Genomic DNA, 72,089 nt, shown 5'->3' on the forward strand with positions numbered 1-72,089 from the left:
TCATGAACATATAGTGACCAATTCAAAATCAGTAATGCACTAGACCCAAATCCATTTACAGGAAAAATATTTTCAAGATCTAAACTCAGTATGCTCGTATGGTTTCAGCTTTGTTTCTAATCATATTAGCATATTAAAGTTGCCTTCTTGACTAAATGTTTTAACAATTTTCTAATGACTGCATGTTCCAGCCAGAATGGTTGTTACAACAAGAAAGTGATTTACACAATGCCATCTCTCTATAAACACAGATACACGCACTCAAGCATGCGTAAACAGGTAAAGAGACACAAGTTGAAATGCAACTTAAGTCTATTGTTAATAAGGGATTTATTAAATCAAATAAAAATGATTCCATTTAATTACAAATGTATTAATTTCCTAAAATTGTGCCCTTGTAAACGTACATATTGCACCATGCATTTTTTTGCACAATTCACATAACTCTTCCTCTACTTTACCTACAATGGCAAAACACTTGGCTGAAAAGTTTTTCCAATGGCAGCACAAAGGAATGTGTTAGAATCGAGAATTGAATCCACATATCTTTCCTCCGATGACCACACTAAATCCTGCCTCTCCCAGGGCTGCTGTCGAGCCACAATGTGCAGGATGCATCACAATACAATGTGACTGAAGAACAGCATTACACACTTTCTTAATCAGGCTCTTAGGTCTGTTGCAGACAAAAATGCCTCTAACTTTGGAGTGGAGTAATTTAACATTTGAAACAACTGTTAAACTCCAGAGGGATCTTGGTGCCCAAGTCCACTGATCCCTCAAAGTTGCTGCATGGCTAAGAAGACATATGGTGTGTTGGTCTTCATTACTTGGTGGTCTGAACTCTGGTTAGACCACAGAGAGCATTGTGCTCAGTTCTGGTCACCTCATTATAAGACCATTAAGACATAGGAGCAGAATTAGGCCATTTGGCCCATCAAGTCCGCTCTGCCATTTAATCATGGCCGATCCTCCCCCCCCCCCGATCAACCCCATTCTCCAGCCTTCTCCCCATAATGATAGGAAGGATGTGAAAATTTTAGAGGATGCAGAAGAGATTTGCCAGGATACTGCCTGGATTAGAGAGCATACCTTATGAAGAAAGGCTGAGCAAACTACCGGTAAGTCATTTCTCTTTGGAGTGAAAGAAGATGAGAAGCAACTTAACAGAGGTGTATAAGATTATGAGAGGCATAGAGAGAATGAACAGCTAGCGTCCTTTGCCCAGGGCAACAATGGCCAATATCAGAGGAACTGGTGAGTGAAAGAAAGTTCAGAAATGTCAGAGGTACAGTAGATGGTTTACACAGAACGGTAGGTGCCTGGAAAACATGGCCAGGGATGGTGATAGAGTCTGATACAATAGGGACATACAGAGACTCTTGTACCTTTATGACTCTTACAGCTATGTGCAATGAAGGCCCACTGTACCTAGTTAGACGGAAATGGAGATTTATAAGCTGTGCAGAGGGGAAAGGTTGGATCGAGCATGGAGTAGGTTTACACAAGTTGGCATAGCTTCATGGCTGAAGGCCCTGTACTGTACAGAACCATTCTATAGGACTAGTTCGATGGGACTAGTATACTGCATTGTGAAACCTGGCAGCATAAAGATACTAAACCTTAAAGGGTTTTTCATGCTGTAGCACAGAGCTGATCTCTCCACTCTAGAGGGCACTGCAGTGTACCACTAACACGGGTTCTGAATGGGAACATGAATATCCCACACTGCCCCCATCAGTACTTTCATGGCATTTTGCTTCAACATCATTCACCACCTCTGAAGATATGGAGCTTTTATACCGAGGCATCTTCCCACCTCACTGTTCCCTTAACATTCTGAAGTCTACAACGTGCTTCAAAAAGGACTGTGGGTGAGATATAAATACCTTTCTGCATGTGACATCATGGGCACAACCCTGCTTCATTGTACTAGCACCCCAGCTCGATCAGAATATAAGGGTACCTGTATATTTAATAGGGCAGGGACATGACAAACATATTCTAAAAATGAGGTAATGTACAAACTATGCTTGCACTTGAGGCTTAATTAAACAAGGACAAGATGGAGGAAGTAAGGTCACTCCCAAGCCACATTTTGCATCAGTACGTGACGAGCAGCTTCTCTTTCAGAACGTGTTGCCACAAGGAAATAAAAAAGAAAACAAAATCCAAGAGCTCCAGTGAACAACCTCAGATCGATTAGGACCCTTGCCTGGATTCCATGAAGAACGCCACCTTCAGTAGAGTATCTGCATCAAATAAAAGAGCCACGTCAGCTTCTCGTCACAAAACGAAGCCAAGCAATTGTATTTCTACCCGTTTCAAGGCGCTTCAGCAATTTGATTTTAATAAAAGTGAAAAGGTTCGTTTCTCCCTTACTCCACCCCAGCCCACCGTCTACAAGCTGAAGAGCGCGAGCACCTCTGCCAACTTTGCACTTACAGTCCATCCATGTGCAGCTTGACTTGAAGGTTATTAGTTAACCACTCTGATGTGAGAAAGGAGTCACATACAGGACTGTAGTGAATAAGGCCAGTAGATTTCCTACCCCAGTAATTATAATATTTAACAAAAATCCAACAACCTTAGTTGTTTTAATTGTTACCAGCTTTTTTTCCATTTCCAAATCCCTGGCAAAGATGTTTGTTCCCCCCCCCCCCCCCCCCCCAATCTGGGGCAAGGCCCAAATGAGGTTGATACAGGCTTCAAGAGAGTGATCTGCCTTAGGAGACAGCAGGAAGACGGCTATTGTGAAAGGGTCTTGTACACAGTGATAGCATGTCAATATACTGGTGGTGTTGCAGAGGGGAGGAGGTCTGACTGAGATGGGCTGAGGGCAGTGGGAAAGCAAACATAACAAACGTCACTTCTGAAAACGCCAGAGAAAAAAAATCAAGCCTCAACAGTATTTAAACCAAATTGCTGAAGCACCTTATTAGCCCTCAGCCATTAGGGTCTTGAACCAAAGGGGATAACTAACCTCACCCAATTTCACTCGCCCAGTCACTGAACTGACTCACTTTCAAGGACTCTTCATCTCATGTTCTTAGTATTTATTGTTTATTTATTTTTTATTATTCATTTTTTCTTTTGTATTTGGAGTTAGTTGTCTTTAGCAAGTAAGTTATTTGTCTGATCTGTTGGGTGCCGTCTTTCATTGATTCAATTGTGTTTCTTGGATTTACTGCATATTTCCGCAAGACATCTTATCTGAGGGTTGTATATGGTGATATACACGTACTTTGATAATAAATTTATTTTACTTTGAACTCTGAGCCCTTTTAAAGCTGTATTACTCCATGGTACTGCTACTAGGCGTCAGATTTAACCTCTTACCTTTCTCCATTCTGTCCTCCAAATTTTGCTCCGAATGCTATTTCAACTACCTTACTGAAAAATATTCCCCAGTTTCGAGGCAGTAACCCAACCAACTTGCCACACCTTTTGTCTGCTGTATGAACACAAGATGCACACAGGATGAAGGAGCGAGCCCAAATTACCTCGAACCAAATCTTGATCCATCTCTTCTTTAATTCTGTTCCAGGATTGCGGGAGAGCTTGAATATTTGGTAGTTTATCATAATTAATATTCTGAAGTAAAACTTTCTTGGCAAGAAGCCTTGTATGATTGTTAACGAAAATAGTGCGATAGAAAACACCTGTTTCTATTGTTACTCTATCACTCTTTTCATCTGCAATAACCAACAACTTAAGCTTACTGATGAAAGTCTGGCTAAAAAGCTGTAGATGCTAGAAATCTGAAAATGCTGGAATGACTCCGTGAAAAGATGCTGCCTCACCTGCTGAATGCTTCCGGCATTTTCTGCTTTGGTTAGCAAAGTACCTGGTTGGGAGCGGGAAGATACTGCACAGGAACAAAAACAAGCAAAGGGGTGAATTTGAGGGTCCACTGTCTGCTAAAAACATGTTGTAATGGCCTGAAAATGGGACAGAGATGATCCCTGTTACAACCATTACTGGTATATTCCCACAGTTTACGGTGGGCTTGCCTAAAGACGCCATTGGGATTTGAGGGTGACAGCCATCCCCAAAATACACAAGTCACTTCTCGACTGTGTTCACTGACAGTATCAGCAGTGATGTGATCAAAGATAGGCTTGTAATGAAAACTCTACAGGAGATTGTGTGTGATAAAACCACAACTGAAAGCTCCAGTGTAAAGATGGGAAAAACATGCAAAGCAGACTTCAAAGAACAACCCAAGCAATGGTAGGAAGCTATAGACAGAGGCAGACAGTTTGCTAGGATCGAACAATTTCTCTTGCATTATTGAGGAATTTCCCAGAATAGAAAATTACTCACATGATGCAGCCAGCTACGCAGAACAAAAGTAAATTTGACTCCAGAGATAATCTCCTTCACCCTATTTCTATATTGAGAGAGAAGCAACTGGCTTGAACCTATTCCTTTTCTCAGTACTAAATATGTTCATTGTATCTCACCACCTACAGCCCTCATTCCAAACATCTCATAAGCAAGGCTCCTCAGAAAGATTAACATTATTTGTCACACGTACATCAAAGCACAGTGAAATGCAGTTTGGGTCAAATCAAATTATATCAGCAAGGATTGTGCTGGTGTCACCAAACTTCTGGCACCAACACCACAACTCACTAACCCTAACCTGTACGTCTCTGAGATGTGGAAGGAAACCAGACCACCGCAAGAAAACCCACACGGTCATGGGGTGAACATTCTCACTCGCGGGAGGAATTGAACCCTGATCTTACAGCTGGCGTTGCAAAGCTTTGCTCTAACAGCTACACTACCATGAAGCTTTCCAGACTTTATACTTCAAGGAATAGCCTGGCGTTTACAAAACCATAAACACCAGAGAAATTAGATCTTACAAAGCAGCAACAAGCCCTTTCAACAAAGTGGCCGTGCAAAAGGATACCGATTTTTGTAAAACCGCTCAATATCTTGAAGCCATTCCAGCATGTCTGCCACAGAAGGATCGAGACTTGATCGCTCGAGGACTGCAGCCAAACCAATGGTGTCAGCATGTAGCTCATACATTTGGAAGCATGTCGACACATGGTTACTCGTTGTGTCACACACCCTTTGCAGAACATTCCTTAAAAGATAAGCACAACCAGTTGATTAATTACTACCCCAATTAAAGCCTTCCGGACAATACAGTTTTTAAAAGCAGTCCGTCTCCACCTTCCACTCATTAGGAATAAGTTTATTCTGTACCACCAGAAATTCATTACAATGCCCACAAGTTACTCAAAATCAAATATTTACATTTTAACTTTATGTTTTGATGCATCGTGAAATAGTCTAATCTAGCAATTGCAAGTAGTGTCAGGTTATATATTTTGAAACCTCACTCAGTACCTGTGCAGAGTTCCATCAAAACTCCAGGGTAATACCATATTGTATGTGCCTTAGGTCAGATGTTTATCTAACTATGAAGGAACTTGCTCAGTACTCAGGCCAATAAATCTCTTTCAACTACCAAAAACAGATTACCAGTTGACAAAAAAATTGCTATTTGCAGTGCTTTCTCTTTTGTTTCTACGTACTATTCCTCCGAACTAGAGGTAAATTACTCCAAAATGGAACCAGAATTATCGGTGTCACATTTAGGATCCAGAAAACCAGATGCAAGTTTGCAGTAATTATGAAACTTCAACCAGAGCACGCAGGCCAGCCTGGGTTTTTAAGAGCAGTTAATCACTATTAATCAACAACATCTGGGGCACTAAAGTATGACCAGAATTTCAGAAACGATAAATCAAAAACAAGATAAACATTTTGAAGAGAAATACAGCAATAAAAGTAAGAAAATTAATTTGAGAACATTTCTCCAGGGGAAATACTGCCTTGTGATCAAAGCTTTCTTTAGTATCGTCAAACAGGCCTTCGTTTATTTAAATCAAAATGGGATCACTTGCTTGCACAGTCTCTAATAAATGTAACTTTTCCCAATGAGACTCCTCCAACTGCTGTTATTGATCAGCTTCTCCGAACATTGGAGGCCAGTAACTCTCTCCAACTCAATGATCATGCACATCAGTGTTCCTCACCAAACTGATTACTTTGCTTAGTAGTCTAATTTCAAGATTAACACAACAGAGTAATTGCACAAATAAACACTCCAACACTGCTTCATCATCAATAGCTCAGCGTACATTTTCTCTCCAAGTTTTTCCAAGCTGATTTCCATTGCTTGGGTAAGTTTGTACTTCAGGCGGTGTTTCAGATCAGGGAATTCTCGAAAGGGAGTATTCTTAAAGTCAACCTTGTTGCATGCCTGGAGTTGCTCAGCCAGGTTACTCAACGAGCTCAGGAGTGGAGTGCATTCCACCAGCGTACTGTCCCACAGACTTTGCTGCTTCTCAATCACCTGGAAGCATTTCTCCAAGGCCTGATGAACAGCCAGCAATGCTTGTTTCTGAGCCATTAGTTTCATTTACGGTAACCTAGAAACAGAGAACTGCACAGTAAATAATCCAACCTGCAAAAGCACAAATATCCTAGACTGTAAGGAAGATGTTCAGGTAGACCAAAACTGAAAATACTTGGCTAATGCATCAATTGGCGGGCTGTAATAGATTATTTCCTATTTCTTTTTTAAAAAACATGAAACAGTTAAACAAAACTTTTCATTTGTGCAAAAGATCATAAATTGAAAGGACTAACACTATAAATGTTAGTCCCTCACATCACTCAACCGATACTATCTGACCAACCAATGCTTCCATATTCAGTCCTTCTGTTGCTATTTAGCTACCCATTACCAATTAAATCATATGAAGTCTTAATTAAATGAAATAATTAAATTCACACTCCATTAAGTGATTAATGCAAATTTAGTATAAAATTCTATACTCCAAACCATGCCACAGCAGTACCTACATCATTAATAATAGTACTTGATTGGGACCAAGGTCATGAAGTTGCTACTTAATGTAAACTTCCTTTTGAATTATTAATAGGATGTCAAATGAGCTAAAACAGCAGATTCCATTTAATTTTACAAAATCTGAAAGTCAAAATTAATTCAAGTGCTCTACATCAATTGTACAATAAATACCTGGCATTAGTTCAATGCAAAGCTACTCCATTGTGATTTGTTATTCAAACCGGGATGTTAGTGCACTCCCATTTCTGCTATTCCTCACATGCTGAATTAATTAATTAAATTTATTGACATACAACACACAGTAGACCCTTCCAGCAATCTCGCAACCTAACCTTAGGACAATCCACAATGACCAATTAAACTACCAACAGTATATCCGGGTTGCTGATGCTGTAAAGCACTGTGTTAACCACAATGTGTACAGGTCAAGTCCAGGCAGTGGGGTTTGGGCCCAAACGTGTATCGAAGCACCAGGGCCTGGCTCTGAGAGTGAGAAATGACCCAAGTTTGGCCAAGCCAGACTGAATGGTTCAGAGTGTCACGGCCAAAGATGAGGGGCGAAGTTTGCTCGTCTCAGCAATGAACGGAGGCTGTGGCCTGCAACTAATCGGCTCCTGAATTGGGTGCAATGATGACTGGCTTCGTGGCTGAGGACTCACTCTCGTGAACTTCAGTTCTGAATGTTTATCTGCTTACTTTCATAGCTTGCATGATTTGTTCATTTTCCCCCTGCACATCAGTGTTTGACGGTCCTTTTGGATTTCTTTGTGTTGTGGTTACCTGTAAGGAGATGAATCTCAAGGCTGCATAGTGTACATATTTTGATATTAAATGTACATTGAACTTTGATCTTTAATAGTACACTGGCAATAATTTGATTTCTTTACCATAAGGCTGAGGAATTGGTGCAGTGGAGGAAGGTTTCAGATGTGTGGGTCATTGGGATCTCTTTTGGGGACGGCATAACCTGTATAAAAGGGTTAATACTGAACTCAAGAGGCACCAATATTCTTGAGAACAGGTTCACTAGAGCTATCGGGGAGGATGTAAACTAGGTCAGCAGGGGGTAGAAAACAGAGTGACAAGTCAGAGGATGGAACAGTTGGTGTAAAGGTAAATGCAACGTATAAAAGAGACTATCAGGAAGGATAGGCATATATGCAGTCAGTTGAAATCTGTCTACTTGAATGTGAGAAATATCAGGAACAATGATCAGTACATGGAACTATAACGTTGTGACCATGACAGAGACTTGGCTCTCACAGCACAGAAATGGCTGCTGGATTGTCTGTGGTTTAGGCATTTCAAAAGGGACAGGGAGGGAGGTAAAGGAGGTGGGGGAGAGGCATTGCTAATCAGGGACAGTATCACAGCTGCAAAAAGGGTGGACGCTGTGGAGGGATCGTCTACTCAGTCAGTGTGGTTGGAAGTCAGAAACAGGAAGGGCGTAATCACATGAATGGGAGTATTCTAGACGCCAACAGAAACAAGACACTGAGGAGAAGATGAGGAGGCAGATTTTGAAAAGGTGCAAAAATAACAGGGTTGTTGCATGGTTGAGTTCAACTTCCCTAATACTGACTCGCACCTCCTTAATGCAAATAGTTTAGATGGGGCACAATTTATTTGGTGAGGCCAGGAAGGATTCCTGACATATGTGAACAAGTGAACTGAAGGAAGAGTCTACACTGGACCTGACACTCGGCAGATCTCCCAGTGGGAAAGCATTTCAGAGACAGTGACCACAGCTTCCTAATCTTTACCAGAGCCTTGGACAGAAATAGGAGCAGACTGTTTTGAAAAGTTTGGAAAACTGGTAAGGTGAATTATGATGCTATTCGCCCAAAACTTGGTAGCACAAATTGGGAACAAATGTACTCAGGGAAATTCAAAACAGAAATGTGGAGATGTTTAGGGAGAACTTGCATGGAGTTCTGGATAAGTCTGTACCATTCAGGCAGGCAAAAGACGGCAGGGTGAAGGATCCATGATTGACAAGTGATGTGGAACATCTAGTCAACAGGAAGGAGGAAGCTTACTTTAGGTTAGGAAGCAAGAATCAGACAAAGCTCGTCAGAATAGCCAGGAAGGAACTTAACAAGGGACATAGAATATCTAGAAAGGGACAAAAGGGCATTAATTTTATGGTGATTGGAGGAAAGTATAAGGTGGATGTCAGAGGTATTTTTTTTAAATAGAGGGTGGTGGGTGCAGCCAGGGGTGGTGGTAGAATTAGATACATTAAGGACATTTAAGAGACTTTAAGAAAAGCACATGCATGAAAGAAAAATAGAGGGCTACATGGGAACGAAGGGTTAGATTGATTTTAGAGTAGGTTAAAAGGTCAGCACAACATTGTGGGTTGTAAGGCCTGTACTGTTTTATCGTTCTAGATCAAATATCAAACACATCTGTATTGCACCATGTAAAATATGGATATTTTTCATCCTGTTTCATCTCTAGGAGTAAGTTCTCAAAATAATGAACCATACATGCAAATATTCACCCTTTTACGGTACTTAAATATATATACCCAAAGATTAATGACAATTGACCACGAGCAGTAAGAAAAGCACAAGGTAAATGGATAGTAACAGTCTGAATAGTCTGGCTTGATGCTTACTTGTGAGACAATAATGGTATGAACAGATTAACAAAGTAAGGTTACTCAAATAGGAAGGGTGAAATAAATGTTCAAATTTATTCAATTTAAAGCAAAAAAAAAATCACTAGTCTAAATGCATTTGGATACCAAAGGTTACAGGAGAAAGAGCAAGACAGGCTCTTAAAGAAACAAAAGTTTAAAAGAAAAAGATGCCAAGGGGCATGTGTAGAAATTACATTATTCCTTCAGTCAAAAAGGGAGAAAGATATCTAAGAGACTATTGAATACTTAGCTTAATGTCAATGGAAACCTTAACAATGCAATAGGAATACAATTAGATGAGCAAGAATCTTAATAGGATAGATCTCTAATACTTGAATGCTTGAAAGTAACTAAGAACAAAACGACCAAAATTCTGATTAATCAAACTGGTTCAGAGTCTAACACAGAACAAGGTGGATGGAATTAGAAGAGATTAATAAGATACAACTGTAGTCAAGATAGAAAACTGATATAAAAAATACAAAGTGGTACAATAAAGGTCGTGCAACAAATGGATTTTATTCACATGTATTAAAACTACAATAAAGAATTACTGAAGAAATTAGTAAAGATATCAAGAAATGCTGGGGACTTGGGTGAAAGATTAGCTACAATTTATTGCACTTTTCCAAAATAAATTGCAACAATTTGCTGGTTAGTAAATTTGTGACCAAATCAAGATGTTTATTATCAGTGGATCAGTATAGCATGTTAACTATAGAAAAGTAAACAGAAAGTGAAAACAGAAACAGAAAAGTTACAGAACAGAAAGCAGTAACAGTGCAGTTACAATGACTATCAAGAGGGAAGTCACGTTCAACAAGAAACAACCTTCACAATAATAAACAACTTGGATTGAGAATTGGAGTGATGACGTCAAATGAGGCAATCACAAACAAAGGGAGAACAATTTCAAGTTCCTTGGTGTCAATATCTCTGAGGGTCTATCCTGGGCCCCATGTATCGATGCAGTTACAAAGAAGGCACAACAATGGCAATATTTAATTAGGCGTTTGCAGAGATACAGTTTAAGCATAAAGAGCATTCTAACTTGCTTCATTACCATCTGGTATGGGGAGGGGGGGGGGGGGGGGTGACTGCACAGGATCAAAATAAACTGCAGCAAGTTCAGCTCCATCATGGGCTTTGGCCTCCCCAGCATCCAGGCATCTTCAAAGAGCAATGTCTCAAAAGGGAAGCATCCATCATTCAGGACCCCCATCACCCAGAACTTGTCCTCTTCTCATTCCTACCATCAGGGAAGAGGCACAGGAGTCCAAAGGCACACATTCAATAATCTAGGAACAGCTTCTTCCCCTCTGCCATCCAATTTCTGAATGGACATTGAACCCATGAACATTACCTCACTGATTTTTTTCCTCTTTGCACTACTTATTTAATTTTATACACAAGGAAGTCTCAGATGCTGGAAATACAAAGCAACACACAGAAAATGCTGAAGGGACTCAGCAGATCAGGCAGCATCCATACAAATGGACAAACAGTTGACATTTTGGGCTGAGACCCTTCTTCAGGACTGAGAAAGAAGGGGGAAGATGCCAAAATAAAAAGGTGGGGTAGGGGAAAGAGGCTGGCTACAAGATTATCTATTTAATTTAATTAATATTAAATTAAATTTATATTAAATTTTTAATATATACTTGTTAGTTTTTATATATTGAAATTTACTGCTGCCCCATAACAATGAATTTCATGACATATGCCAGTGATATTAAACCTGATACAGAAAATTAAAATCTACTTTTAATTGATATGTGGATTTCAAAAGAGTCAAGTGTTAGGTCAAATTTTCAAAGCAATATTATGGACAGCATATATTGAATAATAACTCTGCATAAAGTTAAAGGGCCAAGGGATCTTGACATAGAAATCACTACATATTGCAAGAAATTAATAAAACTATTAAAATGGCTCATTGTTTTACGATGGTAATGAAAAGCAGAGATTGTATGTTCCTCATTATCAAATCTCTGTTAGACATACTTTGTTAGAAATATGAAAACTTTAAAGAAAGTGGAGAAATAAAGATTTCAGCATTTTGCTTTCATTTCAGATTTGTATATTTGTTTTTTTTTCAACTTATATTATGTTCACTCCAAAACTATAGGGTCACCACAATCCATGTAAACCAGAATGACTACTGAGATGATTCCTGATTTTCAACATATTTCTAACTGTCCTCGTCACAACTTTGATGAATAAAGGGCCATGTTCTCCACCTAACTGCCGCATTAAATCGAGCAAAGGATTCAAAGTACATATATTATCAATGAATGCATTAATTTCGCAACCTTGAGATTTGTCTGCTTACAAGCAGCCACCATGCAAGAAACTCAAAAAAGAACCCAATTTTTAAAAGACCAGCACCCAATGCGCAAGGAAAGGGGGTGGGGAGGGACACAAATCATGCAAACAGCAGCGTCCTGAACCAAAATGAGAACACAGACCAGAATCCCTGAGCAACAGGAGTAGCCCAAAGCCTTGGTTTCAGTTAATCATACAGCAGGGCAAATTGCCACAAAGCTTGCAGGCATGAAGCAAAACTTAAGTTTAATTTAAGCCGCACACACAAAATGCTGGGAGAACTCAGTAGGCCAGGTAGCATCTATGGAAAAGAGTACAGTCAACATTTCGGGCCGAGACCCTTTAAGTTTAGGTTGCTCAATAGATAAACACCTCTCACTCTCACAGATATTCTCATTATTCTATCCTTCCCTTTCTGTAATTTACAACCAATCTGTATATTCACTTTACCAAATCTGACAGTGTCACAGACCTGAAATTCTGCTCCTCTTCCCCACTCCTTATTAAAACTAGTAGTAATAACTATTATTTGCCATAACCTCGTGCTATTACTATAACCACTAATTGCGTCAATTTTTGAATGGTGCCAGTAGGTGTTACCGCCAAGATTATAGTAGTAGGACAATTAGAGATGAGGAATAACTGCTAGAGTACATGCAAATTTCACGACGTATGCCGGTGAAATTAAACCTGATTCTGGCCCACTTCCTATCGGTGCAACTATTCTGCCCCGCTGTGCACATTACTGAGTTAACAGAGGGGAAACAGGCCCTTCAGAACAACGGGGTCAATAGTCAAGACCAGACTTATGTTGTCTGGGCAGAACCATTGGCTCCGCAACACAAATACCTGCTCCACATCCCACCGGCAGCATGTTATCCTCAACTCGAAACCGCATGCACAACACCCAATAAGGACTACAACTCCCGTCGTGCCTTGCCAGGTTAAAAGCAGAGGCGAATTTATTTGTTAAAATGCGAACTTGTAACTCAACCTGACAGTATAATTAGAAATACATACTCAATAAAGTTAATTTCACTTTTAATAAGGGAGGTTCAAAAATACTTCGTTGTTTATAAACCCATTGACATTGCGGAGGTAGAATCACTGTGATTGGCTCTTTGAGCAGAAACGGCACCAGGTTCGACTGCGATTGGAGAGGGATGTGCACTGAGTGGCTGTGAATCGCCTGTGCATTCTGGTTGGCTAATATGTTGAATGCGTAACCAGAACAGCGCGATGCCCTATGTTATTGGTCAGAGGGATTATAGTCAGGCGCCGGATTGGTCCGTGACTTCTCTCTTAATCCCAGTCAAATGTGGTTACAAATGTAAAGATTTCTCAGTCACCCTGGTGATATAAACCAGAAAATGCCGTAAGTACTCGGCAGTTCAGGCAGCATTTGTGGAGACGGGAACATTTACTGTAATGTTAGATAAAAAAGGACACTGTTAGGAGACACTGTAAGTTTTGGGAGAGGTGGTCAGGAGGAGGAATATGAGGGAAGTTCAGAGTTGACCTGGAGATAGAGGACAAAGTGTACACAGTATAACAAATAAATCCAGAACTGGGAGTCAACCATCTTTTTCCATCTCCATCATAAATTGAGTGTTTGGATGTATGCTGATCAGATGGTCTTGGAAATGTTCGAGTGCCTGGAGTCCACACTAGGAAGGTGTCAGCAATGTATCTGAAGTAGCATTTGGGTGTAAGGGCGATGAACTCAGTGTTCTGTCTCCTCAAGTTCCTTCATGTCAAAATTAGCAGTAGCGTGTGACAACAGCAATCCCATGCCCACTCCGCCAGTTTGTTCATAGTGGTTCCTATCATCGACGTGTTCAAAAAGGTCAATGGTACCCTCATAAAACCTTGACTGCAGGATGACCAAGCTGTCCTTCAAGGGAATTCTCAATAACAGGGACACCATGTTGAAACTCCCCATTATGTCTTCCGGGGTCAGCTGGATGCTGGTTATCGTTTTTATGAAGTTGGTCGAATTTGTGATGTGATTCACAGCCCCCAACAAAGGGAGACAGTGTGGTCATTAAATGCTTACAGCATACATCCAAACATTCAATTTACGATGGAAATGGAATGGTTACCTCCCATTCCTCGACATTCTGATACAATGGAAACTGGACGGTAGCTTCAGACGTGGCGGCCATCAGAAATGCATTCACATGATCTTATGGTCTTATGGAAATATACCTCAACAATAACAGCCAACATGACACCTTCCATCTCCATCATAAACCTATGGTCTCACTTTCAAAGACTCTACTACTCATGTCCTCGATGTCATTTATTGATTTGCAGTATTTGTATTTGCACTGTTTATCTTCTTTTACACATCGGCTGTTGGTCAGTCTGTGTGCAGTTTTTCATAGATTTTATTGTACTTCTTTGTTTTACTGTGAGCGCCTGCAAAAAAAACGAATCTCAGAGTATACCTCAAAAACTCGCTTTGAACTCTGAACTGCTGAAGGAACTCAGTAGGTCAACCAGCATCTGTGAGAGGAAAGGAAATGTAAAGAAGGGATGCGAGGTGACAGGCAGGTCGAGGTGGAGGGCTGGGGTGGAGTTGGAAGATCGTGGCTGAAGGCTAGATCGGGACAGGTTGAGATGTACTGAAACAGATGAAGAAAGGTGGGGCAAGGAGGGTATGAAAATGGAAGACAGCTGCAGCCGGGAAATAACCATGAACTTGATGTACTAACAGTACTGGATTTGGATAAATAAAGGAGGTGAAAATATACCATGAGACCATTAAACATAAGCACAAAAATGGGCCATTTAGCCCATTGAGTCTATTGTGCCATTCCATCATGGCTGATTTATTAACCCTGTCAACCCCATTCTCCTGCCTTCTACCTATCAACCTCCACCCAATGATTTGGCCTCCACAGCCACCTGTGGCAATGAATTCCACAGGTCTACCACCCTCTGGCAAAAGAAAATCCTCCTCTGTTCTAATGAGTTGTTCTTCTATTCTGAGGCTGTGCCCTCCGATGCTAGACTCCCCCACGATAGGAATGTCCTCTCCACATCCCACTCTATCTGGGCCTTAACATATTCAATAGGTTTCAACGAGATCCACTCTCATTCTTCTAAACTCCAGCGAGTACAGGCTCCGAGCTGTCAGAGAAGGTAGAGGTGGACAACCGTTGGAACCAAAAGGGTGGGTGGTGGCGGGAGGTACCTATGTTAGAAGTAAGTGGATGAAGCCAGAAGAGGGAAATGGACAAGGGTGAAGATGCAAATGGGAAGGGGGTAAAAATGGGATGACTGGGGGAACTTAAAGGAAGAGAGTATAAAAAAGGGAGACGGAAAGTAGAAAGTAAAGGAAAAAAGGTGTTTAATTAAACTGAAATACTCAGTATTCATACTATTGTGTTGTAAAAGACCCAGACAATTTATAAGGTGTTGCTCTTTTCCACTGTTCCTAGAAATTCAATATCAGCCCTTCATAGTGAATGTAGTTGATCTACAAGACAATCTACAAGATCTGCATCACGTGTCACCCAGTCTGAGTTTGGTTTCCTCACTGGACAAGATTGTGAATTCTGGATGTGGTAAACTAGGCTGGAAGAAGTGAAAATGAGCCTCAGCTTTATCTGGAAAGACAGGTGTTGAATCACCTGTACCTGCTTGGAGCCGCTTGCACCCACTGCATTGCCTATAGGTCTAGAGCTTGGACCAATATATTTTCTCCTAACCATACCTATTAGTTGGAAGAAGGGAACAGAATTGCTAGGGAATTATCCAGTCTGAAAATACATTTAGCAACAGGAAGGAGGGTAGTGATGGAAAAAGGGGTTTGGCAGAGCTGTTCAAAGAAAAAGCAAAGGGATTGCAGGATGGGCTTTTGTGAAATGGGGATGCAGATGTGTTAGACTTTCATGGTGGCTTCTGGCATCAGAAATGTCCTGAATGAATGTGGAAATGGACTGGAAAACGGAGTAAGAATAGAGAATAGACAAAGTGCTGAAGGAACTCAGCAGGTTAGGCAGGATCTGTGGAGAGAGAGAGTCACACACCAGGACTCTGAACCAATAAAACAGCCCACAGTACTTCAGTTAAAATGGACCTTCCATATAATTGCAATACATTTGTTAACTAGGAGGGGGTCTGCTGGTGTTTTATGGCATGCAGACTTCTACCCTACAAAATCTGAACCCTTGCCATAATTCCCCTTTCACTATGACCACAGATTATTGCTTCTCAGGTAAGCATGAACATTAAACTGAACATTGACTGTTCTGGGTCAGAGAGTTAAAGCTCAAATGGGGTAACAGAAACAGTAAGTGCTGATGTTATTAGTATAAAAGGAATGGAAGAAAGGATGGTAGATGAGAAGGGTATTATGATCCTTATGTTGTTGAAGTTTGCAATCCTTAAACTTGAAAGAAAGGAAAATAGTTTTCTTTTTAAAAAACTAAATGTGGCAAAAGAGGACATGAAAGAGCATCCACGTGGCGACACTTGAATCCCAGGATGACAGGAATAGCGAATATCTCAATAACTGTAATCATAGGTGGATCCAAAATATACAGGATGGAATTTCAATTGGAATCCATTAAGAAAAAGTCGATGGGAGCGGGTGGGAGATCTGAATGTGGAAGTAAATTTCAGTAGGCATCTTATAAAATAGAAGAAAAACACCAGAAAAATGCTAATGACAGTGAACAAGATGAGAGAAGCAGAAACTCATTTCGGGTTCAGCTTTAGCCATACGTATGTATACAGCTAAATGAAACATTGGGGTCTCTGTGGTCAAGGTGCAAAATACAGTACATATAGTCACAAAATAATATGAACACACGTCCCTGAGTGCATGACCTGAAGATGTGACAGGTTGACATAAGGTGGTGAGGAGCATTTGCTCTTTTGGGAGTGGAGCTGAACTTTTTCAAGGTGAGCACTCCAGGAAGAGTTGACTGTGTTGACATATTTAGAGAGAACAATTTTGCCACTCACTCTTCCAATCTGTGGCATGTAGGCAGTGTTCAATCTCCCCAGAAAACTGCACATTATAGAAGAACCTCAACACTTAACACCAATATATAATACAGACACTTATGACTCAGAAAGCAATCCACTTGATTGTCTTCAATATCAAGGTTTCGTGAATCAGGAAGATCACTTACTGAGATATGTACCCTCTTTATTAGTGGGGTGGAGAGAGTCTGTGCCGAGAGAACATGGGGTGAATGCTGCAAAGGAAGAAACAAATTTGATTCCTCTTTGGTATATGCTAGAATATATGTTAGAAATGGAAATTTGTATGACTAAATGGTGTTAGCTTGGAAATTGAGAATGTTTTCAGAAAGTACAAGGGAACCAGTCCACAACAATGTTTTGAGAACTTAGTGTGAATAATAGTGTACAGGTCTGAAAGTACATAATGGTAGAAAACATGTTGTCTGAAAAAGGGACCATCATTCTGCTGATGCAGATACCGCTTGGTATTGTCCCACAAGAAAATATTAGGGCGTGGGGTCTTGAAGGGTATTAAAAAGGGGCAATTTTTTCCTGTGAATGGGAACCTTCTCTTAGGATGGGTTACGATTAGTGTTAAGAGTTGCAGGTAGAAACAAGGACTTTGAGAGAGAAAATGGAAAAGCTGTTGGACACTTATGGCTCCCTCTAGCATTATATTATGTCGTGTGGCTCATTGATTGGTTGATAAGTATTATTTTGTTTCTTTTACAACTTCACTAACCATTTGTCTTTCATTATTTATTCTTTATATTGCTTTAATAAGATAATTTTTATAACCCTGAATACGTGTTTCAGTGGCTCCTTTGTGAATTCCTCATGCTGCTGAATCAGAAAAGATCAAGGGACACGTTTTCACAGTATTTTCATTACATATGCTCACCCTGGAATGAGGCCTATTCACTTGTAATTGAGTCATGGTGTGATACCTTTCACTAGGTATTAGAGAGCTCAAGAACATCCAGAAAGATCCTAGGTCTGGAGGTCTTCAGAACATGTTGCCTAATGGCAATGTGAAATTTGGTTCAGAGAAGTGTGAAGTGGCAGAAAGGAGAGTGAGAAGCCAGAAAGAGTTAAAGGTACAGTGCAGGGTGTGCATGACAAGAGGGACCTTGGTGTAAGCGAGCATTAAGCCTTGAAAGCAATGGGTCAAGTTGACACAAGAGTCTGGAGAAGCTGGAATCTTTTCTCTGTCTGCCTTCATCTGTCATTCACCTGCCACTCCACCCCTGCTCCTTTCCCTTATACAGGATAACCCACCTGTCATCTTACACCTCTCCTTAGCCCACCAATCACCTCGGACTCCTTTCTCACCTGTCACCTGAAACATCGACATTTCCTTATCTCCCACAATGTTGCTTAACTCTTTAAGTTCTTCCAGCAGATTGTTTGCTGTGGCACGCTGAGTAGAATCACACATGGATCTAAGAACCCAAAAATAAAATGTTTATGTTAATCCTGTATAAAATACTGGTCTGCAGCTCCACTGCAAGTGTATCGATTGAGTGCAATGTCTTCCCCGGTTTTAGATATAACGTTCAATTTGTTCAGCTTGATTTTGATTACTTTTCATGTGTTTCCTTTGTTGACCAGGGGCTCACTGACCTTCCTTCAAATAGGAGTAAAGGATCTGTTTGGGGAGCTGCGAGATAAGTATCCAGATGACATAATCTATCCATCAGAGCTGCCGTTGCTTATCGTGGTGAAAATGCTCTTCATGTTACTTCTTCGAGTTAGTGCGCCAGTCTTTCCAGCTGATCCTCAAAATCTTTCATAAGACTCTGGTGGTATTGTTCCAGGGCTTTCAGGTGTCTACTGTCCATGGTCTATGATTCAGCTTCATATAGTAATGTAAGAAGGACAACTGCTGATAGACAAAAGTTTTCTTTGGACTGTAGTTCATGGTCTTCAAAGACTCTTTTTCTTAATCACTAGTCAGGCAGTGGTTGGTCTTGAGTTGGTACCTGCTTTCGGGGAGAGAATGATATCATGGCCAATAAAGGCCACCGATGCCTTTACCTCCTTAGCAGGCTAAAGAAATTCAACACGTTCCCGTCAACTCTTACCAATTTTTATCCAGCGTTCTGTCTGGATGGATAATAGCCCGGTATAATAACTGACCTGCACACCACCACAAGACACTGCAGAGAGATGTGGACGCAGCTCACTACATCACAGCCTTCCTTCTATGGACTCTGTCTATACTTTTTGCTGCCTCAGTAAAGCAGCCAGCATAACCAAAGATCCCACCCACCCCAGGTACCCTTGTTCTCCCTTTTCCCATCGAACAGAAGATACCAAAGCTTGAGAGCACCTACCACCAGACTCAAGGACAGCTTCTATCCCACAGTAATCAGGCTCTCGAATAGACCCCTTGGACAATAACCTCGATGCTTGGCCTCACAATCTTCTTTGTTATGATCTTGCATTTAATCCTTTGCCTACAGTGTACTCTTTTGGTAGCTTTTACACTTTATTCTGCATTGTTATTACTTTATTTTATTCTAGCTCAATGCACTGTGTAATGATTTGATAATTTGTGTACGCAATTAAAGCTTGTCAGTGAATCTTGGTATATGTGACATAATTAACCAATACCAATAGCACAACTTCATTATTCCCTTTTTGTACCTGACTTAGGGCACTTGCAGGAAGCAATGCCAAGCAGAAAATAAGATCTTCATGTAAATCTCATTGTACTTTGTCTTGGCATTGTACTGCTGTTGCGTAATAATAAATTTCACCTTGTAGAAGATGGTTATATCAAATCTGATTCTGAGACTAAAGTGCTCCTTTCACAGAGTTGGTCTTCCAGCAGTAGATGACATCAGTCAACGTGAAAGCAAATCTTATTATCAAAGTAATGTATGTCACCCTATATTCAATTCAATACAACCCTGATACATTTTCCTGTGGGCATACTCAGCAACTCAATAGAATTGTAACCACAACAGGATCAATGAAAGATCGAGTGGAGTGCAGAAGGCAACAAATTGTGCAAATGCAAATATAAATAAATAGACATAACTTACAGTAACATGAGAAAATGAGACAAAGAGTCCTTAAAGTGGAAAATATCCTAATGATGGGGCAAGTGAGTGTCGTTATCCCCCTTTGTTCGAGAGCCTGACGATTGAGGGGTAGTATCCTTGAACCTTGAACTGTCCTTGAACCTGGTGGTGCGAGTCCTGGGGCTCTTGTACCATCTACCTGATGGAAGCAGGGAGAAGAGAGGATGACCTCGGAGGTGGAGACCTCTGATGACGCATGCTGCTTTCTTATGACAGCATTTCATGTAGCTGTGCTCAATAGTTGGTGTTTGTATGTATTCCTGGGATTTTCCATGTCCAAAAGCACTGCAGCCCACTGATACTGTTAGAGCTTTCCGGATATCATTTCCCAGTGGTAGAAAGGCATCATACGTAGATCTCCCTTTACTAAACCCGACTAAGTAGTTCTAAGTAGTCGCTAAACTTTACGTAGTTCAACAGTGTGTATCCTTTTCAGAATTCCACGCCGATCTGTGATTGGCCATCGCTAAGCCAGCCGAGTCGTCAGCATTGAGTCAATAAAGTTTGCGATTGGCTACTCTTAAACGAGCCCGACTGTGATTGGGCTTTCCTAAAACAGTTGGCATCAATGATTGGTCATTCCTGAGCCGGCCGGCCGTGATTGGATGTCATTGCCCAGGCTGTGATTGGGCAGTAGTGGAAGCGCCTTTGAGTTGTGATTGGTCGAGTAGTAGGCTTTAGTCAGTGCGTCCGTTGCGCTTGGAAATTCAAACTGTGCGAGGCGGGCCGCGGCCGTGTGGAGGAGAGGACCAGCGGAGCCTGTTGTGGATCTAACGTGGACTACCCTGTGGGTATCGCGGTGTTGGGTCCCGGGGGTGAGGGCCGGAGGGTGGGGAGGCGGCTGCTTACGGGAGAGCGGGGCGTGGGGAAGGAGGACGGGGTGGGCTGCCCACTGCCCGGCGGCCCTGGGGAGTCCAGCCGCCGGGGCGGTGACTTTTACATACAGTACAGTGCTGCCTTTTTGGAGATGTCCTCGAGTTTTCCGAGCCTGGACAGCAATGCAGCCGGTTTGAATGCTCGCAATGCTGGAGGAGCTCAGCGGGCCAGGCAGCAGCGGTGGAAAAGAGTAAACAGTCCATCGTTTGGATCCGAGACCCGTCCTCAGGACTGAGGATGAGGGGAAATAATAACTTGGAGTAAGAAGCTAGTAGGTTATGTGAAACTGGGAGGAGGGGAGGGGTGAAGTAAAGAGCTGGGATGTTGATAGGTGAAGGGGGAATCAGACGGGAGAGAACAGGAGACATTGGAAGAAAGGGGAAGGGAGAGGTGCCACCGGAGGGAGGTGATGAACAGGCAAGGATTTGAGGTGGGATTGGGGGGTGGGAGACAATTATCGGAAGTTTGAGAAATCGATGCTCATGCCATCAGGTTGGTGGCTACCCAGACAGAATATGAGGTGTTGCACCTCCAACCGGAGTCTGGTTCCCTCACGGTAGTGAAGGAGGCCATGGAATGACATGTCAGAGAATGCTTAGTGCAAATGTTACAAAGGTTGGTGCTGACATGGTGGGGTTGGTTCTGTGCTGTCTAATGCTTGAAGCATTTACTCCCATACTAGCTCTATCTCAGGAAGTAAAGAAAGAAAAGATATAGATGAGCAGAAAAAATAAATTGGCATGGATGTGGTGGGCTAGAGGACATGTTTCTAAGCTCTAACTGAATGGACCCTGGTGGGCAGCTCCGGTAGAAGGATGTTGGGTCCGGTAGCATTAATGGAGAAAAAGTTAAAGCCCAATGGATGTCATGATCTTCAGTCTGATCAGAAATTCTTTCATATGTCTGAGAGCAATTTTTTGTAAGATGAATCAGGCTTAATATTACTGACATGTGTTGTTAAATTTACAGCAACAGTACGATTAAGTACATGATAACTATAGAGAAAAAACTGGGTTACATTAAGTGTATGTATGTCTATTAACTAGTTCAGTTAAAATAAGTAGTGCAAAATAACAAATAAAAAACAGAGTAATAAGGTAGTGTTCATGGGTTCTATGTTCATTTAGCAATCAGCTGGCAAAGGGGAAGGAGCTGTTTCTGAATTGCTGAGTGTGCCTTCAGGCTTCTGTACCTCCTTCCTGACAGTAACAGTGTGAGGAGGGCATGTCCTGGGTGGTGGATATCCTTAGTGATGGGTCCTTGAGGATGTTTTGGATAATACCGAGGCTAGAGACTAATTTAACAAGTTTCTGTAACTTATTTCGATCTTGTGCTGTATACCACTCCCCCCCCCCCCCCAAATACCAGTTGGTGACGTGCCCAGTCAGAATGCGCCCCAGTGTACAATGGTAGAGGTTTTTGAGTGTTTTAGTTGGCAAACCAAATCCCCTCAAACTCCGAATGAAATATAGCCACTGTCTCGCCACCTTTATTGCTGCATCAATACGTTGCGTCCAGGTTAGGTCCTCAGAGATATTGATACCCAGGAGCTTGAAATTTCTCACACTCCATTTCTGAAGCACTGGTTTGTGTTCCCTCGTCTTACCCTTACTGAAGTCCCTAATCAGCTCTTTGGTCTTGATGGTGTTGACTGCAAAGTTGATGCTAAAAGGCAAAACAGTCAATGATGTGTATTTGGTCTCTTTGGAATGTTGGTTGGGGTGTCATCTGAATAGATCTAAAGCAAATTATAGATTGTGGGAATAAAGGTAAAATACATTGGTACAGATTGACAGTGGGGAGGCTGATTAATGAGGTACTGCAGGATTACCCTGTGGCAACCATTAGTCAGTGGACTTGCTACTGCTGACAACTTACTGGTTTAATTTAGGTGAAGGGGTGTTTGCTGTTATTACAAAGTCAGGTGACAGTGAGACGTGCAAGGGACTATATAGGGAAACTCAAGGATAATATAGACCATCTCTACATCAAAGATGTACACTTGTAATCATTTAAAAATGCAATTAAATAAAAATTTTTAAAAAAGATGCAAATTCAATAAGGGTAGCAAATAATTGAGGTGTTGTATCTCAGTGCGTGTAGTAGAAGTAATAAAGTGGATGATCTTGTTGCACTATTACAGATTGCCAGGTATGATGTGGCCATCACTGAATCGTGGCTGAAGGATGGTTGTAGTTGGGAGCGGAATCTCTGTTGTATCAGAGGGTCAGGAATGTAGCCAGAGGAGGAGGCGTGGCTCTACTGATAAAGAATGGCATCAAATTGGTAGAAAGATGTGACATAGGACTGGAAGATGTTGAATCCTTGGGTAGAGTTAAGAAACTGCAAGGGTAAAAGGACCCTGATGACAGTTGTATACAGGCCTCCTAGCAGTGGCTGGGAGGTGGACCACAGATTACAACAGGAAATAGAAAAGGTGTGTCAAAAGGGCAATGTTATGATAGTCATTGGAGATTTGAACATGCAAGTCAATTGGGGAAAGTTAGGTTGGTAATGGATTTCGAGAGTGAGTTTGTTGAATGCCTAAGAGATGGCTTTTTAGTGCGGTTTGTTGTTGAGTCTACTAGGGGATTTGCTATACTGGATTGGGTGTTATGTAATAAACCAGAAGTTATGTATATTAGAAATAATAGTGGTGTGATAAATTACGCAGAGAAGGATGTAGCAGATACTTTAAACTCATATTGTGCTTAAGTATTCACTTGTGAAGATGTTAGCATAGAGAAAAATAAGGTTTTCAGTAACTTGGAGATCTCAGAAAGTGAGTTCCTGCTTCAGCTGAGAAAGCTGAAAGTTTACATCTCCAGCACCAGACAAGATATATCCAAGGTACTTAAGAAGGTCTGTGATTATATAAACAAACCCTAATGTATATTTTCAAAAGTCAGTGAAGACTGGTGAAATCCCTAAGGACTGGAAATGGGCTAATATTGTTTTGCTATACAAGAAGGGTGATTGCACTGACCCTAGTAAATATAGACCAATAAGTAGGTGAAAGAATGGGAGCGTTAATAAAGAATGAGATGGAAAAACAGGTATGTTAGCCGACAGCCAGCATGAGTTCAAAGGGGAATTCGTGTTTTACTAATATGCTGCAGTCCTATGAAGGGGCAGAAAGGGTATAACATTCAGGCAGCAGAATTAATACAGTTAGATCTAAACAAAGTCCAATGTGGGCAGATAAATAAATGAAAGTGAATGTAAGTAAATGTAAAATGTTGCATACAGGAAGTTGAAATGGTAGATATAAATATGCAATGGGGAGGGGGTCTTGAATTAGAAAGTGCTCTGTATGAGAACGGTTTTGGTGTCCTGGTAGGCTCATCACTATCAACATCCAGACAATGCACAGAAGCGATTAGGAAGGCTAATAGAATGTTAGACCGTATAATGCACTCAGTGGAGTTCAAGTCTGGAGCCGTTCTTGTTAAGCTTGTTGCACTTGTTAAGCCGTTCTTGCACTTGTGAGGTCACACCTTGTGTACTGTGTACAATTTTATGAGAGAGTTCAGAAAAGGGTGATGAGACTCATTCCAGGTCTGAAGGGTGTGAGCTATGAAGAAAGATTGAAAGAGTTAAATCTTTTTAGCCTAAGTAGACGTAGAATGAGTGGAGACATGATAAAAATGTTCAAAATAATTAAAGGTATAAATAATGTGGATGCTAGATGCTATTCAAAGTTAATCCATCAAGGAGGATGTGGGGCTATTGGTAGAGACTGGTTAAAGGGAGATTTCAGTCAAACATCAGAAAGCATTTCTTTACACAGGAAGTTGTAGACACATGAAACAAACTACCTAGTTGTGTAGTTGAGAGTAGTACCTGAGAGACTTTTGAATCTAAGCTTGATAGTTATTTCAAAACACTGTGATTAAGAATTTGGCAAGCTTTGTGGGTCCAAATGGCCAGTTCTTGTCAAAAACTTTCTAATGTAAAGAGTTTTTCCCATTTTCTCAAGCTGAACAGATAGATAACTCCTGTCCTGGCGTAGCTGGAGTTGAAAGCAGTTCTATTATTTAGCAGTGCATTACAGAAAGCAAGGAGCCAGTTGTAAAAGATAGTACTTGACGTTCTCACGCGAGGCAGATTCAAATATTAATTGAAATTCCTTCGACACTAACAAAGTGCTTCTCACTGACTGAAGTGTACAAACTACACAAGTGGCCGTCTTGATAACAAGCTAATTGCTTAACGACAAGATGTGTGCTATCAACAACAGCAGTGAACTTACAATTAGTGAGATCTAATAATTAAAGATAAGGTAACAATCCAAATCAGGAAAGACATAACACAGAATCATAGCTGATATATAACTCAGTCAATTAGTCTTTTGCATTATTTTCTGCAGCTGTCTAGCAGTATTTTAATTATTCAGGTACGTGGGTCTGCTGGTTCTACGTTTTCAGTATGTAGAAAGAGCTCTGATCTGTCCTTTCTTGTGCTAAAGATGACAATGTGATATTTGTGTATATTCAAATTAATTAATTTAATTTATTGAAAAAATCTATTACTTGTTATCCCTTTGATCTTCAGGAATCTTAATCTCTTCATCATCACATTTACTGACTTGGTGAAATGGAGATGCTTGTATAATTAACAAATGTTCTTGTCCTAAGTTTCTAATAGTGTTAGAAGAAGTGTTTCAAAAACTTCTGGTGAAATTAAATCATATTTATATAAAATGGGAATTGATTTTGTCAAGTAAGTACACTGGTGTTAATCTTCCAAAATGCGGGATTAGCATTAATAAGTACTGACTCAAAGCTTGAACATCTGAATTTTAAAGCTAGTAGAAGTGAAGTAAGAATTTTTATTCTTGTTCTTAGGAAGCTGTAATCAGGGCATTGGTTATCACAACTACTGTATGAGATTATTTTCAATTCCTCTTTCAGGAAAGAATGCCTTCAAAACGAAAAGCGACTGGTCGCAAAAATAATTCACTGGACTTAAAGAAGCATGAAAAACTTCAGGCTTTTCTAAAGGATTTTGACATTGAAGGTATTATAGTTAACTGGTCTTATCTCCAAAGTCTGTACAGGGAGTACATTTCAATTCGCCCTGGCCCACTGCTGTCTTGCTTAAACGAGTTAATCCTGTGACCTCCATGTAATTCTGTGTTCATCAGTCACTCATACTTTTTTTGTGTTTGACTTTACAGTCAGTACTTTTTCTACTGGTTTATTAAACAGAATAATAAGTTTCAGCAAACAATCAACTTCTGATGCAAGATCGTCTATCTGTACTGTTAACTTTTTTTTACAGATGATCCTGATCTGTTCATATTTAGTGTTTTCTGTTATTGCTGGTCCTACATGAATTTGAGCTAGTTCACAATAACTTGGCTTTATCTGTACTCTTACCATTAATTACATAATTCTCAAGCTATATTATAATTTCAGGTCAAACTTCTGTCATTTTTTTTAAAAATTCTGTCAATTTTCTGTTCTTTGCCATTCCACCTTTTCCCTTCTGAGGGAAGTTATTGTTCTCTCCAGGTTGTGCTAGTGGTGTACCTAACTAAAAACATGGGCTAATCAAGTGCAATGTGAAATTAAACCAGGGCATTTCCAAAACGTAGAATATTACAACACTGTATAGACCAGGGTTCCCCAATTAGTTTTCCACAAGGGCCAAATTATGTCAAGCATTTGAAGCCAAGGGCCAATGCATCTAGGGTTTTTTTTATCCATTGCACCAGTAAGTTGTTTTATGGGCAGATGTTGCTGCTATTACCATTATTATTATTATTATTATTATTATTATTATTATTATTAGTGGCAGTGGTAATAATTTAGGCCTGGGATTCTCAAAGCCTGTGTTGTGGGTCACACAAGGAAAAAAAAAAATGCACTCTTGAAACAAAATTTAAGTCCAAAACCAGCCATTTAATTATGACTGTAGCTATCACGACTGTCAGCTGTCACATTGAGAACTCATCGGGGACTTAAAAAAACACACACACACCACCACCACCATCACCTTCCACACAGAGTTTTAGTAGTGGAACGCAGCAGGCCAGGCAGCATCTATAGGAAGAAGCACTGTCAACGTTTCGGGCCGAGAACCTTCGTCGGGACTGACGAAATGTCGGCAGTGCTTCTTCCTATAGGTGCTGCCTGGCCTGCTGTGTTCCACCAGCATTTTGTGTATGTTGCTTGAATTACCAGCATCTGCAGATTTCCTCGTGTTTGAGTTTTATTAGTGCTGCCTTTTCCACTGTTTCTGTTCTCTCATTTAATCTATTTGTTCTTTTTAATTAAGCTCTGTAGTATTTGAAGTATGAAGTGTGGCAATAAATGAAATTATCACAATAAGAGTTACCACAATAAGATTAACAAATGGACAAAAATAAATTGATTCACTCACTAATCAGTGTGAGAAGTGACAGCGACGGGATGACGCAATCCTTCTGATGTCGGGCCTGTATTCTGTTGTGACACATGCAATGATGCAGCTGATGTGCTCTCTTGTGCAGATGTTGACTTACAGATAGTAGAAACGGACTGCTTGTATGATGTTATATTTGCAGTTTTTTGTTTGCATTGATCTGATTTTGCAGGGTAGTTGGCATTAAAACTGGCAGCATGCATAGTGTTGAAGTGCCACTTTAGATTTTCTGATTTGCAGACAGCTATGGACAGCATGTATATTAAGTGTGTCAGTTTAGCATTGGCATGGTCCTGTAAAATAAAACAAAACTGATCAGTCCAGCCAGATTTGACCTGACGGTTTTCTGGTCGACTTCGAGTTTTTTCTTGCAGGCCATGTTGTTCTTGGTTTAGGGTCCGTGACTTACTGCTCGTAACAATTCGCGTAGGTGACAGGCGGGTAGCTGGTGCGTGCTGCCATCTATTCGAGGACCACAGAGAGCGCGCAGTAGGTTACATGCTCTACTGGGGCGAAGGCCAAGTGTACATTGTGGGATGAGGTTAAAATGGAGCAGCGAGTGCTTTATTCACATGTTATGACAGGTGTGTTTACGTAGGTGCCAATGTGTCGGCGCAATCCAAACCTGGCCCGCAGTCCGCCTATTGGGGTTGTCTGGTATAGACCCTTGTGCTGACTCTTTAACCTACTCTGAGATTAACCTTGCCCTCCTATCAACCCCCCCCCCCCACATAACCCTCTCTTTCAATTATCTGTTCTTTAAATATCACTAATGTTTCTACCTCTATCACCACCCCTGAAAAGGCATTCCACACACCCACCACACTCTAATACTTCTAACATTCCCCACCCCATACTTTCCTCCAGTCACCTTAAAATTATGCCCTCTTATATTAATCATTTCCAAAGTGGGAAAAATCTGTAGCTGTCTACTCAGTCTATGCCAGTTGTGTGTAGATCTCTATCTGTGCCTCTCATATATTCCTCTTGTCAAGTCACTTCTTGTCCTCCTACATTCCAAACAGAAAAGCCCTAGCTCTCCCAGCCTATTTTCATAAGACATGCTCTCTAATCCAGGCAGCATCCTGATAAATCTCCTCTGCACCCTTTCTAAAGCTTCTATATGCTTTATATGAGGCTACCAGAACAGAACACAATATTCCAAATGTGGTCTGTCTAGGCATTTATAGAGTTGTAGCAATACCTCACGGCTCTTGAGCTCAATTCCCAAACCAATGAAGGCCAAGACTCCATAGTCTTTAACAGCCTCATCAATTTGCTCAACATCTTCGAGGGATCTATGGGCATGGACCCCAAGATTGCTCTGTTCTTCCACACTAAGAATCCTAGCAGTAACCCTATATTCTGCCTTCAAATGTGACCTTCCAAAATGAATTACTTCACACTTTTCCAGGTTGAATTCCAGTTAGCCCTGCATCCTGTCATTGTCCTGTTGTAACTTAGGACAACCTTCTATACTATCCACAACACCACCAACTTTTGTGTCATCTGCAAACTTAATAACTCCCCCTTCCACTTCCTCATCCAAGTCAGTTGTAAGAACCACAAAGAGAAGGGGGTCCCAGAACAGATTCCTTTGGAACATCATTAGTCACTGACCACCAAGCAGAATATGCTTCATCTCTTACCACCCTCTGCCCTTCTATGGGTAAGCAAAATCTGAATCCACATAGGCAAGTTTTCATGAATCTTGTGTCTACTGACTTCCTGAATGAGTCTACCGAGGGGGATCCCTTCCGAGAATCCATGTACACCTCAGCCATTTCTCTACCTTCATCATTGTGTTTTGCCATGTCCTCAAGCAATTCAGTCAGTCTCAGAAGCATGACCTGCCCTGAAGCTGGAGGACCAGTAGACCACTCTTAGCGTTGCCTCTACCATTTGACCTGTTTAGCACAGGTTACTCTACCAAGAGTGAAAGCACAAGGCTCTGACTCCAGCTAACATAGCTCTCTGGGTCATTGAAGCACGCAAGCCTGCAAACCCTATGACAAAGTTGTCCTTTTGGAGGGCAAAGAATAATCCTGATCTGAAGAAACTTTTGGCATAGTTACAATTCTCCACCAACGTTCTTGCAAATGCTATTTAACACACATATATGCTGACTATCCCTAATCAGACTCTGCTTCTCAAATGTTTGTTACTTTATTGTCACCAAACAATTGATACTCGAGCGTACAATCATCACAGCGATATTTGATTCTGTGCTTTGTGCTCCCTGAAGTACAAATCCAAGTAAATATAATTTAAATTTTTTTTTATAAATCATAATTAGAAAATAGGAAAGGGAAAGTAAGGTAGTGCTAGTTGGGTCTGGATATTTGGAAGGTACGGCTCAGATCCGGGTCAGGATCCATTCATCAGTCTTATCACAGTTGGAAAGAAGCTGTTCCCAAATCTGGCTGTACGAATCTTCAAGCTCCTGAACCTTCTCCCAGAGGGAAGAGGGACAAAAAGTGTGTTGGCTGGGTGGGTCGTGTCCTTGAATATCCTGGCAGCACTGCTCCGACAGCGTGCGGTGTAAAGCAAGTCCAAGGATGGAAGATTGGTTTGTGTGATGTGTTGGGCTATGTTCACTATATTCTGCAGCTTCTTCTGGTCTTGGACAGGACAACTTCCATAATAGGTTGAAATGCACCCTAGAAGAATGCTTTCTTAATCCTGTTTGTTGATCCTATCTCTAATAATCTTCTCCAATAATTTGTCTATCACTGAAGTAAGACTATAATTCCAGGGTGGTCCCTTCTCCCTTTCTTGAATGGTGTAACATTTTCCACCCTCTAATCAATTCACTCAAGCATTCAGATTTCTTTGCACCAGGCTATGATATTGCTTCAGACAGAGTTTCACATGGTAAAAGATGTCCGCAGTCCCACAACAGATGGTAGCTCAATCTCTCCATTCTCCTGACCTATGTGCGGGCATGACGTGTCAAGCAATTGTAACTTGACGAGGAACTGTATAGTTGCAGTTTTTGCTGAGTTTTGAGGCAAGGGTATGTTGCACTTAACCTCAGTGCTAACCTTCAACAGTAGCCATTTCAAAAAAAAAATTTGCATTAAGCACTAGGACAGAAAATTAATACCGTATGTTAAGACCACAGATCAATTTGGATATGGCTATTATTGGGGGAAATCACATTGTATGTTTTTAGAAGAAATTTGTGCAGTGATATTGCAGGACTGTTTCTAGTAAATATGTTGCAATGACTAGGGAAAAGCCTCATAATGGCACTGAATTCCGAATGATGCCGAACAGTTGTAAATTTATTAGTCAGTAATTGTACTTAATATCTATTGGCCTCACCTCAGACTTTGTTTCATTTGCAGTTGAACGGCGGAAAAGAGAGATGGAGAAAGCTTTGAACAATATGCTCATTACAGTAGAAGCACATTACAGTCGTGCAATTATGAAACTTCCAATGGCTGTGAGACAAATGAATTATTTGGAATACCTCGGTAAGTTATCTCGGACAACTTTGGAATATCTTGGATAACTGCTATGTACTTTTAATGAGCTTGGGAATATCTCCACAAATGTTAGTGATGCATTTTCTAGAATAACATGAGCCTTTATTATTTAAAGTTTATGGCAACTTTTAATTTTAAAAAAAAAAGCATTTTAAACTCTCCCCTCTGGAGTTTGGATCTGTGTAGCAGGGTCACCAATTTGCTCTGGTGGTGGAAATGTTGGAATTTCCCCGTTTAACTGACAAATCTGGGATTTCACAAGTACTGAGAGAGCCAGCAATTCACCATTGTTTTGTCAGGCAGTCCTCTGCTGGTTTCTTTCAAAGTGGAAGTCCTACTATGATAAATCTCCAGCTACAAAGTAGGAAATACACACCAGATTGAAGATGGGTGTAAGGAGTACCTGCACATCCACTTCAGTGGAGGATAGGATAGTGAAAGACTGATTTGTATTAGATAAGTTGTGTGTTTAAGTTCTTAAATTGACACACAAGTCTTTGAGCACCAATGGCATTGTCTGACAAACAACTAGGGAATATAGCTCACTCAGATATCAGTTTTGCAGCTATTTGGTCTTTAGCATATTTCTTGTACCACCCAGTGTTCCCTCCACAATTTCATTGTGCTATGAAGAGTCTTGTTACCATAATGTCCCTTCTGATAAGGGATCCAGCAGGTTTATAACTGCATTGTCAGGAGTCCAGCTGGTTGCTAGTACATTTTCAACTATAGTTTTCAAAATGTTAAATTATTTACTAAAATGTGCACAAACAATATTTGTTTGCACTTTACAAATCCATTCTAGGCTTGGAAATTAACATGATTCCTTCAGTATTTTCTTCAAACAGTTCTGATGTCATAACATGTAAGAATCCCTACCTTTCGCAGTCGGTGAATTGTTCAACTACCACACTCTCATGCAACCTTATGAAAGGGTGTTGTGGTAGTAAAGGCAACACAGCATAGCAGTTAGGGCCACACTATTACAGTTTGGGGCGTTGGAGTTCAATTCTGACATTGTCTATACATTCTCCCCTCTCTCTGGAATGTGTGGGCTTTCTCCAGGTGCTGTGAGTTCCTCCCACCTGCCCCTGTTCATTAAGTTTGTAAAATAGTCTTGTCAGTTTAACTAATGACATAAGAATGGATGTCCTCAGAACAAGGAATGCAGCCATTTGAATACTGCTATATAATTGCTATAAAGAAAGGTTTAAAATAAATGTTCATTAGAAGCTTTCTCCTTATGTGTTTGGGTTGCCAACGGACAGTGCATCATTTTCACTATGTTGGTAATTGCAAGTGTTTGGTTTCGTGAAGCAGTTTGTGACTTTGGCAACTTTTTAAAAAATCTCCACTTGTATGTGTATTACTAAATGCCTATTCTTATTTTGTTTCTTAAAGCTATGGGTGGAAGTGCAGAGGCGGTGGCTGCAGCTGAACAAGTAAGACTTTTCCTGATGTTGCATGTAACTTTTGTGTGCCTAGTGCAAATTGTATTGCTGCATTAAGGCTTGAATGTCTCTCTGGAGAGGTAAGATCTCAAAGACTTCCTTTATTAAGTAAATAAGACTTTATTACTTGATGCTAACTTGTGTAACTGATCATTGTTGCAAATTTATAGCAGCATTAGGATGTGAACTATCTAGTGAACAATAAACTTGGAGTTGGTTATGAAAATGTAATCAAGAGAAGCCAATTGAAAACACTTGAGTATCCAGTCGCAGCAGAGACTCTGCTGTACAAATTCCTTTATGGCACCCAGTGCAATAACAAATTGTATGCCCTTGCACCTGTCAGATAGCTGGTGCAAGAATTTCACTGCTTTTTAATGCAGTTAATTCCTCATTGTTTTGGCTTTAAATGGTAACTTGCAATGCGTGTGCATTCAAAGGGAGACTGTAATATTGTTATACAGAGCTTTGTCAGATCCCATCAGGATAACATGGTTAAATATCAGTTTAGGGGAAAAGTTCACAAAGTCTAAGGTTGAATTATGAGAATAGGCATTTTTGTGTTATGGTGATTTGAACTTTGTTGCTGCCTCATGCTCAATAAATTTATCAGTGATGCTAAAATTAAAGGTGTGATTGTGAGGTAAGCAAGTTCTAGCCTACTGTGTGTGTGTGTGTGCACGCGTGTACGCGCGCTAATAACCCTGACTAATCAGAAAAAAATGTTACAGAAACAGCAATGAAGAATCCTATATCTGTGTGCAACGGTATTCACACCCAAGTGAAGCTGTACCAGAGCTGTGTCCTGTCCACAGCTCTGGTACAGGCCAGAATGTTGGCGCACGACAGAGAAACGGATGGCAGACCTTCATTGCTGCCCTAAGCACCAGCAGTGTGACAAGTATTTAATACTTTGTATCAAAGGAAAGTGAGCTGCAAATTTAATTGTAGAGTGTAAAATTAATTAAAAACAGCATATTGTAAAGTACCTATTTCCTAAGCAAGGAGGTCGGTAACTAGGGAGAAAGGGCTTAAATTAATTGTTAGGATGACTGAAGGGGCTTTGTAAAGTATTATTTCATTCCAGAAGTGTCAGGTGTCTAGAGGTCATTGCTTGTAAGAGTGGTGATGGTAAAAAAAAATATGCTTATTGTATTTAAAGGGAACCTGGATGAGCATCTGTGCTATGACTTGGTCTATAAATCAAGAGCTGGAGAGTGGGATTAGGTTAAAATCAATACCTGCACACTGGCTGAGTGATTTACTGTACCGTGACTTTGTATTTATTTTTGTTATTAAATTGGAAGTATTTAAAATACTGAGATGGAGGAAGTTTTTCCCTAGGAGAAATTCAGAACGACAGGCGCAACTATAAAACTGAAGAGTTGCAACACTGCCTTGTAATTTAAAGCACTTCTTTCATAAGACACCAGCAACAAGAAATTCTCTTCAGATAGTAGCTGACCCTGGAATAATTGAAGTGTTCCTGATTGATTTTTATTAAAACTGTAATAAAACTTTTAGTAATAGGACTCAGCACAGATTATGTATGACTGAACTGACTTGGGCCCGAATAGGCTACTACGGTTCATCGATTGCATGTTGACAAGGCTGTGAGTCATGGATGCACTAATCACAGTGTAATGTACCTCAGCTATTTTAATTTTCACTTTCTTTTGTAGATAAACTATTAGTAGGTTTTTGTTAAGTTCCACTATTCCTAGAAAATCACAGGCTGTAATTTTAAAACAAAGAAAACATTTTACTTGGCTTTTGCCCTATTTGAAACCAGCAAACGCAATATTTCATTGTTCAATGATTTTGCCTGCTTTTGGAATCTTAGATGGAGTCTCTAGCTATCTGGGCAATAAGGGCGACACAGTTGGAAAATTTATTTTATTTTTACCTTTGTTTACTACAGAAACGTATTAATGCTGCCTGTTTAGAAGTTGAAGCCATTGAATCAGAGATCCTGAAAGATGCTGCACAACTGAAGACTACAAGAAAACGTAGGCTATTAACAGTAATTTCAAAAATGTCCTGAGTCAATCTTTTCTAGATGAAAGCAGGAAAGTAAATGTTTAAATGAAATAAACTACACAAATAGTTATGTTTTTGACAGTTATTTAGTTTTCTGCTTAAGTGAAAAGCTGACTGCTTACAAATGATTCTTTTCGACCAAATTAGGAACCTGTTTCCCTCGGGCAGTGCCAATTTATTTGCATAAAAGTCATTGCGCAACTGTAGAAAATTACAGGACAGAAGGTTACTTGCTCGCACTAGTGTACTATTGAATTTAATTGTTTCCAGCTCTTGGTAAATGATTTGTAGGTTGCATTAAGTGTATTGAAATTTTTTGCTTCTACTGCATTTTCAGTGCTTCAATGCCCTCTTGATGGGGATAAAATAACCTTCCATTCCCATCTAATGTTTTCCATCAGCTATATTTGATTTGACCCCTGGTTATTGAGTTCTCTCCCAAGAGAAATGGATCGTTTCCATCCATGTATTTGGAATTTTAGACATCTTAATTAAATGTCATTTCAAAGGAACTCTCCCCAGCTTTGCTAATAATTAAACATCACAGCCCTGGCAACATTCTATTAATTCTGTGTTCACTAATGCTATTATATCTTCCCTGCACTTTAGCGATCAGGACTCTAATCACTGTTTTCCAAGTCCCAGTTTATATCTTTGAGCATGTCACGTCATCTCAGCTCTTACTTGATATTTTTGGTCAATGAAAGAAAGAATCCCATATACTGCCTTGGATAAAGTATCTAGACACCCCTTGTAATTCTGGGGGGTCTGGATGTGCACTCCAAGGTACCTCAGTCCCTCAGTACTGTTTGTTGAAATACTTCCTTTCCTTTGTTTTATTTCCTCATGTATTACCTCACATTACTGGATTGAATGCCATTTATCTCTTTTCTCACGATTTTCTTGCAACTGAATCAAATTTCTCACTATCAGATAATGCAACCACTTTTTAATATAATCAGAATCGTATGGCTACTTGCTTCATGTACCATTCTAATCACTGAAACGCATGCCTTTGTTAACCTTTGCTTGCAGTTGTCGCTTACCTTAATTCCTATGATCGTTTACTTTCCTGATAAGTATGTAGTGCAGGACTAATCTTAGTTAAGGGCAATGTACACTACAAAAGTCATAGTAGTACATTACCCTCCTTCCTATCATTGTGTGTCTGGCCATCCCTTAATGTTGATTAAAAAGCTGTTTAGTTAATAGCAAATAGTGAAATGAGTGAAGTCACCTGTTGTTTCTCTTAGGATATTTCAGTGATTGGGACTTGGCTGTGCAATGCAGATGTGACATTAAAATTAGAGGTCAAGTGACTTAGGAAGATAGTAATACACTTAAAGATAGAACTGTGAAGGTAGAATAGACAATAGACAGTAGGTGCAGGAGTAGGCCATTTGGCCCTTCTAGTCAGCACCACCATTCACTGTGATCATAGCTGATCATACACAATCAGTACCCAGTTCCTGCCCTCTCCCCATATCCCTTGACCCCGCTATCTATAAAAGCTCTATCTTACTCTCTCTTGAAAGCATCCAGAGACTTGGCCTCCACTGCCTTCTGGGGCAGAGCATTCCACATATCCAGCACTCTCTGGGTGAAAAAGTTTTTCCGCATCTCTGTTCTAAATGGCCTACCCCTTATTCTTAAACTGTGGCCTCTAGTTCTGGACTCGCTCATCAGCGGGAACATGCTTCCTGCCTCCAGTGTGTCCTATCCCTTAATAATCTTATATGTTTCAATCAGATTCCCTCTTATCCTTCTAAATTCCAGTGTATACAAGCCCAGTCGCTCCAATCTTTCAACATATGACAGTCCCGCCATTCCGGGAATTAACCTTGTGAACCTACGCTGCACTCCCTCAATAGCAAGAATGTCCTTCCTCAGATTTGGAGACCAAAACTGCACACAATTCTCCAGGTGGGGTCTCACCAGGGTCCTGTACAGCTGCAGAAGGACCTCTTTACTCCTATACTCAATTCCTCTTGTTATAAAGGCCAGCATGCCATTAGCCTTCTTCACTGTCTGCTGTACCTGCATGCTTGCTTTCATTGACTGATGTACAAGAACATCTAGATCTCATTGTACTTCCCCTTTTCCTAACTTGACTCCATTTAGATAGTAATCTGCCTTCCTGTTCTTGCCACCAAAGTGGATCACCTCACATTTATCCACATTAAACTGCATCTGCCATACATTCGCCTACTCGCCTAGCCTGTCCAAGTCACCCTGCATTCTCATAATATCCTCCTGACATTTCACACTGCCACCCAGCTTTGTGTCATCGGCAAATTTGCTAATGTTACTTTTAATCCCTTCATCTAAATCATTAATGTATGTTGTAAACAGCTGTGGTCCCAGCACCGAACCTTGCGGTACCCCACTGGTCACAGCCTGCCATTCGGAAAGGGACCTGTTAATCGCTACTCTTTGTTTCCTGTCAGCCAGCCAATTTTCAATCCATGTCAGTATTCTGCCCCCAATACCATGTGCCCTAATTTTGCCCACTAATCTCCAATGTGGGACTTTATCAAAGACTTTCTGAAAGTCCAGGTACACTGCATCCAATGGTTCTCCCTTGTCCATTTTCATAGTTCCATCCTCAAAAAAACTCCAGAAGATTAGTCAAGCATGATTTTCCCTTCCTAAATCCATGCTGACTCGGACTGATCCTTCTACTGCTATCCAAATGTGTCGTAATTTCCTCTTTTATAATTGACTCCAGCATCTTTCCCACCATTGACGTCAGGCTAACCGGTCTATAATTCCCTGTTTTCTCTCTCCCTCCTTTCTTGAAAAGTGGGACAACATTAGCCACTCTCCAATCCGCAAGAACTGATCCTGAATCTATAGAACATTGGAAAATAATTACCAATGACTGGTTAGGTAGCTGAGAATTCCTACTGCACAATGCAAAGTGTTGCACATTGATAGGGAGAATGAGAAGAGGTAGGATAAAATTGATGACAAACTTCTGACGATATGTGCGCATAGTTCACGAAAAAGATGCTTTAAGAAAAGCATTTGGAATCCTGGGCTTTATAAATAGATGCAGGGAGTACAAGTGCAAGGAAATTATGATGAATCTTTATAAAGCACTGACTTGTAGGTAGTGGTGAAGGGAGTTCCTTTCAGATAATTGTCCAGCCTTCTTTCAAATGAAGGACTTTTGTAGGGCATAGAGCCGAATGGAATTGCAGGCTGAATGGCATCCTGTTGTACCGTTTCCATTCACAAGACAGCACATCCCTATCATTGTAGGAGACTTCAATCAGGCCAGCTTGAGGAAGTCTCTGGCCAGTAAGCACCAACATCTCCCCTGCAGAATCAGAGGAGCTAACATACTTGACTACTGTTGCACCACTATTAAGAACCCTACCGTGCCATCCCACGCCTGCAATTCAGCAAATCTGATCACTTGGGTATGTTTTAGGCGCTTTAGATTTTTTATTGTTTCCGATGGTATAATATCCACAGAGCTCTGATCTCGGCATCATTGAGGCTGTCTGAGATGACTTGGAGTTACAGCCAAGTTCTCCAAGATGCTTGGAAAATCTTATCAGCTGATTTTCTTGAAAAACTTAAGGACAGTAGGTACCTGAGATGCAGTTTTTAAAGGCAAAGTGTGGTCACATCAAATATTGATTTGATTTAGTTTCTTTTTACTGTTTTTTTGCTCTTTATTGTAATTTTTTTGACATTTTATAAACTTCTCATTATTTTTGAAAGCATCTTCACTGTGTAAACTTTTTTACGTGTGCTTAAGACTTTTGCACAGTACTGTACTTAGTCACTGCTGTAAGCCAGGAATGAGGATGCAGTGCCGGTGGTGAGGACCATGACGGTGTGGTCAAGGGAAGTGGAGGGACACTTGTAGGACTGCTCTGATAAGTGGATTTGACAATATTCAAGGATTCATCTTCAGATCTTAATGAATATGCCACAGTTGTCATTCATTTCATCAAGACCTGTGTGGATGAGTATGTGACTTCAAGAACATACTGGAGATACCCAAACCAGAAGCCGTGAATGAACTGTGAGATTTGCAATCTACTGAGGGCTAGATCTGTGGCATTCACAATCAGTGATCGAGAACTCTTCTAGGAGTCCAGGTATAACCTACAGAAAGCTATTTTAAGAGTGGAAAAATAAAACAATTCTGAGCGACATTCAAGATAGAATTGGGTACATGTCAGCTCTGGCAAGGTTTGCAGGGTATCACTTCCTGCAAGGTGAAATCTAACGTCATAAATGGCTGTGATACTTCACTCCCAGATGAGCTCAACAGCTTTTATGCACACTTTGATGGGGAACATAAGACTACACCTGTGCAAATCCTTGTAGATCCTGGTGACTCTGTGATCCCATCTCAGAGACCAATGTTAGAACATCTTTCAAGAGGGTGAACCCTTGCAAGGCTTCAAGTCCCATTGGTATACCTGGTAGGGCACTGAAAATCTGTGCCAACCAGCTGGCTAGAGAATTGAAGGATAAACAGTACTCAATCTCACTGCTGCAGTTAGAGGTTTCCATATGCTTTAAAAGGGCATCAATCATCTGTTGGCCAAGAAAAGTCGTGGGATCTGCCTCAACAACTTTCGCCAGTTGCATCCACATTTACTGTGATGAAGTGCTTTGAGAGGTTGATCATGGCCAGAATTAACTCTTGTCTAAGCATGGGCACAGACAATTTGCCTACTGTCACAATAGATCTACAGTGGATTATCCAGCAATCTCACCGGTTCTCCACCTGGTCTTGGACCACCTGGACAATAGCGACACCTGCGAAAGGCTGCTGTTTATTGATTGCATCTCAGTGTTCACCATCATAATCTAAATACTAAGCAGCAAGCTCCAAAACTTGAGCCTCTGAACTTTCCTCTGCAACTTCCTCGCCAAATTCATCAAAGACATATCTGTTGTTGGCTGAATCTCAGGTGGTGACAAGGGGGCATACAGGAGTGAGATCTATCGACAAGTTGAGTGGTGTTGCAGCAACAACTTTGCACTCAATGTCAGTAAGACCAAGGAATTGATGTGGGCTTCAAGAAGGGGAAGTCAAGGGAACACACACCAGTCCTTATTGAGAAGTCAGCAGTGGAAAGGGTGAGTAGTTTCAAGTTTCTGGGAGTCAACATCTGTGTTCTATCCTGGCCCACCATATTGTTGCAATTACGAAGTGGACGTGCCAGCAGCGGGAGTTTGAAAAGGTTTGCTAAGTCACCAAAGACTAGCAAATTTCTACAGCTGTCCCATGGAGGGCATTTTAGTATGGAGGGGCCACTGCTCTGCAAGGAGTAAAGAACATCTTAAAAAAAAAAAAAGCATCTGTCATTAGACTCTCACCACCTAGGACATGACCATCAGGGAGGAGGTTAAGGAACTTGAAGATGCACAACATTTTAGAAACATTTCTTCAGCTCTGTCACCAGATTTCTGAATGGACAATGAACCCACGAATATTCCCGTCAAGAATACAACCTTGACATCTTCTGGATAGATCATTAAACCATACATTTCAGTTTTATGTCTCTTGTGTTTGTTTTTCGTCTTGAATATGATTCTGGAACTCTTGGAGCCTGTAATATGAAGTTTGGTGATTGCTTGAGTGTTTCAGTGTTCTGCAGTCTCCAAGAGGATTCCGGAAGGCAGAGACATCAGGCTGAGGGACAGGGTATGAGATGGTGTTTGACTATTTTGCTAATTAAAGCAATGAGGGAGATTGAAACATCAAGGCGAATGCAGAAGATCAGCACTAGCTACCTGCCTTTCTATTGCTAGGGGATCGCTTTGCTGCTGGAGATGAAAGGCCTGCCGCTGTGCCTGGAGAATGTTAGCTTGATTTTCTGGGATTTGGATGTAGACTTGGACTATAGGCTTTTTTTCCCTGTCTTACAGTTTTTTTTTTGCTTAAGGTTTCTTTGTGTGTGTGTGTGGGAGGCAGATTTGGAAGGGGTCAATGTGTCTCCATTTTTTTTTCAGGGAGGGGGGGATTTGGAGTTAATGATCATGTTGCCATTCTTGTTTTTGTGGCTATCTAGAGAAGAATTTCAGAGTTGTATACTTTGATAACAAATGAACCTTTGAACACTGCCTCACTTTTTTGCACTACTTATATATGTATGTGTGTCTATATTCTTATATATGTGTATATATTTCTTATAACTTGTAGTGTATTTTATGTATAGCACTGTACTGCTGCCATAAAGCAAATTTTATGACATGCACTAGTGATGATACAGCTGATTCTGATTTTCTGTTTTATGCTAGTTGCTATTAGGCTGGTTGAAATCTTCACAGTGATTGTTCCATTGTTTCTATATTTACACTTGTCTCTCTTTGACAAGAGATTCGCAATACACTCAGAAGCACAAGATCTTTTTATTAGTTCAACCTGTAGTAGCTATTCTGTAGCTCTTGGCATATTATTTCTACTACTACAAGATACTAAAACAATTTTCCTACTTTTCCTGTTCTATCTCATCTGGACATGCTGAACTAAGAATATAAGCAGCAGTTCCTACCCTTTAGCCATATTTCTGTAATCTCTGGAGCATTATTTAACAACCTATTCCTGTCCTGCAGTTTGACTATTTGCTTTGAGTTAGTTGAGCATCAAATTGGAGTAGTGTAGAAGGGAATTGGTTCATTGGCAGCAAAATAAAACTGCCCTTTTGGGGCGTGGAATCCGGTAAGTGCAAACCCAGTGTCACTGAATGAATGGTGCCTTGTCTTGTTGTCATTGCACATTGTGGAAATTTTAACAACCTATTCCCATTTCAGATTTCACTTTGTATTCTCAAGGATACATCTCTTGGTTCGTGTTCTCAAATACAGAGAAAAATCAAGGGCAAATAAAGAAAATAAAATCTAAAGCTGTTCAAGTTGGTTGATGCATAAATACCAAGGCCTATTGCAGTGTTAACTTTTGTGCATCTGTCCAAAAGTCAGCATTTGGGTTTGCTAATTTTCATTTAATATATGAATAATCTGGATTGCAATGTTGATGGCTTTGTGGCCGATTTGTGGATGATAGGTGGAGGGGCAGATGGTGTTGAGAAAGCAGTGAGTATGCAGAAGAATTTGGACTGATTCAGCAAATGAGCAAATAAGTGGCATATAAGTAGCAATGTAGAGAAGTGTAAGATCATGTACTTTGGTAGAAAGAATAAAGATGTAGACTATTTTCTCAATGGGGAGCAAATTCAGAAATCTGAGAGGTATAGAGACTTGGGAGTCCTAGTGCAGGATTGGCTAAAGGTTAACTTGCAGGTTGAGTCAGTAGTAAAGAAGGCAAGTGCAATGTTAGCATTCATTTTGAGAGAACTAGAATATGAAAGCAAGGGTATAAAGTACAAGGAATTGTTAGACTACTTTTGGAGGTGTTAGCAATTTTGAGCTCTATATCTTGAAAAGGATGTGTCAGCATTGGAAAGGGTCCAGAGGACGTTTACGAAAATAATTCTGGGGATGAATGGGGTTAATGTATGAGGAACATTTGATGGCTCTGAGTATGTACTAGCTGCAGTTTAAAAGAATGAAAGGAGATCTCATTGCAACGTATCGAAGATTAAAAGGCTGAGATAGAGTGGACGTCCAGGATGTTTCTAATAATGGGAGACTCTATGAACAGGGCACAGCCTCAGAATAGAAGAATGTCCCTTTAGAACCGATGAGGAGGAATTTATTCATCCAGAGGGTGGTGCATATGTGGAATTAATTGCCATAGATTGAGGCCAAGTTATTGCCTATATTTAAAGCAGAGGTTGATGGGTTCTTGCTTGGTAAAGGGGTCAGAGGTATTGGGGGAAGGCAGAAGAACAGGGTTGAGAGGAATGGCAAAGCAGACTGGGCCAGCTGGCCTAATTCTGTTCCTACGTCTTATGGTCTTATTCGAATTAGGATAGATGTTGAATCCAACTGTTTAATTGTTATTTCCTTTGCTGTTTCAGTAGCCTTTATATGCATAAGTTTAATGTGCCTCTAGTGGCTGTATAAAATATAATTCTGGAAAGCACTGAAAGCTTTGTTCTGCATTAAGTGAATAAGTACTTTCTAACTGGTAAATTCTTATCTATAGATTAGAATGGAATATTCTTATCTCAATGGGTATAAAATAGCTGAACACAAAGCAGTGCCATATTGGTCTTAATCTTAGCCTCTTTTCTGTAAACCTGCTACCTGCTTCTGCTCCCTCTGTTCTGTCAATTCTAAATAAAACTACCGTGAAGCAGAAAATTTTGTTTTGCTCCTGATTTCTAAAAGAACCTTGGATTTTAAATGCCAAAATCTATCGGGGATTATTCTTAGTATTATGTTAGTTAGTGATTTGATTAAGTCTAGCCATTTTCTCTACCTTTTCTAACTATAATACATGTCTATAAATGTTTTAATTTAAATACCATTACCCTCTAGGTAAACAAAAAGCAAAGCTTACCAATGACACAGTTGTAAACGAGAGTGAAAATGTTTCTCCAGCAGCCAAAATGCTACGGAAAGTGAGTATCTTTGTAATGGAGCTGTTGTAATCCACAAGAATACTTGAAAAGTTTTTGAAACACACTTCCTCAGTGGCTGGCAGAGATGGAAATGAAGAAATGAAGTTGGAGGTAGATTGAAACTTGATAAGAGGGTGAAGAGGTAAATTGGAATGGAGTTGATTTTACATTCGGATTATCCATGCTTTTATCAAATGGCGAAGCAGATTTAAGGGACTGATATACATTATATACATAATCAGTAGGTAAACAAATCTGCCTATTGCAATTTGACTAACAATTTAAATCTGCATAAATTGCATTTACTGTAATTGTAATATGAAATTAGAATGTAGGAGTGTTGTTCTCTACTCAAGCAACTCCAGTATAGTTTAACAAACTAGTCAGATGTGCAGTCTAACAAATTAAAATCTGTTCTTATGAAACTTTGGTTCAAAATTCCATAGTCAAAGACACTGATGGAACTTGATCAATGGTAGTCCTCAGGATTAGGGTTCTGCTGAAATTTAAGGATGTTTGATCTCTTTTTTTGTATGTATTGTTTTGATTATACAAGTTCTCCCAAGTCTAATATTCTGAAATGTTATTTTAAAAATTATTGTCCTGTAGGCTAAGCATGGCGTTACCTTCTCAGCTAAAAGTAGACCTCCATGTACCACAAATGGTCGGACTAGAAGGTAAATATTCATCAGTACCACACTCATCCACTTCCACTCTCCTGATGAGCTTACCAGTTGAGATTGCAAAGTGACAAGTACTTCAACTTTTAACATTTACAACCAAGCAGTAGCTTTGATTGGTGTAATATTTTTGCCACTTTGACCAATGTTTCAAATAACCTCTGATGTGGGTCTTCAATTGTTTTCAGCCTATATAGTTCTTGTCTACTCTGAGCATGTTCTATAACTGATGCATCCTTTGCATTTCCCATAGTAAATATCTTAAACTAGAAAAAAGCCAATTAATAGTGGAGCTCACCCACTATTCTGTGATCTAATGCCAGTACCAGTATTTACTTCATATTTTTTTTATTTTAAGCAGTCATGTACAGCAGAATATTCCATTCTGTCAGCTAATAGACCTAATAATTGAACACAAACGAGTATTCAACAATTGTAACAGTTTTTGCGTATAAAAATCTTTCCTAGTTTTTTTTTTTGTGCACTGCTGCCTGTTACTTTCCATGCATTCCCTGCCCACCCAATCATTTGCCTCTTAATATTACGGACAATTAACCTTCCCCCATATCCTCCTTGGTTTCAATACTAATTGCATAATCTTTTGTAATTGAGCTTTGACGTTCCAGTGCTAGTTGTACACTGCATTTTCCCAAATCTGCATTGTATTCCTTTAATGTATTGTCCAGGATTGATGTTTGTGGCATGATTATAATAAAATAGTTTTTTTATATAGCCATAATTCCCTCCATTGCATTTTATTGAAGTGTATTTTCCAAAAAGGTTGATTATAAAGCTCACTTTAGTATTTTACTAAGTTCAGTGGATTCCAGTTAATTGGGCCATATTTGGGACAACTTTTATATAAAAAAAAACAAAAACAAATTGAGAAAATAGTCAGGGTTCCCTTTGTTTAGTCGGGATACTGTTCTGCTTAATCGGGACAGGAAACTGTTTCTAACTAGATTCGGTCACGTGAACTTGTGTGGCTGTTAGACACTGCACCGTGCTTGGAAGAAAATTTTTAAATGGTGTTAGTTGTGTGTGCTTGTGCTTTATTATCCAGGTTGCTGGGTGCCAATTCAAAAAGGAGTCATTCCTGAAATTTTTTTTTTTATTACTTTGTCACTGCTTCTTGCAGGGAGGCGGTGAAGGGAATCGCCTATCTGCATTAGGTGTCCGCTAATTTTGTTCATTTAGTCAATCAAAAGAATATGGCAGCGTGAATAGGAAAAATTCCTCTGTCAGTAACGATGAAGAACTAATACTGTTTAATGGAACTGTAATATTAGTAGTGTTCTAAGCTGAACAATAAATAATGCTTGCCTTAATACCTTTTAACTATTTTGATGAAACATTGGCTAACTGGGGAGCTGCATATTTGGGCCAAAATGTACTGGTCCGGATGTATCCCAATTAACTGAAATCCACTATACTTGTGTACTGTTCTCTTTTTGTACTATTCTCTCAATGTGTGGCTTTCAAACACTGATTGGTCATCTAATTGATTTAAAGATGTCACTGAAGCTGCCTCATCGAGTTGAGTATTTCATTTATCAGAACTGCTTCATTTTTTTTTTTGGTATTTACTTTCTCTTGGCACCAATCAATAAATAGTGATGTTCTGGTTATACCAGGGGTGGCAGTTATAAAATGCTTCTGGTTGTTAATCACAATTGTATTTGCTAATTGTTCAGCAAGAATTTTAAGTAAAGGCCCTTAAAGCAATCAATCCAATTGTGATTGGTTGCCGTTCATCATTTTTTAATGATGGCTAGATTGATTTTTTTTAGGATAAGGATTTTAATCTGGAATTCATAATCAAATACTGAAATTTAAACATTTTCCTTTGAGATGCACCATTGTGACCTCCTGATTGTATCCTTTTTCAGATTATCATTTCTATAACCTGAGGCACAGTAACCTCAACGAATATTGTTTCATTGGTGCGATGCATAAGGGGTTTAAATTTTAATATACTTTGTAATTGATACTGAAATGGTCTCATTATTAGTGATTCTATAATATGCGGTACAACACTGAAAGTTTTGCACGAATATGTTTAACATCAAAACTTTTTGACAATGATGGGTTAATTGATCCAATTCACAAGTGCGAGCATTCAATCCAACACACCTGATTTGAACTTGGCTTGATATGGTTACCTGTACAATATTTTCTTTATCTTGTGTTCTGGTGTACAAGGATAAGAAACCAGGAGATTGACATCTGAACTAGAATTCTTTATACATTAACTGCTCTATTCTGCAGATTTTTTCCTCTTGTTCTCTAAACAGAAGAGGTAACTGAAAGCTTGTTCTCTGAAGATTAGCTTGGAATATGAAAGTAGCAAAATTCCTCTGTTGCTTGTAGATCCTAGGTGCTAAATTTGAGGTAGTTGGGGAACACTTTGCTGTTTTTTTTGCAGTTAATTTAACTTCTAATAATCTTTTCATTAAACAGGACAAGTCGAAACAAAGGACTCAGCTCTACAAATACTTCTGATATTTGGGGACCCACGCCGCTGATAACACCCAAGTTTAATCCACGGTTAGTTTAGCAAATATTTAGTGAAGCAACTAAACTGGAGGTTTTGTTCTCTATTCTATGAGATTGTCATTTCTTGGTATCAAAGATAAAACTGGGGTGCTGGTAAACCAATCTACACAAGAATCTTTATCATTTCTGATTATATGGGGAGGAAAAAAACTTGGTTTCAGAGGCTATATGGATTTATGTTTTTAAATGATTTTTGTATTTAGTAGCTGATGTCACCTTTATGATTCACCTAGACTTCCAAAGACAGCAACTCGTGCGCGGAAAGTAGGGGAGCGTGTATTTAGTTTCACAGGAAGCCCACTTGCTGATCCCACAGAAATGATAATCAGTGTTCCAACTGGGGATGGACAGGTGAGTTGAACTGACAAGAGTTCATTATAAAAATTTTGCAATTGTTTTCCATTGTTTTGTTCTCTAATTAAAGTGCCTACTAGCTTCTACTTGTTCTTTGGGCAGATAGAAAGCTGACTTGATTCTAACAAGTTTCATTTTGTATCCTGTACCGCAGAGCAAACAATTTATAGCCAGCAAAATTACCAGCACAGATTTAAGTCAACTGGATGACCACACACTTAAATCTTTTGAACAACTATCAGTAAGTATCTCATCTTTAAATGTATTGACTGATTGCATTTGCAAATGCCTTGAATAACTATAATATAGTTATAATTAATTACTAATGTGATCCTCTGTCAAGTCAGCTGTCCAAATTCTTGAGCCTTTATGCCAAATTCTTGAGCCTTTATGCATGTCTAATGTAATTTTCCATATTTATTAGTGACATTGAAAGTGCCTTTTCTTAACATTCAAGTAATTAACTTGGTTATCAGTTTTTAGAGCAGAATGTGAGAGATGGGTAAAGGAAAAGAGTATGGCAATCTTGCTTAAACATTGTGTAAAAACTGAAGGAAAAATGCTTGTTTCTTGAGAAAAGCTGGAAATTATAAAATGTTAATTTCCTAGCACTGGAAAATATTTATCTCTTAGCTATGAAAAGCATATTGTGAATTGTGCATCTCCAGTTTAGTTGTGTAGGATAATGCATCACTGAGCCCCTTTTTTGAGATGTAAATTTAGATGATCAGCAATAAATATTACATCATTTTGACTAAGTCATTTATAAATTCATTAGCCATTAAGTCATTATTAAATGACTAACCTATTCTCTTATTTGATCTAAGTTATGATATCTCCATGAATGTAGTTTTTAAAAAAAAAAAGAACACATCCAAAAATCACTTTCAACATTGTTTACATTTTTCCTCCCGGTAGGTGACCAAAATTGCTCCAAATACTCTAAATTAGGCTTCACCGATGTCTTGTATAACTTTGACATAGCATCCCATCTCCTGTACTCAATCTTTGATTTGATTTTTTTTTTTTTTTTGGAAGGCCAATGTGCCAAAAGCTTTCTATATGACACTATCTACCTGTGACACCATTTTCAATGAATTGGGGACCTGTATTCCCAGCTGGTCCTGAAGCGCAGGACCTCACACTTATCTGCATTAAATTCCATCTGCCATTTTTCAGCCCATTTCCAGTTGGTCCAGTTGCAAACCACGATAGCCACCTTCGCTGTCCACTACACTCCAGTCTTGATGCAATCTGCAAATTTACTGATTCAGCTGCCCATGTTAGCATCCTCATCATTTATATAGATGACAAATAACAATAGATCCAGCACTGATCCTTGCAGCACAACACTAGTCAGGGACCTCCAGCAGCCATCTACTACTACTCTAGTTTCTTCCACAAAGTCAATGTCTAGTCAAATTTACTACATCATCCTGGATGCCAAATGGTTGAATCTTCTTGACCAACCTCCCATGTGGGACCTTGACAAATGCCTTGCTAAAGTTGACGATGACAATATCCACTACCTGGCCTTCATCAGCTTTCCTGTTAACTTAAAATACTAAGATTGTTTAACCATGATCTACCATGCACAAAGCCAGACTGACCATCTTTAATCAGTCCATGTCTATTCAAATACTTAGATATCCAGTCCCTTAGAATACCTTCCAATAACTTTCCCACTACTAATGTCAGGCTTACCGGCCTATAATTTCCTAGTTTATTTTTAGACCCTTTCTTAAACAGTGGAACAACCTTGGCTATCCTCCAATCCACTGGTACCTCTCCTGTCTCTGCTAAGGCCCTGGCAACTTCTGCACTTTTCGAGGGAATAATTAACCAGAATTAACTGTGTTGGCTTGAAAAATAGGTGAGAATTGAGCAATAAATGTTACAAACTACAGCATTCTGATTAATTTTCTCTTTTTTGTAGCATAAACTCAATGAAGTGATGAAGATGAGAAAGTGAAAACAAAGTTGACAAAATATAATTCATGTGACTTGTTTGAAATTTGACATATGGTTTGTAGTAAATAAACATTTATTAATAAACATTATGGATTTTACCTTCGGAAGGAATAACATTGCTGATTTAAATTAACAACTGCACAAGCAAGCTGTTCTTGTCACTGAGTTTCATGCAGTGCTTATTTCTGCCTTGACCTTGCATTGAATTTTCTTGTTTTTTTTCTTGTATCCTTACCTTCAAAATAAAGTTGTTATTGTGTTAAACAGTTCTTGTAGTCATGCAGAAGAGAAGCCAGTCTTCAGCCCATCTGGTCCGTGCAAAACTGTTATTCTACCTAGTCCCATTGACCCGCACCTGGACCAAATCCCTAATGGGATAGCCTCCTCAGGTTCCCCTGTCTATACCCCTCATAAATTCTAACCCATTCAACCTTACCCTGTAACTCAGGTCCTCAAGTCCTGGCAAAATCATTGTAATTTTTTGTACATTTCAATCTTATGAGTATCTTTCCTATGGATAATTGACCAGAAATGGACATAATACTCCTAATTTGTTGTCCTCAACATCTAATGCCACTTCAACATAACATCCCAAATCCTGGGCTTGATACTTTGATTTATGAAGACCAATGTGCCAAAAGCTCTCATCCTTGGTGTCCATTATGCTCCCAATCTTGGAGTTGTCTGCAGATTTGTTGATTCATTTTAGCAGGTTATCATCCAAATCATTAACGTAACAACAAACGACAACAGACCCAGCACCAATCCCTGGAGCACAGCACTCCAGACAGGCCTCCAGTCAGAGGCAACTGTTAATGACCATTCTGGCTTTGCTTGCTAAGCCAATGTTGAATCCTATTTAATGGTCTCCTCTCGGCAGCCCATGGAGTAAGACGTGTTGGCGCTACACCTTCCTTTTACAACTTACTTTCCACTGCTAGTTTTGTTTAAACTTTGAAGATTTATTACTTTCAGTAAAGGATTTACAATTAAATTACGATGGCTGGAACCCAAACTGGAATCGAATTAAGAGGTGACAAAATTGTTTCTAAAACTGAATAAACAAAGGCGGCAGAGGAAGTCTCTACTACAAAAAGAATGTTTTCTTTGCAAGATATTAACACCAAGATCGGAATGGTGGACAGATAATCTCATATTCAGTAACTTTAAGAAGGAAAGCTAAAGTGGAGCTTTTAGTTAAAGAAATTTAACAGGATTTCAGAAATAAAGCTTATTCAGTAACCCCTAGTGAAGATTTATATAAGGAAAGGGTGAAACTTCAAACACAGCATGATCTGCTTTTGACTTTTCCCATTGAGCAGCAATTTTTGAAATCTAAGTCAATTTTATATACATGTGATAGGTTAGGTAAATTGTTGACTGGTCAACTTAAAGCAACTAAGGCAGATTTTGAAAATACAAAACTGATAGAACTGAAACATCAGATTGTCAGGAAATCAATAAGGTATTTTTGGATTTTTACTCTAACCTTTATAAATCTGATTTTCCAGACAACACTACTTTTATGAATAGATTCTTGCAAAGATTGAATATACCCAAAATTTCTATTCAAAATATGAATACATTAGATGCACCTATTAAACGAGAGGAAATAGTAAGGGCTATATCCTCTTTTCAATCAGGTAAAACTCTGGGACCGGATGGGTTTACAGTAGAATTTTGTAAGAAGTTTACTGAAATACTTACACCTCATTTATGCCAAATTTTCTCTGATTCTCTATCTTCTGGGACCCTCCTGAAAACTTTCAATGAGGCATCAATTTCATTAATTCCCAAAAAAGATGATTTATCTGAATGTGCCTCTTACAGACCAATTTCCTTATTAAATGTGGATTCTAAAATTCTTTCTAAGATTTTGGCTAACAGGCTCGAGAATAATTTACCTAAGGTTATTTCTAAGGATCAAACTGGATTTATTAAGAATAAATATTCATATTTTAATATTCTGAGATTATTGAACATTATTCATTCCTCTCCATCTAAAGAATCCGAATGTGTTGTTTCCCTTGAAGCGGAGAAAGCCTTTGATAGGGTAGAATGATCTTATTTATTCAAGCTTTTAGAAAGATTTAATTTTGGTCCAGGTTTTATTTCCTGGATTAAACTGATCTATCCAGCTCCTATGGCAGCAGTTATAACTAACAATCAAAAATCTCCTTATTTTAAGCTATACAGAGGTACCAGGCAGGGTTGACCTCTTAGTCCGCTGTTATTCAACCTGGCTTTAGAACCTCTTGTTATTGCTCTTCAGGACTCCAACAATGTTCAAGGTTTTCAGAGAGGAGATAAAGTGCATAAGGTTTTGTTGTATGCAGATGATTTGTTAGTTTATATTTCAGATCCTAAAATCTATTCCTTCTGTGTTATCTATATTTTCTGAATTTAGTAGTTTTTCTGGATATAAATTAAATTTGCACAAAAGTGAGTTATTTCCTATTAATTATGAGGGAATCTGCAGTTGCTGGAAATTCAAACATCACACACAAAATGCTGATGGAACACAGCAGGCCAGGCAGCATCTATAAGGAGAAGCACTGTCAACGTTTTGGGCTGAGACCATTCGTCAGGACTAACCAAAAGGAAAGATAGAGATTTGAAAGTAGTGGGGGAAGGGGGAAATGCAAAATGATAGGAGAAGACCAAAGGGGGTAGAATGAAGCTAAGAGCTGGAAAGGTGATTGGCGAAAGTGATACAGAGCTGGAGAAGGGAAAGGATCATGGGACGGGAGGCCTCAGGAGAAAGAAAGGAGGGAGGGGGAAGCAGCAGAGGGAGATGGAGAACAGGCAGAGAGAGAGAAAAAAAACAACTAAGTATGTCAGGGATGGGGTAAGAAGGGGAGGAGGGGCATTAACAAATTAGAGAAGTCAATGTTCATGCCATCAGGTTGGAAGCTACCCAGCCGGTATACCACCTTGAGATTTATTTTCTTGTAGGCATTTACAAGGAAAAAAACATAGAATTTTATGAAAAGCTATATAAGTCTGACAAACGCTAATGTGGAAAAGAAGACAAACAGCATAAACAAAAATAATGCCGAGAACATGACTTGTAAAGAGTCCTTGAATGTGAGCCTGTAGATCATAGGATCAGTTCTGAGTAATGGTGAATGAAGTTATCCACGGCAGTTCAGGACCTTGTTGGTTACAGGGTAATAACTGTTACTGAATCTAGTGGTGTGGGACCTAAGGCTGCTATACCTTCTTCCCAATGGTAGTACAGGTCCACAATCCCTTATCCGAAATTCTGAAATCCAAAAAGCTCCAAAAACCAAAGGTTTTCTCGCCAACAGCTGACGTCACTCAGGTGTGACGTGGCAGCACTAGCAGAGGCCGCCAGACGTCAGTTGTGGCTCAGCGCTCGTACTGGTTACACGTGCATTTGCAGTTCGCTGGTATTTTGTGTTCACTGTTGACTTTGTGTTTAATTTCACTGTGAAAATGTCAAAAAGAGCTGCAGATACCCCTATGGGTAACAGTGAGGAAAAAGAAGGAAACATCTATCATCAATAATGCAGAAAGTGGAGTTATTGCAGAAGCTTGATCGTGGTGTGTCTGTGTGCTGTTTTATTGAAGAATATGGTGTCGGAACTACCACTGTATTTGATTTTTTTAAAAACAGACAAATTACTGAAGTTTTATAGTGACAATGATGTTCTACATTTATTCCAATAAGTCATTTATCATATGTTTGATTCAGTTCATTTGAAGCTGTGTATTTTTGTTTTATTGAATGTTTTTGTTGGAAGTAAAATATTTTTTGTCATGATTCTCAAAACACTATAGTATAACAACTATTTACATTGTATTGGGTATTATAAGTAATCTAGAGATGATTTAAAGTATATGGGAGGATGTGCATAGGTCTGGAGTCCTGCCAGCACTGAGACAGGTTAAATAAGGCACTTGAGCATATGTGGTTTTTTTTCTAGCCGTGGTGATGGGGTACCGGAACCAATAAGGAGGGATTCTGAATTCAGAAATGCAACTGGCCGCAAGGATTTCAGATAAGGGATTGTGGACCTGTATATCTGTCAAAGTCCTTGGGACTCTCCTTCAGAGAAAACTAATGCCTTTTAGCCCTCCTGAGTTCCTCCTTAAGTGCTTTCTTGCATTTCTTACACTACTCAAACACCTCATTTGTTCCTTGCTGCGCCTTCTTAACAAGGGCTTCAGAGCCCCTCCGGTTCCTTAAACCTGTTACAGGCTACTCCCAATATTTCACTTTTGAATGCCTCCTACTTACCAAGCATCCCTTTGCAGAAAACAACTTATCCCAGTCCACAATGGCTAGATTCTTTCTGATGCCATCAAATTGGCCTTCGTCTAATTTAGAGTATCAACTCAAGGACCAGTGCTATCTTTCTGTCTATTTAAGATCACTAGATTCAAAGTGTTCCCCTACACATTTCTGCCACCTGCCTTGTCTATTTATTAAGGAAACATTCCTGAATACATTTGATGAACTTTATCTCATCCAGTCCTTCTATAGTATGGGAGTCCCATTCGAAAAGTTAAAATGGTCTACTATCGTGTTATTTTTCTTGTAACTGTTTCCGATCTCTGCTAATTTGCTCCTGTAAATCAGATTGACTATTGGGTGGTCAATAATATAATCCAATTTAATTTGGCCAACACTTTTCCTTTCTCATTTCCAGCCCGATAGCCTCAGCAGTGAGCTCTCCAGTCTATCCTATTTAAGCACTACTAAAATAAACTACTAACACACAGCTTATGGCAAGGTCTGCACACAATTGCAGACTTCGAAGCTAAATGTAGTGACGCTGCCAACATCACTGCCTGTCTCCCAGATGAGCGAAATTTTTTTTACATACTGTTCAATGTCACCAACACTGAGCCAGTGATGCGACTTGCTCCTTTGTCATCGGAGGCCGAGGTACACAGGTATTTCCAACAAGTGGACAGCCGCAAGGCTGCGGGACTAGACAGTATCCCAGGCGGGTACTCAGTATGTGCGGCACAACTGGCAGGTGTGTTTACAGGTATTTTTAATCTCTCTCCCAGTGCAGAGTGCCTTCCTGTTTCAAAACATACACCAGTGCTTATTGAGAGGCTGGTCAAGGACTACAGCTGCAGCATGCTACCACCCACACTCGGGCTCCCTACAATTCACCTACCAACACAACCAACAATGATGCAATAACTACAGCTCCACATCGTCCTGACACACCCGGAGAGGAAGGATGCTTATATGAGAATGCTGTTCTTAGACTACAGTTCAGCATTTTTAAATAAAGATTTTTACTCATGTATTTGAAGGGTGTAAGGAATAAAGTCAATGCAATTCATTCAACACCATAATTTCCTCCAGGCTTGACAAAAAGCTCAGAGACCTCGGCCTTCACCCTGCCTTGTGCAGCTGGATCCTGGACTCCCTGTCAGATAGCTGGCAGGTATTAAGAGTGGGCTCCCTCACCTCTGACTCTTAACACAGGAGTCCCCTCCTTTATTCTCTGTACACCCATGACTGTCACCAACCTTAGCAGGTGATACTATATTGATTGGTCTTATCTCAAATAATAATGAGGCAGCCTACGGAGAAGAAGTCATCACCCTGACACTGTGGTGTCCAGAAAACAACCTCTCCCTCAATGTCGCAAAAACAAAGGAGCTGGTAGTGGACTACAGGAGACAGGCTCACCCCTATGACATTAAAGAATCTAGGGTTGAACAGCTTCAAGTTCCTCAGTACTGTATACACATCACTGAAGATCTGTACATGCCAGCTGTGAGGTGAAAAAGCACAACAGCACCTCTTTAACCTCAGATGGTTGAAAGAGTTGAGTACGGGTCCCCAAATCCTAAGGACTTTCTACAGGGACACAATCGAGAGCATGCTGACTGGGTGTATCACTGGCTGCTATGGGAACTGTGCTTCCCTCAATCACAGGACTCTGCGGAGAGTGGTGCAGACAGCCTAGCACATCTGTGGATGTGAACTTATCACTATTCAGGACATTTGCAGAGACGGGTGTGTAAAAAGGGCCCGAAAGATCATTTTGGAAACCAAGTCACCCCAACCACAAACTGTCCCAGCTGCTAACATCTGGGAAACGGTACCACAGCATAAAAGCCAGGACCAAAAAGCTGCGGGACAGTTTCTTCCACCAGGCCATCAGACTGATTAATTCACACTGACACAATTGTATTTCTAATCTACATTGACTGTTCTATTGTACATCTTACTGTACATACTATTTATTACAAATTTCTATAATTTGCACATTCAGACAGAGGATTTTAACTCCTCCCGTATGTGAAAGATGTAAAAAATAAAGTCAATTCAATAAGCAGTACCCCAGAACATTAAGCTGCCAGTTCTGTCCCCCCACTCCCTGTAACCAAGTCTTACTAATAGTTAAAAATATTATAACTCCACATGCTGATCCATAATCTATGACGTTGCATTGAAATGATCATAATTCAAAAAATTGGTCTCGCCATTCTCAACCTTTTGATTCCTGCCTTTGTAGGTTTAACATCTGCTTTACCCACAACCAGTCCACTGGCTGTTCTGGCACGTTGGCTCCCTTCTACCTGCAACTCTAGTTTAAACCCCCCTGGAGATTAACCAGCAAAATTTCCTGCAAGTACACACATCCCCATCCAGTTCCTTCCCAATTGTACAGTTCCCATCTTCCCTGGAAGAGAGAGTCCAAAATTCTGAAGTTATGTCACAGCTGCAGAGAAGGTGGACATCATGGAGGGGATGTCTACGGAGTCTCTGTGGGTGGAGGTTAGGAACAGGAAAGGGTCAATAACTCTACTGGGTGTTTTTTATAGGCTGCCCAATTATAACAGAGATAATGAGGAGCAGATAGGGAAACAGATCCTGGAAAGGTGTAATAATAACAGAGTTGTCATGGTGAGAGATATTAATTTCCCAAATATTGATTGGCATCTCCCTAGAGCAAGAGGGTTAGATGGGGTGGAGTTTGTTAGGTGTGTTTAGGAAGGTTTCTTGACACAATATGTAGATAAGCCTACAAGAGGAGAGACTGTACTTAATTTGGTATTGGAAAATGAATCTAGTCAGGTGTCAGTTCTCTCAGTGGGAGAGCATTTTGGAGATAGTGATTATAATTCTATCTCCTTTATAATAGCATTGGAGAGAGATAGGAACAGACAAGTTTGAAAAACTTTTAATTGGAGTAAGGGCAATTACGAAGCAATCAGGCAGGAACTTGGAAGCTTAAATTGGGAACAGATGTTCTCAAGGAAAGGTACAGAAGAAATGTGGCAAATGTTCAGGTGATATTTATGTGAAGTTCTGCACAGGTGCGTTCCAATGAGACAGGGAAGTTACGATAGGGTACAGGAACCATGGTGTACAAAGGCCATTGTAAACCTAGTCAAGAAGAAAAGAAAAGCTTACAAAAGATTCAGAGAGCTAGGTAATGTTAGAGATCTAGAAGATCATAAGGCTAGCAGGAAGGAGCTTAAGAAGGAAATTAGGAGAGCCAGAAGGGGCCATGAGAAGGCCTTGGCAGGCAGGATTAAGGAAAACCCCAAGGCATTCTACAAGTATGTGAAGAGCAAGAGGATAAGATGTGAAAGAATAGGAACAATCAAGTGTGAAAGTGGGAAGTGTGTATGGAACTGAAGGAAATAGCAGAGGTACTTAATGAAATCTTTACTTGTATTCACTATGGAAAAGGATCTTGGTGACTGTAGTGATGACTTGCAGTGGACTGAAAAGCTGGAGCATGTAGATATTAAGAAAGAGGATGTACTGAAGCTTTTGTAAAGCATCAAGTTGGATAAGTCGCCGGGACTGGTTGAGATGTACTCCAGGCTACTGTGAGGAGGCGAGGGAGGAGATTGCTGAGCCTCTGGAGATGATCTTTGCATCATCAATGGGGCTGGGAGAGGTTCTGGAGAATTGGAGGGTTGCGGATGTTATTCCTTTGTTCAAGGAAGGGAGTAGAGATAGCCCAGGAAATTATAGACCAGTGAGTCTTACTTAAGTGGTTGGTAAGTTGATGGCGAAGATCCTGAGAGGCAGGATTTATGAACATTTGGAGAGGTATAATAAGATTAGGAATAGTCAGCATGGCTTCATCAAGGACAAGTCGTGCCTTACAAACTAACTGAATTTTTTGAGGATGTGACTAAACACATTGATGAAGGTAGAACAGTAGATATAGTGTAAATGGATTTCAACAAGGCGTTTGATAAGGTACCCCATGCAAGGCTTATTGAGAAAGTAATGAGGCATGGGATCCAAGGAGACATTGCTTTGTGGATCCAGAACTGGCTTGCCCACAGAAGGCAAAGTGTAGTTGTAGACGGGTCATATTCTGCATGGAGGACGGTGACCAGTTGGGTGCCTCAGTGATCTGTTCTGGGACCCTTACTCCGTGATTTTTATAAATGAGCTGGATGAGGAAGTGGAGGGATGGGTTAGTAAATTTGCTGATGTCACAAAGGTTGAGGGTGTTGTGGATAGTGTGGAGGGCTGTCAGAGGTTACAGTGGGACATTGATAGGATGCAGAACTGGGCTGAGAAATGGCAGATCGAGTTCAACCCAGATAATTGTGAAGTGGTTCATTTTGGTAGGTCAAATATGATGGCAGAATATAGTATTAATGGTAAGACTCTTGGCAGTGTGGAGGATCAGAGGGATCTTGGGGTTCGAGTCCATAGGACACTCAAAACAGTTGTGCAGGTTGACTCTGGTTAAGACAGCATATGGTGTATTGGCCTTCATCAATCGTGGAATTGAATTTAGGAACCGAGAGGTAATGTTGCAGCTGTATAGGACCCTGATCAGACCCACTTGGAATACTGAGCTCATTTCTGGTCGCCTCACTACAGGAAGGATGTGGAAACCAAAGAAAGGGTGCAGAGGAGATTTACAAGGATGTTAACTGGATTGGGGAGCATGCCTTATGAAAACAGGTTGAGGGAACAAGAGGGTACAGGTTTAAGGTGCTTGGGAGTAGGTACAGAGGAGATGTCAGGGTTAAGTTTTTTACGCAGAGAGGTGAGTGCGTGGAATGGGCTGCTGGCAACGGTGGTGGAGGTGGATATGATAGAGTCTTTTATGAGACTTTTTGATAGGTACATGGAGCTTAGAAAAATAGGGGGCTATGGATAATCCTATTAATTTCTAAGATAGGTACATGTTCATCACAACTTTGTCAGCCAAAGGGCCTGTATTGTGCTGTAGGTTTTCTATGTTTCCAACTTAGCAGCAGCAGATAAATGCAATACATAGTATAGAAGAAAAAATAGATAATAAGTAAATCAATTACAGGATATGTATATTGAATAGATTAAAAATTGTGCAAAAAACAAGTAATATGTATTTTTAAAAGTTGTGTAGTAGTCAAGGGTTAAATGTCCAAACTTGGGAATCAGATGGCAGAGGGGAAGAAGCTGTTTCTGAATCACTGAGTGTATGCCTTCTGGCTTCTGTACCTCCTACGTGATGGTAACACTGAGAAAAGGGCATACCCTGGGTGCTGGAGGTCCTTAACAATGGACACTTCCTACCTGAGACACCACTCCTTGAAGATGTCCTGGGTACTTTGCAGGCTAGTATCCAAGATACAGCCAACTGAATTTACAACCCTCTGCAGTTTCTCTTGGTCCTGTGCAGTAGCCACCCCCACCCACCCCATACCAAACAGTGATGCAACCTGTCAGAATGCTCTCCTTAGTACATCTATAGAAGTTTTTGAGTGTATTTGTTGACATACCCAATCCCTTCAAACTCCTCAGTATAGTCGCTGTCTTGCTTCTTTATAACTGCATCGATATGTTGGGACCAGGTTAGATCCTCAGAGATCTAGACAGCCAGGAACTTGAAACTGATTACTTTCTCCATTTCTGATCCTTCTTTGAGGATTGGTATGTGTTCCTTCCAGTTATTGAGATTGTGGTTTTCCGGTTATGAAGTCGAGGATCCAATTGCAGAGGGATGTACAGAGACCCAGCTTTTGTAACTTCTCATTCAGGATTGTGGGTAAAATATTATTAAATGTGGAGCTATAGTCGATGAACAGCATCCTGACGTAGGTGTTTGTGTGGTCCAGGTGGTCTAAAGCCGTGTGAAGAGCTATTAAAATTGTATCTGCCGTTGACCTATTGTGGTGATGGGCAAATTGCAGTGGGTCCAGGTCCTTGCTGAGGCAGGAATACAGTCCAGTCATGACCAACCTCTCAAAGCATTCATCACTGTAGATGTGAGTGCTACTGGGTGATAGTCATTAAGGCAGCTCACGTTATTCTTATTAGGCCCTGGTATAATTGTTGCTTTTTTTGAAGCAAGTGGGAACTCCTACCCTTAGCAGTGAGAGGTTGAAATTGAATACTCCCGCTAGTTGGTTGGCACAGGTTTTCAGAGCCTTACCAGGTACTTCACTGGGATCTTCCACCTTTGCTAGTGTTCACTCTCTTTAAAGACAACCTAACATTGGCTTCTGGAACAGAGATCACAAGGTCATCAGGTGCAGCAGGGAACTTCACAGCTGTAGTTGTGTTCTCACTTTCAAAGTGCGCAAAGAAGGCGTTGAGTTCATCTGGTAGTGAAGCGTCACCGCCATTCATGCCATTGGGTTTTGTAAGAAGTAACGTTGCAAACCTGCCAGAGTTGTACATCCGATGTCGCCTGTGGTGGATATCCACTTCTTGGGCCCCTTGCTCATGTTTGCTTATCTCGCTTTCTAAACACAGCAGCTGTTGTGTCCTTATTGTGAGTTCATGACAACACTACATTTCATCAATATGATAATTGAAATATGGATATATATGTATATAAAGCAAAGGTGCAGTTTCAAAGCTCTACCAAAAATACACTTTTCATCTGTCAACTTCAATGTGTACCAATTCCTTTCCATAATATCCTCTCCTTCATCCTGTTATTTCACACAAAAATCATAAAGTATAACAGCCATTATTAAAATACCAATAGTTATTCTATAATGAAGAATAGTTGTTCACCATTCACATGACCACCATCTACCTCCCAGAGTGTAATAGTTGTGATTCTGATCCCCTAATTTCATAATCTCTGGTAATTTCTTGAATGTGGTTTGCCAAGTTAGTTATATTTTCTGATTTGTCAGGTATGTAAACCCAAGTGCCCCCTTTTTCTGATAGAATGATGTCCAAACCCATTTTGTTCTGTCATGTTACTGTACAAAGAGCTATCGGTTCTGCCGACAACTTGGTTAATGCTTGCAGGGGTTTGATCAAAGGCATGTGTGGTTTTATTTGCGATTTTATCAAAGCCAGTCTCACAGCCCCGTATCCCGGAAAGGCAATCATAAAGAATCTCTTGGCCTCTATTATGGACCTCTGGTGCTGCCAGACCAGAGGATGGTGAAGTAGTGATGCCGAGTGTCATATGTGGGGCCTTGCATAGGTAAGATACCAGCTGCCCTGCTGGAGCCATGGCTCTCTCCACTTCACCTCATACTCAGGAGATGGGCCTGGCAGCCGGGGGTAGGCCCAGTAATCACATACACGTCCAGTGCTGTTCATCGAATGGGGAGGAATGAGATATATATATACTTTTACCGCTCCCCAGATTGGGGCCCTGCTCTTCTAGTTGCAGTGACATGATGTCAGTTGATAGAGTGGCCCTAGATTGGGGCCCTACCTTTCTAGTTGGAGTGACCTGATGTCAGTTCTTCAGTTCCAGGAACAACCATTTGAATCCCTCTCTCAATCATTGAGGAGCCATCAGTGTATAAAATCAAATCTTTGGCAGAGTAATAGCCAACAGGATGCTGTTGGTCTCCATGCTCTTGAATTAAGACTGCCATCAAGTGGTTCTTATTGACATACATTCTCAATGGAGGTGCAGTCAAGTCAAGTCAAGTCACTTTTATTGTCATTTCCACCATAACTGCTGGTACAGTACGTAGTAAAAATGAGACAACGTTTTTCAGGACCATGACACAGTACAAAAACTAGACTGAACTACGTTAAAAAAAACAACTACAACAACACAGAGAAAGCTACACTAGACTACAGACTACAGTACGCAAGGTCACCTTTAAAGTTTAAAATGCTTTCAGTTGTTCTTCATTAAGAGTCACAGGATTGTCAGAGCTCTTGTCCTTCAGGAAATTGTTGAGCGGATGAGCAAAAGTTGATTGATCTGCCACTAGCTTGTCAATACACTAATCAGCAATAGTTTCATTTGACATAGCTGTTGATCTTTTTGTTTCATCACTGTCATTCCCACATGAGTCTCTAGGGGCCACTGTAGAGTCATTCTGCAATTCCTTGGTGTTCAGATGGTGTCGCAGTTCCAGGACTCCTGTAATTCTCCTGAGTGTGGATGGTGATGGGTAAATTGTGAAGCTGTATCAGGGATGCTTGGCATTTCAATTAGTACAAGACTTTTCTCACCTTGTTAACTTTCAATTGCTCATGCATTCTGTTAAACTTGTTTTTAAATCATTCCATTTGTCCTGTCTGTGAAGCTTGCTGATTGAGGGTGGTAGCTACAATGGAAATGTTGGTCAATCTGTAAGGCCTCGCATATTTCTTTCGTTACCTTTCCAGTAAAGCTGGTACCATTGTCGCTAGACAGTTTCCAAGGGATCCTGAACCTCAGTATGATTTCTTCCAATAAACCTTTTGTTACTGTAACTGCATCATTCTTTCTACAAAGAAGTATTTCAACCCATTGTGAAAAAAGCACAAATAATGACCAATACATGCTTATATCCTTCACACAGAAGTAATTTTGTAAAATTCATCTGTAAATTCATGAATGGGCTATCAGAGAGCGGTACATAAGATCTTCCCAACTTCACTAGTTTCCCTGGAATTTGTAAATACATATATTGTTCACAAACTAGTTTTACAGCTTACGTTAAACCAGGGGCATACCATGTTTGATTTATGCAGTCTGTTAGTCCCCTCACGTGTGAACTTGTGAGCACAGCAGAAAGCCGCGGTAACAATTCCACAGGGACAACTGGGTTTCCATCTGGGTAATACCAAAGGCAAATATCTTGGTCACAGCCGAACGGTAGAATTTGCCAGTAGTTCAACCTCATGCTGAGTGTGTCTACCGGAGTGAGGTGGTGGGTAGCACAGGGAGTTAGCAATATTTCAACTGCATGGACACCTGTAAAAATGGTTTAGGGTTATAGACTGGGCCTGTTGTACAGTATAATAGGTGGCTGCCACCGCAGACAGGTCCCCTGGCAATTGGATCTCGCTGGGTGCTAAAATAAACGACAGGCTTTTTCTTATCACCATGATCCTGAGTCAAGATTACCTGTGCAAACCCCTCTCTATAGCGCACGAAGAGATGGGATTCTTTATTATAGATTTGTGGCCCCAATGCAGGGGCAGACAATATTGCAATCCTGATGTGTTTGAATGTGTTTTCAACCTCAGGGTTTAAACCAGTGGGTCTGGTTGCTTGGTCAAGACGGTTGCAGGATTCAGGACAATAGGATAAATGGGCACAGCCGTGTTGTTGACAGCTCTCAGATCTTGCAAAAACCTCCAAGCGTTCCTTCCCACTTTCCTAATTGGTAAAATATAGGCGTTGCAAGGGCTGGTAGTGGATATAATAATCTCCTATTGCAGAAAGGATTCAACGATCCTTCAAATCTCCTCTTTATCCTCCGGGGAAAGGGGATACTGTGCCCCGTGGGGCAGTGGAGTGATTGAGTTGATGGTCAGCTGAAGGGCCCAAAGTTGCGGTAGGGCCTTGGCAAGTAAAGGTTCCACATCATCACTGAACAACAACCCTCCTACAGCTTCCTGTTCAAAGGTTGCCTCTACTCATCATGTATTAGACAGTGATGAAAGAAAGCCTTTACCTCCCTCCAATCAGCACTGACTCCATCCAGTCATCTCCAGGATCTTCTCTATGTCAGTCCTTGCAGACCCTTAACCACTGGTCCAAGGTCCTTTGTTGCCTTGCCTCTGGACACTGCTAGAGAAAGGTGGGGTTCCCTGTTCTCCTGGTCTTGTATCGTCTACTGTACCTTGTGGGGGGGGGTGGATGTTTTCGATGCCACTGCAATACTGGTACTCCAGTACACTTCTCCAGTACAATTTTCAATTTGCTCAATCCAATCCCGATTAAAAGACCCATCTGGGGGGAAGGGTTTGTCAGTATTTATCCATTTAAACCATCTGTGCAGTTCTTCTACTAATCCATTCCCATAATTATTAAACATGTACCATGCTGGTGTCCCCCTTAGTTGGGACAGGGAAAGACTTCCCTTGTCCCATTATTACCAATTTCCAGTCTCTCTTCCTCACCCTACTGACTGTATTTTCTCTTTCTTTTGTTCACTACAGAATCCTGTAGGGATTAAAATTATGAGCTTATTTCCCACAAAACCCCACTCTTACTTACTCTTTTTACCAATACTGGTGTTTCCCTGACAGTCTTACCATTCAAATTTGGTGTGTCCCTGATGCCCTAGGTGTCCCTGACACTCTTACTGGTCAAATCTAATCATTGCTACCCATATGTTTCTAGTTGCTGTGCCAAAGAATCATAAACACAGAGAGAGAAACTGATAGACACTTGTAGATTGAAGTGTATAGAATGGGAAAGGGGCAGAACCTGGTATCTGCTACTCACCTGAAAAGGCCATACAGAGCAAAAAGCAAAATTACTTTTTGGTGATCGCTCCTCTGCCAGAGTTGTCCCAAGAGTAGGTAGTCACCAGATTCTCCCTTGGTCCACTCCCACACCTAAACATGCAATCTTGAAAGAACCTCCAAGTTCTGTCCAGCGCCTTTATGCTACATCTTATAACAAACAACAATTAACTCAGAGTGGATCAATGAGAGGCACGTTTATTTTGCTTGCTGCCATCACCGCACAAGAGCCAGTGGTAGTTTAAAAAATCACAGTCAGCATAGTCACTCCTTTATACACAAGTGTTATCTATCCACACCAGTTCAAGGACAGGGTGCATTTAGTTAGTCTGCTTAATTTTGTGTACTTGGCATTCTTTCAGTAACCGAATCCACTTGTCTTTGTGCAGGTTTTTATGCTCAAGGTCCATCGGCATAGTGTTCCATGAACACTATTAGCAAAGCACTCTGGTACAATTCGGGTTCCATTTTGTTACAGACAAAAATGCCATTTTGTTACTACAAGTAAAGTATATTTCAACTTTTAGCCATAGAATTGCGCTAAAGCTTTCATGCTTGACTACGATCAACCGTTAAAACCATTATAGAATAGATGTAAACTGCAAAAATGCAAAGACTTGTGTTTTTATCCCAGATGAGTATTAGGCACTAGAGAAATTGATGAATACAGTTCAGTAAGCAATAGACCTCTAGACAAGGAACTCAACAACATCTCCTGTTCTGCAAATTTGTGTTTCTCCAAAAATCACTGTAACCATCTGCCATAATGAGGGAGAAGAAACACAAGTTCCCATTCACTATGCCTCATATAATCTCGCACCAATGGAAGAGAAACTTATGACCTTAAACCAAAGTCTTACTTTGGTATTCCAACACCTTTTGCAGTAAAACCACTGCTAGGAGACTAACAAGTTATTACATAAGCAGAGTTTGTGGCTTTGAAAAATGACTGCAAATTCCTAACAAATGAATGGAGAGCTGCCATAACTAGATATGGGGATTGGGAAATATTTTTACAAGACAACACCTTAAAGTGGGATACGTTCCTGAGAGCTGTGATTTGCAATCCCTGCATGTCATACAAAATGCAGAACCATCTTCCCCATAATACAATATAGCACAACATCCTTTTGAGCACTTTTCTCAAATATGGTACCATGATGGATCAGTAATGAAAATCCAGATAGGTGGATCCACTCCATTATAATCCCTGCTATTGGTTATAAAAGGAAAATTTTTATTGTAAGCTAAATTTGTACCACATGATTTGCAAGCACATCCTTTAAGAAATTATACAGCTCAATTTGCATAGCGTAAAATCCTAAAATAATGTCTAGAAGAAGTTAATACAACAGAACAAGTCTTGATGTGTACTGAGGCAGGCAAAGTCAAGATGGCACTAAACGGTGACTCTGTTGCTTGCATCTTCAGAAACAGCTCTATTTCTATCTTTGGTATCTCATTTTTATTCCCTTTCCAGGGTGCTGGGGTTTCTTTTAAAGATCCTGATCTGGAGTTACACTCTGACATAGGTTCTTTGCGGGAATGGGACCTGCTCTCTTTTGATAGCCCAAGAACACAGCCTGGAAGAAGAGTGCGCCTTCAGGGTTTTGTGACACTGGAGAAGTGTTGATTCTAGGCCAGTGTCCCTGAATGAATTGTTGCAGAAGAGCACAGGTAGCGAGAGGAGCGGGTTAGCTGCCGGGGGTTGTGTGTCCAGAGAGCTGTGTTGACGCTTTGGGCGCAGAGCTCGGAAAAGGCGAAGCAAAAGAATTTTAACATCGTAAATTAGTGAGTTGTTTGCTGTGAAATGGGGCCACTTCTCTTTCCCTTATTGGGGAGAGAGAGAGCCTGTGGCATGTGGAATTAGCAGGTGAACGAGTAGTTATTGTGGTACTGCAAGCATGTGTCTTTACTGATGCTTTGCTACGTGTTTGAGTGCTTGGTAGAGGGTGCTGATGCTTGTTGGGGGTGGGGGGATCATCGCCTTGCTGCCGCTTGTGCTTGGGAGGGGGGGAGCTGGAGGGGCCTCTGAGGTTCTAACGTTCATTCATTCTTTGGGGCGCTCCTCTGTTTTCGTGGGTATTTGCAAAGAAAAAGAATTTCAGGATGTATATTTTATATATTTTTCTGACATTAAACATACCTACTGAAAACTATCGACCTATTGATAGTAATTACGTTAGGAATGTGGTATAAAGAGATTTTCCCATCTGGTGAAGTACTAGATGGGGAACACACAGAAATAACCTGTTCCCCATTAGTCCATGTGGAGAATATTTATGAATTATTATTGACTAGGCCATTAGTACAGCTGTTATACACATATAAAGGATATATTGCAGGTCTTTTACTAAGCTGTGGTAATAAACAAAGTAATGAACAAGCAAAACAAGCTGTTGGAATTGACCTTACTACTGTAAGGGAGGCCAGGGCTTTGGTAGAAACCAAGCAACCAATAAAAAATAATAAGGATGATGTTTTAAGAATTCTCCTGGATACTACCAGACCAATTCAAAACCATTTGCAAGACGGTACAAGCTGTTGGTGAAGGTAAGGTTTGGGTATGCCACCCTAAGAAGGGTAAGAAGGAAATACCTCCTGCCCATCAGTGAGAGGCACTGATGCAAGAAACCCGCCAAGGATTCAGGCAAATTATGGTGGCGGCAAGCCACTCTATGTTATATTGACGACCTTACATGCTGAGTGATTGTAAGTGATTCAATGCAAATTGTAAAGAACATCTGGCTTATAATAAAGGAGGTGTCACAAGATCACCTCCTATAAGACAAACAAAACCAATGCAGGTGTGGAAATTGCTTATTTACATCTATTCGTGGCATCCCAGGGCAATCCACCTGATCAGAAACCTACTAAATATATTCTTGTGATAATTGATCTTTGTGTGGGATATACATGGTTAGCATTCTTGTAGTGAGACCGCAACCACCACAGCATTCCAAAACTCCATACGCTGTCACCTCTGCCTACATGCACGGTGACTGTTCTCCTTCAGTGGTAAATGCTTTCAAGCCATGAGTGAACAAACAGACCTATAAGTGGAGTACATCTCTCCGTTCCAGCTGCAATTGAGTGAACTGGTGGTGGTGAAGGAATTGAGATGGCGGGCGGAGCTGAAATGGCGCCCGACTGCCACTTCTTCAGGCTCATCTGCAGGAGCAGCTTAATTTCAACCTTTAGTGTCTCTCCTTTTCATTTTCAAGGTGGATGAGTCTCTGTTGAAGCTGCTGACCTAGAGTTACACTCAAATTTTCTTCTTTTTTTGTGGCTGTTTTTCGGTATCCCAGCATAGAGGACAAGCGCGTCTTTGGGGTTCCGAGACTTTGCGGCCCCGGGGATGAGCCAGTTCTATGGGGGTGCCACTGACTGAAGCGTCATGAGAGAAAACAGAACATTGAATCAGCTATAGGGGTCTCTGTACTCAAATTGCTCTCTCTCCTTCTCTTGGAGAGGGGAAGTTTGTTGCCCATTCTCGAGTAGGAGAACTCAGAGAAAAAGCAACACGGCAGACTTTAAGCGAGTTGTTTTGCTTATGTCTCCCCGCTCACTGTGAAAGGGTGACACCTCTCTGCCCCTTTATTAGGGAGAGAGAGAGCCTGTGGTATGTTAGGTTGTCCCGTGAATGGTTAGTTTTTGTTGTACTGCAGATCATGTCTTTCTTGGAGGGTTTGCTATTGCTTGCTTGGTGGGTGGAGGATGCTGATGCTTTTTTTTTGGTGAAGTAAGTGGGTGTGGGGAGGACCATTTCTTTGCTGCTGCTTGTGCATGGGTGGGGGTGAGTAGGGGGGCTTTTGGGGTTCCAACATCTTTACTGTCACTCATTCTTTAGGGCATTCTTCTGTTTCCATGGATACCTGTGAAGACCAAGAATTTCAGCTTGTATATTATATACATTCTCTGATATTAAATGGAACTATAGACTATTGAAATTATTGAGATTAAGGGAGCCTGGCAAAACTAGTCTACTCTGGAGGCAGTGCAGGCTACCCTTGTCCCTGAAGTGCAACTATCTGTAAACAAGGTGCCACTTGCAAAAATAGGACCATACATGAATGTTGCACCGGATTTCTTAAGGTACAACGTCCACCTAAGTATGCCCCGATTGCTAACTCAAGCCAAGCATCGCCTTCACGCAATACAACTTTTCTCAAAGAACTGAGAGAGTTTATGGGAATTCAAGAGAAAGCAGAAGAACCTTTCAAGACAGTTTGGAGACCACTAAAAGGGGACTGAGTCCAAAAAAAGAAATTCCATCAAAGTAATTCTGACCCTAGTGTCCACCCTAAACCTCCTTGGGGATACATGTAAACTGCCTTCACAGAGAACAACAAACCTGCCCCACCAGGATTTATTCCCCCAGAATGGGTATAACCAGTACATGAACCCACCTTACAACCTGGACACCCCAACAGGAAGGGGAGTAAGATGCGATGAAATGATAAAACACATCTTCAGATCTAAAGAGCAACAAAAAAAAATTCCTGTTCGCTTGAGGAAGATCTCATAGACTGATTAACCAAAGTTAATATATCTCAAATGTGTTGCTGTTTTCAGAGTAAGCCAGAGTTGAACTCTAAACAGAACTGTTGCTTGCTGCTGAATTTTACTTTTAATATTATTCCATGCTGCCCCTTACTTACCATTTGCTTTTTCTTTTCAGGCAAGTTAGCACTTACTGCTGAAATTGTCTCATCTGGCTCAGACAGTCCTTAAACTTAATGACTCAGAGAATATTGGATTAAGGGGATCTGTGAGCATTGTTGATTCTACTTTAATTATCACTAAATGGCCCTTACCTTTTGCTCAGATGTGACAAATACATTGGAACACTTGATGCTTGCCTCTGGCAAAGTGATTGTTCCTGTCCACTTAAACATTCGCTCTGACCGCATTGCAGATGAAATGAACGTAGATATATGAGAAGGCAAAGAATCACTTGCAGAAATGATTAGTAACACCTGATCAAAACTGAAAGATTTCAGCACCAATATTGAAGGTAAGTTAATAGAGAAATCCCTTGATATCGGATCCTTCTACACTTCAAGAAAACTCTGTTATGTCATTGAATTGTCCCATTCATGGAATCATGATTTTGAAACTGTGAGACTAGAACGTTGTGAAAACCCCTATTTTTTAATGAAGACTTCTACATTAGACAGATATCTTGTTGCACTTTCCCTTTATAGCCAATAAGTATATGGACATGCTTACTAGAAAGATTTTAGATGTTTCCTTTTCTCCAATTATGGCCACTATTCTGATCCATTGTTAAGTGTCATGACAATTTTCTGCATTATGTTCTAAATCATTGGTTCCCAAACGTTTTTGGGTTTCCATCTGCTTGGCTCTCACACCAAATCCCCAGCAGACCACCAAATCCTCTCCTTTTCTGGCCATTACATAAAACCTGTAAAGAATTTTGCTTTATGATGTACAGTGAAAGAAAATGCGAACTGCAAATTCAAAGCAGTAACGAATAATTGCAAACATTATTCAGATCTGTTTAAAGTTACAAATTTTTTTTGGTATTTAATTGCAATAAAAACAATTTTCATCAGTAATCTTGGAGCAGACATTAGAAATCCAACTGTTCACTGCTTCATTGCTTTTCCACCTTTCAATGAGACGGATGGGCTTGGTGCAATGATATCAGCTTCTCAATATCAGGCTGAATGCCACTCAGAAGGAGTCTCAGATCCCTATGATCAGTAACTTGGAGTCTGTTTCATTGCTTTGAAAGAAGTTTGGAAACTGCACTAAAGTACAAGCCACTGAAAATTATGATGGAAAAGCAATAAAGAACATCCTGACCTTTTTCCACTGTGTAGGATAGTGTTCAGAGGTTTCTTTAGGCAACCAAAACTCTTGATACGATATTTTGAAACTCGGCCTCAGATCAAAGTCATTTTCTAGTGAGATCAGTTCTTCTTCCACCCTTCCTGTTAAATCCTCATTACAAGCGTTCTGGAATGGATTTATTACCCAATCTGGAATTTGGATCGAGAGAAGATCATGAAATCTTTCTGATATGTCTATGCAGTTCGCCCAAGTGGGCACAGTATACTTGAAGATCGTCATCTGGTATTCTTTATTTCTCTTCCAACTCAGAGAGGCTCAGAAATTGGAAAAGGTTTGCAACAGCTAATGTTGCACTTAAAATGGGATAACTTGGACGGAAATGAGGAGATGACTGATTTGACTTTGATAAGATTCACGTCATTTCCTGGCAATTGAAGATTGAGTTAATTAAACTTTGTGAATAATTCTGACAAATAAGCAATGTCATGCCTAATATTCTTGAGTTGATTACCGAATGAAGGATAAAAGTGAAAGTTATGATGTTATAATAGTTCAGGCAAAATCTGACTTTCTGCCTGAAGGTACACAAACTGGGGCAAGTGATTTCTCAGTTGAGCTGTGAGTTAGAAAAATGCCGTCAAGGCCATTCTGAACTTTATCCTATTGGATGCCATACCCTAATTCACAGGACCTGCATATTTTCATGATTAGAGTAGGGGAATCGTACTAGCTAACACTGTACAACAGTAGTAAACAGCAATAATGCGTGGGACAGGTCCGGAAATAACACAATTTCTTCATAGAAACATAGAAAACCTACAGCACAATACAGGTCCTTTGGCCCAAAATGCTGTGCTGAACATGTACTTACTTTAGAAATTACCTAGCCCTCTATATTTCTAAGCTCCACGTACCTATTAAAGACCCAATCGTATCCGCCTCCACCACTGTCGTCTGCAGCTCATTCCACACACTCACCACCCTCTGCATAAAAAACTTGCCCCTGACATCTCCTCTGTGCCTATTTCCAAGCACCTTAAAACTGTGTCCTCTCATGTTAGCCATTTCAGCCCTGGGAAAAAGCCTCTGATTATCCACATGATCAATGCCTCTCATCATCTTGTACACAGTCCAGATTTTTCAAGGTACGCCAAATATAAAAGTGCCACATCGTCTTTCAACAACTAGGGCACATTTCTGAGCAAAGTCGAGGAGAACGGTGAGTTAGCAAGAGATGAGGTGATTACGTCACCATTGTAATCAGTTATGAGGCACTGAGGATCAAATGATTATAATAAGTGATTCATTTCTTAAATTAAGCCTGTAAGCCCTCAGTTGCCTCCCTTGCTGTGGAGCACCACCCACTCCACCCTTTATCTTTATCACACTTAAGAAACTCCCCCCACCCTCCTGGATGTAATCTTAGGGCCTCTGTGGTATACAAGGTGTTAAATTGTCGTAAGGTAGAATTAGTTGAATGTGTTTTACTTGCTATTTGTATAAGCATATATTGTGTTTGTGGTACTCCTACAAATCAATAAGTAGGACCCATTAATACTGCTATACATGTTATATTTAATGTTACTAGAATAATTTGTATATTTGGTTGATAAAATCCCATGGTTTGATAGAACAGTCTGGATAGCCTTTACTCAGTTAAGATTTTCTAGGGAAACTCAAAAGTTGAGAAGATGTGCCAATTCTTTTCAGTTAGGCCCAATCCTTAAAGGGGGAAATTCTGAACAATAATACCCAAGTGTCCAGAATCACTAAAGTGGAAAGAAACTTATGCAGATGGTGTGGTTGGTATCAGAATGTTAAGTTACACCATACCAATGAGTGTTCACTCCCATAGGAGAGACATAACTATTACTTATGTTTTGACATCTTTATTCTGGGAGCATAAAATTAAAGGTATGGACATAATTCTCAACAGGAGAACTGTAGTCTTCCTTACTTTCATAAATATTTCATTTTACGTGTAATATTATATTGTGAACTGGTAATTAATGTATATAATTTTCTATAACTAAAACATATGGTTGCTAGTCCTTGGGCAGAAAAAGACAGCAATACACAATCAGTAACTTATTTACAAGATGTGTTTTCAGGAAACCTGAGTAAAGTCATGCATCCCTTTGAAAGCAATGTGGACATCCCTGTGAAAGTGATGAACGATCTTCAGCTTTTTCAAAGACATTTGCCAGCTTACCTGATGAGCTAATGGTGACAGAGACAGTGATTTGAATTTGCATTAAGAAAATGGCAAGAACAGTGTGAGGGAAAGAAGATTTTAAAGACAGACAAATATGGACTTATAATATGGACATTGATGCATAGTTGTGTGTTTATGGAAAGTGGTAATGGTGACTTTCCTTTGAGGTTTGGGTAATATGTGCAGCTGAGATTGAGGAAGTGCATATTCTTAATGAGAAAATCACACAAAACCATTACATTGGGGAGTAAATGAGTTCTCTGAGCATCTGATCAAAGGGAGACTTTCTAGTACTGGTAACCCATTGGAACAGATGGAGAAGTTCCAATGTTCCCAAGAGGAATCTTGGCAGGAGTCTTGATCTCGAAGCTGATGTGTGTAGGAAGAAGCTGGTGTAGAAATCTTCACTTAACAAGAGGGGGTGTGATGGATATTCACTTCTTGGGCCCCTTGCTCATAATTACTAATCTTGTTTTCTGAACACAGATGCTGCCACCTGCAAGATCAAACAGATGTAAGTAAACTTCCAACTAATATTTCTTTATTTGGCTTCTGGTTGTTAATGGAAGTCAGTCTTCTATTCTTAAAAACATATGACAAATAGTAGCAGTTTGAAGTTAAAATATTGTCTGTAGAGCGGTTTAGCAGACACTCTCTGCAGCAACACATGCAGCTCACTGCACCTGGTTTATTTCTTGTCAGGGCGTTGTGTACAAGACTATAGGTTGTTTAAGTTGGCTTGTTTCAAAACAGACAAGCTGGCTCGAAGTTGCTTAGTTCAAGGAAGTTTGCAGACCCAATGGATAATATCACTTAGCATATCAAATATTTGATCTATTAATGTTGGAAGGTTTATGTATTCAGGGAAACTGGCTTAAAGCACTTTCTGTGATCTATGCCTTCAAGATGTTTTTAGATTGTTTGTATAAAAAGGGTATCATATGAGTATGAAGTCATCCAAGCGGTAGAGAAGCAGTGTAAATGTAGAGTGCAGTTCAGGAACATTAAGAATGTGGTAGGGACTATCAAAAATATGAAAGAAATACGGGGTGAATTAAAGACCATTCCTCTGGCTTTGAATTCTGTGATGGATGATTTGTTTACCTGCATCATTGGAATATATTTTTAGTTTATAGGAATCATACCCATGTT

At 40.3% G+C, this 72,089-nt stretch overlaps 2 protein-coding genes across 3 annotated transcripts; one reads left to right on the forward strand and one right to left on the reverse strand.

Moving 5' to 3' along the window:
• Positions 1-311: 311 nt before the first annotated feature.
• On the reverse strand, positions 312-20,355 carry airim (AFG2 interacting ribosome maturation factor). 2 transcript variants are annotated; one of them, XM_073034570.1, is made up of 5 exons: positions 19,901-20,355; positions 6,165-6,455; positions 4,922-5,101; positions 3,504-3,622; positions 312-2,252 (listed from the first exon to the last, which is right to left on the reverse strand). In XM_073034570.1, the coding sequence occupies exons 2-5, from the start codon at positions 6,443-6,445 to the stop codon at positions 2,203-2,205; spliced, it is 630 nt and encodes a 209-aa protein (XP_072890671.1). In that variant the 5' UTR covers positions 6,446-6,455; positions 19,901-20,355; the 3' UTR covers positions 312-2,202. The 2 variants fall into 2 exon arrangements, with proteins under 2 accessions (XP_072890671.1, XP_072890670.1); XM_073034569.1 differs by lacking the exon at positions 19,901-20,355 and adding an exon at positions 12,720-12,773.
• Positions 20,356-20,615: 260 nt separating this feature from the next.
• cdca8 (cell division cycle associated 8) lies at positions 20,616-48,531 on the forward strand. Its single transcript, XM_073034647.1, has 11 exons — positions 20,616-20,726; positions 25,729-25,834; positions 30,574-30,702; positions 32,116-32,156; positions 34,087-34,174; positions 42,624-42,706; positions 43,316-43,383; positions 45,847-45,933; positions 46,176-46,293; positions 46,451-46,537; positions 48,233-48,531. The coding sequence occupies exons 2-11, from the start codon at positions 25,735-25,737 to the stop codon at positions 48,266-48,268; spliced, it is 837 nt and encodes a 278-aa protein (XP_072890748.1). The 5' UTR covers positions 20,616-20,726; positions 25,729-25,734; the 3' UTR covers positions 48,269-48,531.
• The last annotated feature ends 23,558 nt before the right edge of the window (positions 48,532-72,089 follow it).

Source organism: Hemitrygon akajei, chromosome 32 (genome assembly GCF_048418815.1).
Source record: "Hemitrygon akajei chromosome 32, sHemAka1.3, whole genome shotgun sequence".
Lineage (NCBI taxonomy): Eukaryota > Metazoa > Chordata > Chondrichthyes > Myliobatiformes > Dasyatidae > Hemitrygon > Hemitrygon akajei.

Coding starts and splice junctions, on each gene's coding strand:
- cdca8 (XM_073034647.1), top strand. CDS start 25,735: ATGCCTTCAAAACGAAAAGCGACTGGTCGCAAAAATAATTCACTGGAC. Junction 30,703..32,115: donor GAATTATTTGGAATACCTCG/GTAAGTTATCTC, acceptor TGTTTCTTAAAG/CTATGGGTGGAAGTGCAGAG. Junction 45,934..46,175: donor ACACCCAAGTTTAATCCACG/GTTAGTTTAGCA, acceptor TGATTCACCTAG/ACTTCCAAAGACAGCAACTC.
- airim (XM_073034570.1), bottom strand. CDS start 6,445: ATGAAACTAATGGCTCAGAAACAAGCATTGCTGGCTGTTCATCAGGCC. Junction 3,623..4,921: donor GAGCGGTTTTACAAAAATCG/GTATCCTTTTGC, acceptor CAATCATACAAG/GCTTCTTGCCAAGAAAGTTT. Junction 2,253..3,503: donor GGATCAAGATTTGGTTCGAG/GTAATTTGGGCT, acceptor TATTTGATGCAG/ATACTCTACTGAAGGTGGCG.